The sequence below is a fragment of the Nicotiana tomentosiformis genome, chromosome 5 (assembly GCF_000390325.3).
Source record: "Nicotiana tomentosiformis chromosome 5, ASM39032v3, whole genome shotgun sequence".
NCBI classification, from domain to species: Eukaryota; Viridiplantae; Streptophyta; class Magnoliopsida; order Solanales; family Solanaceae; genus Nicotiana; species Nicotiana tomentosiformis.
Window position 1 is genome coordinate 24,709,269 of NC_090816.1, and position 72,089 is coordinate 24,781,357.

The window sequence follows — 72,089 nt, forward strand, 5'->3', positions numbered from 1 at the left end:
GTACGATCCCGAGTTCAGACCTTCTTGCGTTCGAAGCACCGTCCGTGAAGAGGGTCCTGATTCCTGAGGAGTACCCGAGTTTATCAATAGTTCTCTTTCGACCTCGGGTACTAGGGCCGGCGTGAAGTCAACTATGAAGTCTGCCAAAATTTGAGACTTAATTATTATGCGGGGTCGATATTCAATATCATACCCACTGATTTCTACGGCCCATTTGGCCAACCGTCTCGAAAGCTCTGGTTTATTCAAAATATTTCGAAGTGGATAAGTTGTTACAACACATATGGGGTGACTTTGAAAATACGATTTTAGTTTCCTAGAGGCACATATCAAAGCGAGCGCCAATTTTTCTAGGTGGGGATATCTTGTTTCGGCCTCACCTAAGGTCCGGCTGACATAATAAATAGGAAATTGCATACCTTATTATTCTTGGACTAGGACTCCATTTACGGCTACCTTTGATACTGCCAAATACAAGTAAAGTTGTTCGTCTACCCTCGGCTTGTGAAATAGTGGCGGGCTCGATAAGTACCGTTTAAGCTCTTCCATGGCCTATTGGCATTCCGGGGTCTATGTGAAGTTATTTTTCTTCTTTAGCAACGAGAAAAATCGATGACCCTTACCGGAGGACCTCGAGATGAATCGCTCCAGGGCGGCCATGCACCCGGTTAACCTCTGAACGGCCTTTACACTGTCTACTCTTGTGATGCCATCGATAACTTTGATTTTGTCGGGATTAATCTCGATTCTCAGTTGGATACTATGAATCCGAGAAATTTTCCCGACCCGACCCCGAATGCGCATTTTTCCCGGTTCAACTTCATGTTGTATCTCTTTAATATACTGAGAGTTTCCTGCAAGTGCTTCAAATGGTCCTCTGCTCGCAGGGACTTAACTAACATGTCATCAATGTCAACTTCCATAGATTTTCCTATTTGTTCTTCGAACATCTGATTTACTAGGGGTTGATAAGTGGCACCAGCATTTTTTAATCCAAATGGCATTACATTATAGTAGTAGGTACCATATTTAGTGATGAACAAGGTCCTTTCCCGATCACCGGGTTCATCTGTATTTGGTTGTACCAGGAATAGGCATCGAGAAAACTGAGGATCTCATGGCCGGCCCTGGCATAGATCATGCGATCGATATTAGGCAAAGGAAAAGAATCCCTGGGCATGCTTTATTTAGATCTTTGTAATCTACACACATTCTAAGTTTTTTCCTTTCTTAGGGACTACTACTACGTTTGCTAACCATTCAGAGTATTTTACTTCATGGATGGACCCTATTTTAAGATGCTTGGTTACCTCGTCTTTGACGAAAGCATATTTGACCTCAGACTAGGGTCTTCTTTTTTGCTTCACCGGATAGAACTTCGGGTCCAAGCTTAGTTTATGGGTGGTGATTTCCGGTGGGATCCCTGTCATGTCGAGATGGGACCAAGCGAATCAATTCATGTTAGCTATAAGAAACTGAATAAGCTTTTTTCTGAGCTCGGGATTTAGCCCCGTGCCCAGGTATACCTTTCGTTCGGGGAGATGTTTGATTAGTATGATTTGCTCTAGCTCTTCGACCGTTGACTTGGTAGCGTCGGAGTCATCGGGGACTATGAAGGATTGAGGGAGCCCATAATCATCATCTTCGTCAGTCCCATGTTTCTCTAGTTGGGTCGAGGCCGGCATATGTGATTGCTATTTGGTCTCATGTTTTCCCTTCGAATTTGACCCCTCTGTCGATGAGAGTGACGATATCGGAATCACTTCTTCAACGAAAAACATTTTCTTTGCAGCGGGTTGCTCCCCGTAGATTGTTTTGATTCCCTCTGGTGTTGGGAATATTAGAACTTGGTGAAGGGTCGAGGGCACTGCTCTCATATTGTGGATCCATGGTCTCCCGAATAGGGCATTATACCTCATGTAGCCCTCGATCACATGGAACTTCGTCTCTTGGATGGTCCCGGCCACGTTTACTGGCAAAGCTATCTCGCCCTTAGTAGTTTCACATGCTATGTTGAATCCATTTAGCACTAGGGCCGCGGGCACAACCCGGTCATATAGGCCGAGTTGTCCTACGACCCTCGATCGAATGATATTGGCCGAACTACCTAGATCAATTAACACACGTTTAACTTGAATCTTATTCATGAGTACAGATATTACTAGCGCACCATTATTGGGTTGCATGATTCCTTCTGCGTCTTCGTCATTGAAGGACAAGGTTCCTTTTGGTATGTAATCTTGAGCCCGAGATCGCTTCTCCCTTATGATCGACACCTTAGTGCATTTTAACACTGGCCCTTGAGGAACATCGATCCCTATGACAATCATGTGAATAATGTGTTGCGGTTCTTCTTGCTTGTTTTTTCTATTGAACTCTCTATTTTTTAAATGATTCTTGGCCCGATCACTTAGAAACTCCCGAAGGTGCCCTTCATTGAATAACCATGCTACTTCTTCTCTCAACTGCCTGCAATCTTCCGTTCTGTAGCCATGGGTGCCATGATACTTGCATACTTGATTGGGATTACTCTGGGCTGGATCGGTCTGCAGAGGTTGAGGCCATTTAGTTTCCTTGATGCATCCGATAGCCGATACGATGGCGGATGCATCAACATTAAAGTTATATTCCGACAATCGCGGTGCTTCCTTAGGTCTGGTATGCCTGTCGAAACCATTCTTGCTTATGAGCCCTCGAGAGCTCTGGCCTCGATCATTTCTCCTTTCACCTCGTACGGAGTTGTGCCCAGGTCAGTTGCCCCTACGATCTCTATTATACATCTGGTACCGATCCGTGTTCAACCTTGGTTCTCGATCGACGTCCCTTTTGGTAATAAATCCGGAAGGAGCCCCCAGCTGGTCGTCTTCGATTCTAATCTTCGACTGATATCGATTATGTATATCAGCCCGGATAACAATCGGGTACTCAATCAAGTTCTGCTTCAACTGTTGTAAAGATACTGAGCTTCGTTCATTTAGTCCTTGGGTGAAAGCTTGAACGGCCCAATCATCGGTGACAAGTGGTAGATCCATTCGTTCCATTTGAAAACGAGACACAAACTCTCTCAGCATCTCGTTATCTTTCTGATTTACCTTGAAAAGATCTGACTTCTTAGTTTCGACCTTTATGGCTCCGGTGTGTGCTTTTATGAAAGAATCTACAAGCATGGCAAAATAATCGATAGAGTTAGTAAATTATGGTACCATATCATTGCTCCCTTTGACAGGGTTTCCCCGAATTTCTTTAGTAACACGGATTCGATCTTGTCGTCCTCTAGATCATTCCCTTTAATGGCACACGTGTAAGAGGTGACGAGCTCGTTGGGGTCGGTCGTTCCATTATACTTAGGAATCTCGGGCATGCGGAACTTCTTGGGGATCGATTTGGGAATTGCGCTCGGGGGGAAGGGCTTTTGTACGAACTTTTTGGAATCCAAACCCTTGAATATTGGTGGTGCTTCTGGGATCTGATCAACACTGGAGTTATAAGTTTCCACCTTCTTGTCGTTTGCTTCGATCTTCTTTTCCCCTGACTCTATCCGCTTTATCAGTTCCTCGAGCATTTTTATAATTTCGGGGTTAGTTCCCGATTCTTGTTCATTTAACCTCACCACGGCTGGCCCCGTTTTGTGGATGACTTCTTGAGGTGGATCGGGCTCAGCCTTGCTCGGTGCTAGGTTTGGCTCTACAACTAAGCTATTGCCACATGTTGAGCTTGCGGCATTTCGAAGATCATACGTAGGCTGATCCCGTCTTCTCCGATATTTTATGTATTTCGAGTTGCAGATCGGGTTCCACCATGGACGTTGTTTTCGGGACCAGTATGCTGGTCCGCGTCGATGGCCATATGTGAATTAACGTCAATCGGATCCGCGACCCGTGTCCCAACGGGGTCAGCGGGTGGCCTTACATCACCGGGAGTCACGTTGTTATTCTTACCTTGATGGTGAGATCCGTTGTCGATATGCAGGGACATTAATTGAGAGTTCGTCATTTTTAGTATGAAATCAAAGATACTTCAAATAGCAAGTGTAAAATTGTGTGTTTTATAGATATTTGTATCAAATAATCACTATTATCCTTGGCCCCACGGTGGGCGCCAAACTGTTTACCCGAAAAATGGATAACAATTGAATTTGTACGTAGTTTTAAGGATACGTGATATAGCTTGGTACAAATTGAGAATATATATATATATATATATATATATATATATATATATAAAAAAATTAACTGTAAACGAAATAAATGTAAACCGAATGAATCAATTAGCCTTGGCCCTCGAGTTTGATCACCATCAAACCAAGTGGAGAATAAACTGACACAAGAACAAAATGACAAAATATTGAAAACCAGAAGGCAGTAAATTGCTTTATATTGCATGAATGTATATATTCCTCCTCTACAAATGATCAGACCCCCATTATATAGTAGGGAAGTCCTATCTCAATGTAATTCTAAATATAGTAAGGAATCCCATGATAGATTAATTAATTGCCCTCTCCTTGATATGCGCCGGGATTTCCGCCGAGATTCTCGCCCAATTGCGGATATTCCGGCTTTCTGTTTTTTGGCTCGATAAGCTTTCCTTGATCTTGGCCGATCTTGATCTTGATCGGTCTCTGTTTTGCTCGATCTCGATCTTGATCGATCTCTATTTTGCTCGATCTCGATCTTGGCCGATCTCAATCTTGATCGGTCTCTGGGTCACGAGCCCCGCAATCTAACTTCGCATCATCGCTCGATATCACACGAGGTTGAACCTTGGTCTATCATGTTCCAGTCTCGATTAGTCATACAAAGAGCAAGTTCGATTTTGACCGTATACATCTACCGTGAGTAGATCTAAAACAGAAGAGAAAAGATGAAAAAAGAACGAGCACGAAGTTGGTTTAGAAGTTGATACTTTTCCATTTAAAGGTTGAGTAAAAAAATTCAAAAGCTAAAGGGTTTTTGCTGCAGACTACAAGAATAATTTGTTGTCGAATTATATTTTGCTTCATCAAAAGCGTAAGAGCTTCGATTGATTCCTAATTATGCTTGCATAAAAATTACAAAAGCTAAAACCTAGATTAAATATATTGATTGAAGAATGCACTCGACAAGCTAAGGAATGGAGAATCTCTTGGTAGGAAGAGTTTTATCTCCTTTATTCAGCTTACCTAATATGAATTCGGATACTAGATGCCTAAAGTACAATCAGGGTTGCACTAGTTTGCTCTGAAACTATAGAGGTTTTTAGTATCCTTTTGTTTTTTTTCCAGCAGATTTGGAGTTTGAAATTTTGGTGACCAATAACATATCATGAATAACAAAGTTCAATGTATCTGAAAACCTAATACTTCTTGTCATATTATTAAAAATAGAACTGCCTAATTAATTCTTGGATTATTTAAGCATATAGACGCAACATAGGCACATAACTAGCGGGCAGAGATAATTATTTAAGTTTAACTTTACCTTTTAGAGCTACAGACACATATTTGACAAAAATAAAGGAAAATAACCATTTTGCCTCTTCAAACAACAAATGGAAACGAGGGAAGACATTATAAGGTCACAAGTTCAAATCCTATTTTTTCGAATTCCGTTGTATAAACTTCTAACTTCGCCCTGTATATATATGTCACCAAAACTATGGTAAAGTGATATATATGTCACTGTACAACAACAAAATCAGTATAATCCCACGAGTGAGGTCTAGGGAGGATAGTGTGTATGGAAACCTTAGCCCTACGTTGAGACTTGAGAGTAGAGAGGTTGATATATCTCACTGTAATGAATCCTAAAGTTAAATAGTTGGTTTGACGTACACGAGAGAGTGATTCCAACAACTAATACCTACTATTCATCAACCACATAAATGAAATTACTGAATGATAAAGTGAAAGTGTAAATTATTAAGGTTTTTGTTATTTAAGATGAAATAGTCTTAATATGAGGGTGAATGGGAAATGGAGGGAAAAATAAAATTTTTGAGTAAAATTTTAAGTTTCCCTCTCTTGACAATGAGACATTGTCCCATATTGGAAGAGGAAAAGATTCTTGGTGGGTATATATATAATTGCTCTTCTTGTAGCTCTTAAAGAGTTAAGAAGAAAGCAAGCCTCGCGCCGTCGTCGTCGCTCGCTCGGCTTCGGCTTCGGATTTGATTGAGAAAGACACAAAAACTGAAAACGCTCAACTTTGGCTATACATTGCACTCCTTCCTCCCAGCATTTCCATACGATTTTCTGAATTTCTACTCCTTTGCTACCGAACTTTGTGTTCGCTGAAACACTGGGGTTTGAAGTACTGCTACACCAGTGTGTGATTCGTTCTATCCTGGGAGGAAATAATCCATAACCTTGGGTACTAGGAGAGGATTAAATTCCTTAAGGAAACACTATGAATTCAGTGGGCTCGAATTAATTACTGTTTCATTACGATAACTTATATTTCCCAGAATTATTATTTATAAATACAGCAATATTGGCGCGACTAACATAAATAAAACTAAATAACTAAAGAGTTGAGCACAATCATTTTGTGCAGATAAAACATTGAACGCATTTTTCAGTAAAGGTCCTATAACATTTATACTGAATTCCCAAAAGCAACTACGAAAGCTAAGATTTGACATTTAGTTTTCTAGCATTTCTGAAGAAGTTTTCACATGAAATACCTGCAAGATAACTTCTTTACAGAAGAAATTCAAAAGAGCTAAGACAAATCTTTGAGAGCTGGAACAGGAGCCAAACTTTCAGTATACTGATAAGCACAAACATGATTAAAGCGTAAAGTATCACCTATTTCACCAGGCAACTCGCGGACTACTTCAGCAGTTTTAAGCACTAAGTTGTAGGCGATCACCTTCCCCGGAATAGTAAGCAGTAGGACTGAATCTTCTTCTTTCTCTCCTCGAATCACTGACAAAATGGAAAAAGCATACTGTGTGCCAGATGATGTCTGCTGAACCATCTCAGGAAATGCTGAAATTAACCGAGCAAGATGAACACGATACTTCACTGACCACTTCCAGGTATTTTTGTCTAATTCGAGTACATTGAATTTCTTGGCATATAGGCTCTGAACCTGAATAAGATGCAAATGGCCACCCCATTCCCCAAAATACCTAATCTTTTCTCTACATTGTCCCTGAGGCCTTGGTGGCATATCTTTCCTTACAACTTCCTCTGAATTAGCATCAAAGTAAATGGAGGAGTTTTCACCAATCCAATGAATTGCACCATTCCAAAACACTCCACTGTCAAAGCGCATATCATAGGGTGGAGAGAAACGACAACACAATCTCCATGACTCGCTCCCTGGCACATACACACTCACTTCGACATCCGACCAATAGGAACCCAAACGCTTAATACACAAAGCTTTGTAATAAGGTGGTTCTGAAGGATCAAATATCAGATTATAATAGACATTACCATAATACTTGTCATAGGGGCTCGGCAATGGACACCACTCTTTATTTGCAGGATTGTAAACAATACCAAGTTTGATATTCCTTGCTTTAGTTTTCATCACGCACATTAACAGGCCATTGCAAGATTGCATAACCTTGACTTGCATAACCTCAATTGCATCTCCTTTTTTTAAAGCCATTGGGTCAAGGAGCGGAAGAGGAGGGAGGCTAGTTACATTATCAGAAACAGGAAGGGATTCGACTTTCTGGAGATTGGTTAGGCAATCGTAAAAGTAGATCCCAGACGGGGTTAGAGCATTAGAAAATGCAAGAGTACGACAATGACTGAGCCTAAATTGCAAACTGGTAATGATTGAGCACCAAAGTTTGCATACTAGACTGAACCTGATGAGAGATAGTGCAGGCAAACGGAGTAGAATTTCAGATAAAAGATCAGCATTTCCAGCAATGACATCCACCGCTACAATAACAGCAAGTCTTTTATCTATGTGGCTCTCCGCCATTGTCAGTCTAGGAATAAAACAATGAATCAGTTTTCAAACTCGAACAGACCTGATAGATATAAGCATGACAAATAATTAGCAAATAAGATAAGCTATTCTAGACTGAATAAGACTTGAATTTAAAATTTACTTGCAGCCTAAAGTTGTAGCTCAAACGATCGTCACCTATAATATCAATAAGTAGGACAAACCTGAACAAGCCAAATGCTAAAAATGACATTACTACTAGGCTAATATGAAACTTTGCAACACTTGATTGTGAGAGTTTTGTGTGTGTGTGTGTGTGTGTGTGTATTGGGGGGGGGGGGGGGGGTCCACTTCAAGCAAAGACAATACCAACAAACCCAGTAAAATCCTACAAGTGAGGTTAGTGCGTACGTAAACCTTACCCCTATACCAGGAAGGTAGAGAGGTTGTTCATGATAGACTTTCGGCTCAAGAAAAGATGAAAAGAAGCAGTGGCAATAACCAGTAAGAACAACAAGATAAAAACCGAAGCGAAAGATAATAAGAAAACAACAAGTAATAATAGCAATCTAAGAATTCACTTCAAGCAAAGAATCAACAAGCAATGACTAAAGATTAGAGCTGGACTGAAATATTGCAATACAATTTTATCAAAATAATAGTAGCATATTTGTCAGATGCTAGCATTCACACATTCTGGATAGATGTGTCTGATATTGTTTGTTTACCTTGAATTCTTGAAATCATTTTCTTCTTCCACAAAAAGGAGAAATATGGCCTAACTCATTTATGAGTTACTTATAGGCAAAAGTCATTTTTATTTACAACTATCCCAACATCTCTTGCTTTAACCAACATTTCCACAACATTCTTAATCTTTAAAATTAATTAAAAAGTCATAAAGACCCTATTATCAGTAGTCTATCATGCCTTATACAATTATCACATGTCACCTGTTTTAGTACTTAAACAACAACAACAACTAGGCTTCTGTTCCAAACAATTTCGGCTGGCCTTGTACATCTTCATTGACTACATTACTCCATTTAAATAAGCAAATCAAGGAATATATTAATTCATGGAAAATCATATCAACTACACCCTTTATTTCAAATACTATAAAAGACCCTTTTTTATATCAAAAGACATCCTTGTTGGTGCCTTTGATGAAACAAAGAAGGGAAAATTGGATAAACCCAGAAAGATTTAGCACTACTCCTACCCTTTGAATACACACATAAAAGGTATTTAGCACACACCCTTTCTAGCAAATAATAAAAAGACTATTTTTTCTTTTAAAAAAAAGACATCTTTTTTCATTACACATTTATCCATTGATGAATACAATGCTTATATTTATTCGTCGGGGTAGGGGGTAGGGGTGGAGTTTATTGATCATATTTGGTACATTCTGAGACATTTGGCCTATAATAACTTGATATTATTTTCTTTTATTTTTCTTATTGTGTATATGTTCTCTCTCTTTCTCTCATTATATGTATTTAATAGTTTTTGTTTATTAGCTTCTTTATTTTTGTTTTTTTGTTAGTTCTTAGTTTGATTTAGTAGCTTCTTTGTTTGATTTAGTAGTGTTTTTTTTTATGTTTTAGTAGATAATAGCCTTTGGTATTCTTAATACTATGGTTCTTTCCAAAGGTAGTTGTTGTGTGAACCGGGTGACTCGTCCCAACGATGGATGGCGTGACAACCTTCTTAAGGGAATGAGTCCATTTTTGGTATTTAGGTAATAATAGTAGTAGTAATGAATAAAAATACCTAATTAAGTCATGCTTGAAGAGTCAAACATTCTTCAATTGGTACCAACACACTTAGCTACGTGCTTATGGTTAGAAATAAGGTTTCTGAAATAAATAGCTCTAGTTAGTGATTTTGTGACTCTTGTGTTGACTTTGGCAATCATCGAGTGGTTTAATTGGACCATAGTAATTTTTAAACTTGAATGTGGTCATTGTGGGTACTTGACTCTATCCTCTTTAACAATCCGGTTGCGTGAGGGGTGAGATAAATTGTTGCTAGTCCAAGTTTCCATGCAAAGGGTCTAGAACTTGCCCTGAATGTGTTTTAAGGCAAAATCCTAAGTTTGCTTGGTTTGAAAAGTAATTGTAGGCCCTCCTTGACCCTTTTGAGTTTTCTATTGCCAACCAATGTCATTATCCCTAGTCAACCCCTTTGAGCCTCTAGCCTTTCTCATTTGATAACCATGTTACAAGCCTTTACCCGTTTTGTCGTGACCCTCTCTTGGCACCTGAGCTGTCCTTAACACTCTTGTGTAACAAATGGCTAAAAATATAAGTTAGGGGGAGAGACGAGAAACTTGAAAAAGGTATCAAGGCACAAAAAGAGAAAAGCAATGATGAGAAGGAAAGGCAAAAAAAGACAAGAACAAAAATAAAAATACAAAAAAAAGTGAATAAGTGGAAGAGTTGAAGGGATTCTGTAACGACCCAGCAGGTCGTTTTGAGAGTATTAGCCCTGAACCCCTATTTATTACTTCCTCTATCTCACTTTGTGATTACGTGACTTGACGGGAGGATTTATTTTTATTTTCGGAGTGAAATGGGACACATAGTCCCTAAAATGCAAGCTTGAGTCGTAGTAATTGACGGTAGTTTGAACTGTGTGAAGACAACTTTGGAATGGAGTTTCGACGATTTCAATACTCCATAGGGTGATTTTGGTCTTAGGAGCGTATTCAGATGTTGAATCGGAGGTCCGTAGGTCATTTTAGCGTCGGATGTAAAAGTTTGAAGTTTTAAATTTCATTAGGCTTGAATCGATGCGCAATTCGTGTTTTTAGCGTTGTTTGATGTGATTTAAAGGTTCTACTAAGTTTGTATGATGTTTTAGAACTTGTTGGTATATTTGGTTGATGTCCCCGAGGTCTCGGGTGGATTCCAGATGGTTAACTGATCAAATTTGGACTTGGGAGATGGCTGAAGGCATTAACTCTGGTGTAATCGCACCCACGCAAGATTGACCACAGGTGCGAGCCCGCAGAAGCGGTTTGGAGCAGTGTGGGCAGAGGTCGCAGATGCAAGGGAAGTTCCGCATCTGCAAGATCGCAGATGTGAAGGATGCAGCGCAAAAGAGGAAGGGACCTGGCATGAGGGGCTCCGCAGAAGCGGCCTTCATCTCGCAGAAGCGAGTCCGCAAAGGCTAATTTAGGATTGCAGGAGCGGAAGTTCCACAGGTGAAGAAGGGGAGACCGCAAGAGCGAATGAATCATAGATGCGGGTATGTTTTCGCTTCTGCGATACCGCAAATGTGATTAAGTGTCCGCATGAGCGGAAATGCTGGACAGAAATTTAAATACAAGCGTTCGCGATTTTTGTTTCGTTTCAAACATTTTGAGCTCGGGTTTGGCGATTTTTGAGAGCATTTTGAGGGATTTCTTGAGGTAAGTCTCTTGTACTTATTTTCAATCAATAATCTTGTTTCCCCATTGCTTTTCCCACCTAGATTATGTGTGTTTAATGTGGAATGTGGGAGTTTGAGTCTAGGGATTTGGAAATTTTAATTTGGGGATTTGAGTGGCGACTTGGTGTCATATTTTGGTATGGGTGAACTCGATATCGAATGGGTGTTCGTATTTTATAACTTTTACTCGATTCCGAGACGTGGGCCTGGGTTGACTTTTTGGGATGATTTTTTGATTCTTTGCTAAATTCATAAATTTATGAATTAAATTAGTTTCTTGTAGTTTTATTCATGAGATGTAATTGCTTTTGGATAGATTTGGGCCATTCAGAGTTAGAAAATCAAGGGAAAAGCATTCTTACCGATTGATTGAGTGAGATTTGAGGTAAGTGACTTGTCTAACCTTGTGTGGGGGAAATCCTCTTAGGATTTGGTACTGTTGTAACAATTTATGATATGTGAGCACCGTGTACACGAGGTGACGAGTGCGTACACAGGCTAATTGTGGAAATTTCGGTTCTTGTTGAATTGTCTTCTTTTAAATTCCTTAACTAAGTTGCCTTAGCATATGTAGTGATCATGTTTAGCCTAGTATCGCATGTCTATGTGCCTTAACTCTTACTTGCAATTTGTGCAACATGCTTAGTTGAATTACCTGCTTCCCTTGATTTGAATTAAACTTTTAAACTGTAAGACTTCTTGATGTAAATTCGCTGTTCCTTCGGATATCTACTGCATATTTACTTTGGGACTACGAGACGGTTCCTCGGGAGATCTCTCTGTACTGCATATTTACTTTGGGACTACGAGGCAGTTCCTCGGAGATCCCACATGTACTGCATATTTACTTTGGGACTACGAGGCGGTTCCTCAAGAGATCCCATTGTACTGTATATTTACTTTGGGACTACGAGGTATTGACTCGAGAGATCCCCCTGTACTGCATATTTACTTTGGGACTACGAGGCGGTTCCTCGGGAGATTCCTCATGTCTAGCATATTTACATTTGGGACTACGAGGCGGTACCTTGGGAGTGCCCCTGTTGTTTACCTCTAATTGCTGAGCTATTATTTTCTGAAACTTCTTGTTGTGTAAATTCTTAGTCATTTCAAAATATTATTATATCTTCTGCCTTGCTTGCCTTTTAAACCAGTAGGGCTCTAACCTGATCTCGTCACTACTCTACCGAGGTTAGGCTTGGCACTTACTAGGTTGTGGCGTACTCATACTATACTCTGCATATTTGTTTGTGCAGATCCAGGTTCTTCCTACCAGGACAGATACTAGTACCTGGACTGTACGTGGAGATTTCAAGGTATATCTGCCAACATCTTCAGACCCCGGAGTCCCCCTCTATCCTTATTATGTTGTTTCCCTTATTCTCTTTAGACTTGATGTATAGAGACACTTAGTATTTTCTCTTAAAAGCTTGTGGATTATTTCAACTGGGTTTTGGAAGTTGTAATTATTAAATCACAGTTTCTATCTATATATCATGTGTTGAGATTGGAGTTCAGTTTATTATTATGTTACTCCGCAAATTGTAAGGCTTACCTAGTCGTAGAGACTAGGTACCATCACAACATCTTGCGGAGGGTGAATTGGGGTCGTGATAGATTTAAAGAGAGGTAATACTCCCAAACATGAAGAAATTAAAAAAAAAGAAATGTAAAGATCAAGAAAGAGTGATGTTAATTCTCTCTAGTCCCCCAAGGAAAAGAAAGTGCCTCAAAGAATTAGCATAGTGTGAGACGAGAAATAAAAAATGGAGTGCTTAAGGAAAGGTATAACCGCTCACACATACTGTATCCAACCCTAATCCAAAAGCCTTCATTACATATTGAAAGAAGTCCTACTTGATTTCAAGCCGAGTGAGCTTACATTAGCGGCGATCTACATGAGGGAAAATCCTATGGTACTTGAAGTCGTACTTGCGATATTCTCTTGAGAGAGATGAGTGAACCTCTCATAAATATTTGGATTGAGTGCTAAAGTTCTTAAGTGAGTTAGGCAACTGGAAAGTAGAGGAGGAAGAGTTTGGAGTCCATCATCACCTACATGATAGAGCAAGAGACCTTGATGAGTAAAGTCAATTCTTGAAGCTCAAATATCACACTAGAACTATATGTGCATGAATGTTTAACTTGTCGCCTTGTTGATAATACATGAGCAGTGTGGGTAATTATTGATCCCAACCGATGTGTGGATGGCTCACCTTTGACTCGCTGAAATGACCCTTAACTTTTGGAGATGGGAACTAATTTATTTGCTTAAGGACAAGCAAAGACTTAAGTTTGGGGGAGTTGATAAGTGGAGATTTTGATTGTTTATTAGCGTCTTTTAGCTTTTGTTTTAGTCCAAATTCATTGAATTATGTTCCCTAAACTAATGAAATTTGCAAAATTGTAGGTATGCTGGAAGTTTGGTCTCCCGAGATGAAATCCGACTCAAAAAGGAGTATTTCGAAGCACAAAGCAATAAAGGGCGCATAAGCACAAATATGCGGTCCGCAGAAGAAATTGCGGACCGCAAAATTCCATCTGCGGCTACAAACCAAGGAGAAAGGTTTAGCAGAACTTTGTGCAAAGTGCGGACCGCACATAAATTGTGCGGCCGCAAAACTGGGCTAAGAGTCGAAGATCAGAAAGTATACAACAAGACCAAGTCCAGAAGCCTCTGTGAATTGCAGACCGCAAAAGAATTATGCGATCGGAGAAGAATTGCCTTGCGGTCGCAGCCCAGAATGTGCGACCGCAGAAGATTGCTTTGCGGCCGTAGTTCAGAAATGTGCGGCTGCGGAACTTCACTTCCTACTAGATGAAGAAATCTGCGGACCGCACATGGAATTGTGCGGCCGCAGAACATCCCGAGGGACATTTTTGTTTGAGATTTTCAGTCTTGTATAAATAGACGAGTTTCACAAAATTAGGTCAAGTTTGACCATCTGAAGTTGTTGTAGCCGTTTTTCTTTACTACTTTAGGAATTTTTACATTACTTTGGTGTATTTACATTAGATTTAATCATTTTAAGCTACCATTATGAATTTAATTAGTTTTTCTTCCTTATCTTCTTCAAACCCCATTATGAGTAGCTAGACTTTTACTAGGGTTGGGTTGTTGTAACCCAACCCTAGTGTGCAAACCTTATGAGTATCTAATTTAGTGCTTATTTATGATTGAGTGTTGATTATTTAGCTTAGTTCATGCTTTAATTGTAGAATTAATGGTTGCAAATATTAATTCATGCCTATTTGACTTAGTCTCTACTTGAGAAAGAGGGATCTTGTCTATGATAACTTATCTAACAAGGAATTGGGTCAATTGAGAAATTGATTAACCCAATTAAAGGGTTCAACCTAGAGATAGTGATAACCCGACTTGAGCTCTTATAAACTGTCTTGGGTGATACCATTTGGTCTTGAGAAAGCCAAATTGGGCAAAACTACTCTCTGACCGAGAAATATTGAGTGAGTAATGTAGAATTGAGAACTATAATACACCCCAATCAACAAAAGAAGCATTAACGTCTTTATCCCAGTAGGCAAACACCTAGGTTATGGTCACAGCCCTAGGCGTTTACCCATTTGGAAAAACATTAAAAATAATTATCTCTAGTCTACTTTATTTATCTTGCAATCATTAGATTAACAGTAGAAATAGAAAACAAATCCTTATTGTGGAAGTGCAATCTAGATAATCCAATTGCTCATTTGAAATATATACCCCTAACTCCCATCCTAGCTCCCAGTGGATTCGACCCCGAAACCTAGTTGGATATTTATTATTGCATACGACCGTTTCATATCTCTATTGAGGTGTACTTTGGATGTGATCAAGCCTACCAGGAGTCTCTTTTACCTTCTTATTTTTTTTAGTATGCATTGAGGACATTGCATAATTTTAAGTGTGGGTGGGGAGATTGTTTGAGTTATTTTATGTGCTACTCTAGCTTAATTGTAGTATTCCTTCTTAGTGTAGTGATTTTTGTAAACCAAAAAAAAAGAAAAAAATTGAAAAACAAAATCAAAATTTTTGGACTTTTACCGATGATGAATTTTGTGGACAACTTTCTTGAGGGATTAAGGTCCAATAAAAAAATACAAAAATATTTTCTTTTTTTTTTCTAGTTAGTTTTAGTTAGGTAATAATCCCCCTTTATTTTTCTTTGTGTATCGGTTCTTTTTCAGGGGATGTAACTTGAACCGGGTAAACTTTTTTTATTTTTAGGATTAAATTTTTTTCCTTAGGAGTAGTAAAAGAGGGAGAAGAAAAACCTTTGTGACTTGTTTGATACTAACATATTTAGGCCTGATCTTGAGTAATACTTTTCTCTGAGTGCTTGAGTAATGAATAAAATAGTAGACTTTCTGACACCTAGGCTCAGAGTTATGACTCTGTATATAGCTTATTCTTATTTTGTCGTTCGCTATGATCCTGCCTGTCTTAGAGTAGAATTGATCCATGTTGATTGATACATGTGCCATGTGGGGTGAGAATTTCTTACATGTATTCCCTGTTTTGCATCTTAGTCTAGAACTTGCCCTGCATGTAATTGAAGCGAAATAAAAATGTTGCTCTGTTTAGAAGATGATAATAGGCTTTCTTTGATATGTCTTGTGAATTTTAGCCTTTTCACATATTCTACCACTACTTAGCCCTTTGAGCTTGTAGACTTTTGTTTGGAAGTGTCGCGACCCAAAATCCCACTAGTCATGATGGCACCTAACCCAACCCGTTAGGTAAGCCAATTTCCATCTATCCAATTTCAATGAAATTAATTAAAAGAAAATATCTAAAACCAATACATCTCCCCAAGAACTAGTAGTACAAATCATGAGCTTCTAAGAATAAAGTGTACAAAGCGGAAATAAAATAAATACATAGTCTGTTTGAATAATACATAAACAGAGCTTTTATAAATCTAAGCCTACCCTGATTAAGAGGCAGCTACAACAGGAACGCAGATACATCTTCAGATCCCGCAACCATCGAGCACAACAACAATGACAGCCAATATCTGCACGCAATATGCAGAAGTGTAGTATCAGTCAACCGACCCCATGTACTGAGTAAGTAACAAACCTAGCCGTAGGTTGAAAGTAGTGACGAGCTTCTACCAAGGTCGGGTCCAAAACACTAGTCTACAACAGTCCATAACAGCATAAAGCAAATAGTACCATAAGAAACACAGAGATAAAAATGCTCAGCCAAAATATGATTTCAAAAATAATAGTTCTTCCTTTCAAATACATCAGTGAAAACCCAAATCGTTTGCCGAAGTTGCCAAAAATATGAATAATTTGAGAACAGTAATTCTTCCAAAAATCATTTCAATAGTAAATAAAATATCTCATTTTCTTTCCCAGATAACCAGTGTAAAACAAATGCATCACTATGCCCATCTGTCAACATGTGTGAAAAATTATGAATAATGTGATACCGTACAGCATGAAAAAAACACATCTCTATGCATATATGTCATGTGTGCATGTCAATACAATGTATCTTAGAGATTGCACTCATCTACTCATAGTCTCAGAGTACTCAATCTCATTGTCTCGCATTCTCTCTCATTATGCTCAGCACACTCAATCACTCAGCGCTATACAATACCTGCTGCGGCGTGCAGCCCGATCCCTGTTTATAGTCGACTGCGCTCACTGGGGTGTACAGACTCATGGGGGCTCCTACAGCCCAAGCGCTATAAGCACGGACAACTCACGTGCTATAATATCATATCTGGATCCGCAAGGCCAACTCATGTGCTATAATAATATCTGAATCCGCACGGCCAACTCACGTGCTATAATAATATCTAGATCCGCACGGCCAACTCACGTGCAATAGTATAATATATATAAAGCCAATATGGCCTGCTATATCGTGTATCCCGATCCCAAAAATATCCTCACAATCAGGCCCTCGGCTTCCCTCAATCATCAATCTCTCCAGTCTCTCTTTCATGGGCTCACAATGTCATGAGAATAGCCCAAAAATGATGATATGATGTATCAATAAATAACAATAGAGACTAAGATATGATATGCAATGAAATGAATATGACTGAGTATAAATTTTTATTTTAAAATAAATATTTCACAATAATATAACTTTTGTGGGTCCCAATAATATTGGCACATAGCCTCAACATGATTTTTAATATGCTTTTCAGCTCAATTTCTTTAACTCATAAAATCGCATGGAAAATGCCAAGATCATTTAACTACAAACTTCCACAGAAATAATTAGTTCATAATTTCTATAGTGCACGCCCACACGCTCATCACCTAGCATGTGCGTCACCTCCCAACAATTCACGAAATACATATATTCAGGGTTCATACCCTCAACTCCAAGATTAGAAGAGTTACTTACCTCGAACAAGCCAAATCCAATGCCGAGCAAGCTAAACAATGCTCCAAAAATCCCATTATGTGCGTATCAACTTCCAAACGGCTCGAATCTAGTCAAAATAATTTGATTCAACCCAAAAAAATTATAGGAATTAATTCCATATCAAAATACTAATATTTTCCAAAAATCCGAAATTGCGCCCCAAAAATTATCCATGGGGCCCACGTCTCGAAATTCGGTAAAAATCTCAAAATCCGAACCCCCATTCAATCACGAGTCCAACCATACTAAAATTACTCAAATCCGACCACAACTCGGCCTTCAAATCCTCAATTTAAACTAAGAGGGTTTTCAAACTTTTCCAACTTAATTCATCAATTAAATGATAAAAACAATTATGGATTCGGGTAATTTAACCAATATTGAGTTAAGAATACTTATCCCATTATTTCCTATGAATATCGCCCAAATATCGCCTAAATTCGAGCTAGTCCCATTTTCTGAACTTAAACTTTCTGTCCAAGCCTCTCTTCTTCACGAACGCGACAGGTCCCTCGCGTTCGCGAAACACAAGTCGACTGCCCACAAATTTAACTCTTCGCGAACGCGAAGCTTTGCAAATCCTCCCCTTCACGAACGCGAAGAACAAAACCTCACACTCAGAAAACACTCTTCGCGAATGCGAGGGCCCACTCGCGAACGCGAAAGAGAAAATAAAAAAAAATGCAGCAACAGATATCAACATTCTCACCAAGGCCAAAAATGATCCGTTAACCCCCGAAACTCACCCGAGCCCCTCGGGACCTCAACCAAATATACCGACAAGTCCTAAAATATCATACGGACTTAGTCGAACCCCAAATAACCTCAAACAACGCTAAAATCATGAATTACACCCCCAATTCAAGCCTAATGAACTTTGAAATTTCTAGTTTCTACAAATGACTCTGGAACCTATCAATTCACGTCCGATTGACCTCATATTTTGCACACAAGTCATAAATGATATAACGGAGGTATTCAAATTTTCAGAATCGGATTCCGACCCCGATATCAAAAAATCAACCCCCGGTCAAACTTTCCAAAAATTCAACTTTCGGCATTTCAAGCCTAATTCCACTACGGACCTCCAAATAAATTTTCGGACACGCTCCTAAGTCCATAATTACCATACGGAGCTACTGGAATCATTAGAATTAAATTCTGAGGTCGTTTACATATAAGTCGACATCCAATCACTATTTTAACTTAAGCTTTAAACCTTGGAACTAAGTATTCCAATTTATTCCAAAACCTCACCGGACCCGAACCAATTGCCCCGGAAAGTCACACAACAACTATAAAGCTTAATTTGAGCAGTAAAAGGGGAAACATGATTGTAATACTCAAAACGACCGGCCGGGTCGTTATAGGAAGCCGTATTTTTACCTTGATTCTTTTGTTGAATCCCTAGTTTTTGTACCCTGCTTCCTTGAGCACTGTTGCTTAGACTATGATAAATTTGAAGAAAGGGATGAATAAGTGAAAAATGGTGTTCAACGATAGCTAAAAAGTGATGAAAGACCCTCTCAAAAAGAATGTGACATGAAAAAAAAAGAATGAAGAAAAATTGCTTTGAAAAAAAATGAAACATTCTTAATATGAGGAAAATACTTGTAAAATAATTGATGAAGAGAGGGCTGAAAAATCAAATTAAGAGATGAAAATAATGGGTGTTGGAGTCTAAAAGTGAAAAGTGCTTAGGGAAGTGTAACTCACTTTTACATAGTTCTCCTACCCGTCCCTTAGCCAACATTACAACCCGTTAAAGTCCTATTTAATTCTATTCGAGTATACTTAGTTAGTAGAGATGTACATAATGGGCAAGCCTATGGTTCTTTGTGCATACATGTGAATTCGTTTGTGAGTGCGAGAGTGTTCTTTGATGCTAAGTCCTTAAATTATATCCATTCTTTGATTTGAATGTATGGACTATTTATTCTTGTTAGGGCACTTGTATCATGATAGATAAGTGATATTATTAGCTTTATTTGACAGAGTAGGTGAGCGAACTTAAATTTAGTGAATTAGAGTCCCTCTCTGAGGTTAGGAGGTTAGAAGTTTGTTGTTTGTTTGTGACTTGTATATCTTGCACGATGATCAATAAGTGTATATCTGATGGTTTGAGTTGCTATAGAGCCTAATTATTAGTATCAACCGAAGTTGTGGTGTTTCTAGGTTTGATTTATTGAGAGTGATTTTAATGCTTACTAGAGCAAGAGTTTAAGTGTGGGGTGTTGATGTTTGGCCAAAAATGCATATATTTAACCGTTGTTGCCTCAAATTTTAGTACTTTTAATCATATTTTGAGTATTAATTATATTACTTTGTGCTTAATATTATATTTTAACTGTGTAGGAATGAAGCGGTGTGGATATAAAGGGATTTGGAGCAAAATTAAATAAAACGCGGAAGAAAAAAAGAAGGAAAATAAACGAATGAAAACAAAGGGGGGCACCCTTTGGTTTTTGCCTTTTGGTGTTTGTTCCCCCAAGTGGAAGACAACAAAAAAGAAGAGATGCAAAACTAAGAAAGGAATTGGAGTTGTAATCGTGTAAACGCTACTGCATTCTGCGCGAGGACTAGTGCGAGGCGCTGCCTTGAACGCTGGGTACGGGATTTTCCTTCTTTATTTGGACAAAGTTATTTCGGTGTTACACGATCCCAACTCGCATAAAAGGGGTCCTAAACCTAATTTGGAGGGGATCTAATATATTTTTGAGGGAGAACACGCCACTTTGGAGGGGGAGAACACAAACCACGCTTGGAGGAGGTTTCTAACTAGTTTTTCTTCTCTTCTCTTTCTTTAATTTCATAGTTTATTAGTTCTAGAGTTTTGGGTACTACATGAACGTTGTAGTTTGAAACTTGAATTGTTCTTGTTATTTTATCGTATTGGTTTATTTATTTAATCTTTCACTTAATTATTTGATTGCATGATTACCAATTGAATACCTACGAATCTATGATTGAACTCGGGAGAGAGAATTTTAGATTGCATATAAGATTGAGTGGAGAGAGATCTTGAACCTGATTAACGGGGAACAAAATTGCGGTTAGGATAGGGATATACCTAATCGCCTTACTTGATTATTATATGGAAATTATTAATGCATTCTTGTTAATCCTAATTCATATGATTATAGGCGTTAGGTTAGCTTGAATAGGCGAGTAGTACTTAAGGAGAAAGTTACGAGCAATATTAACCCTATTTACCAGTAAATCAGATAAATTAATGAGACAATTTAAGTGGAAAAGATTATTAGTTAACCCATAACTCTGAAATATTTTGTCCCATTGAATTCATCTCTAAGATTGCAGACTTATTTCCTTTAATCTCTTAGTTTGCTACTCTAGATTAGTTGTAGTTAAATAATCATACTTTAAAAAATTACTTGAATAGATTCATTGTTTGGGTTTAATTTAGTTGATAATTAATCACAAGTCCCTATGGGTACGATATCTGGACTTACAATCCTATATTATTTGTCGACCATGTATACTTGTGTGTGCATTTGGGAGCAACAATGACTATAATTATCTCTATATGAAATGATGGTGATGGTTTTAGACCAAGCTTAAAATATTAGCAATTAATAAAAACTACGCATACTATACAAGGGACAATATGACGTGTAGTTAGGGCTGCTTATCGGGTGGTTATTTACTCTTAACGGTTCGGTTTATCGGTTATCGGCTTTTAAATGTATTAATCCGCTAGCCACTCGATAAGATATAGGGAGGATTAGTATCGGTTTAGCTATTATCGGGCGGTTTATCGGCCTAGTTGAATTTGTATTACAGAGGCCTATTTTGGTCCTTCGTGTTACATTGTTACTAGTAAATACCAGCAAAAAGTCAATTTACTTTGCATGTATTCCCACCATTTTTCACCATTACCTTCAATGATCGTAAAACACAAGCCATTGCTGGTTACTATTTTCTTTTGGCCAACAATCTGGTCCATCTGGTGGCATTAAAATCCCATTTACCTATATATTTATAATATGCAAAGAAGGAGATTGTTGGCATGTTATAGGTTTGAGCAACAGAAAAAAATGGAAATTCTTCAACAGTGGATAAGTGGAGCTATGAAAGGGATATTTATATATATATATATATATATATATATATATATTAAATATCCCTTTATATATATATATGGAAGAAGTGGAAGGGTTTTTGATATTTAATATATATATATATATATATATATATATATATATATATATATATATATATATATATATATATATATATATATATACTATAATTCTTAACGGGTTAACGGTTTATCCGATAAGAAAATTAAATAATCCGTCCCAAATCGATAATGCGTTAATAATAAAATTTCAATCCATTAAACCGATAACCCAATTTGAATTATGGTATATATATAATTCTTAACGGGTTAACGGTTTATCCGATAAGAAAATTAAATAATCCGCCCCAAACCGATAAACCGTTAATAATAAAATTTCAATCCATTAAACCGATAACCCAATACTAATAAGCATTAAACCACATTCGATTTTCGATTTCGGTTCGATTTTGAACACGCCTACTTGTTGTGTTACAAATTATAAAATATGGGTCTAGTTTTCTCATTATTTTGCACATGTGAGTTGTGACATGGCACCATAATTCAAATTTGGAGATCCGTGTCTTTTAGCGGGACAATGCACTATATGCAAAAGCGACTGGACTAAAATTCGGATTGATTATCGGCCCGATTTACAAAATTATCCCCCGTCATCTTCCCCCGCTTTGCACCTCCCCGGCGAACTCCTCCTCCGCCGTTTTGCCCCTCACCTTCTCCTCCGGCGAGATCGAGCTGTAAGTTTTCTCTCTCTCTCCTTTCTTATTCTCTTTCTAGAATTCGACATAAAACCCTAATTCCTTTTTACGAAATGATTATTTATGGTAAATTACGAATTGTTTCTTCCGAAGAAGCTAGGGTTTTCGAGCATTCAGTGAAAAAGCAAAAATGAAGGCTACATTGGGGAATGTGCCCAGAAAAAAGCTAGCTGATATTAGCAACATACCACAAGAGATGAGATTGGGTAGCCAAAATGACAAGTCACAACATATCTCAATTGGTCCAAAAGAGTACATAGACATGCTCAAGAAGGTAAATTCTCTGTTTTTTTGGTAGTGGTATATTGTGTTAAAAAATGGCGTTCTTAATTTCAGCTTGATTTGGCCCTTTTTGGGAATTTATTTGCAGGAGAATATTGAATTGATGAAGATGTTAGCTGACAGGAAGTATCCTTTATTTGTAAAGGAATTGCATTTGCTTATAATTGTTTGTAGATAGAAGCATATCCAGAACTTAGAGCCAATGGGTGCAAAGGGTGAAGTTGTGTGTGTGTTTGTGTGTATATACCGCGCTGAGAGGTTTGACCTTCTCCAGAGGTGGATCTACTCAATGATTACTGCGTTTGCAGTAAAATATTTATAAATATTTTGTGAATTTTCTTAATACATATATAGGCCAAGCCTGGGCAGAAGTTACTGAGTTCACGTGAACCCATAGGTTACAAGCTAAATCCCCCCCTGTCCGTCTCTGTTTGTAGGTGGCCTTAACTACACCTATTTGAGTTTCACATAGGCAAGATAAAGTCCAAAATAAAAGGAGGATTGTGGTAAAATGATGGTTTGTGTAAAAATAATCATAATATGTTGAATCTTCTAAACATTGAGTTAATCAAAACATGCTCTCCTAGACATATGCTAGATTGATAATTGGATGTAGTGCTAATGGGTAAGGGGTCTTCGAACTAAATGAGCTGACATATAGCAGAATGTATATGAGAATTCACATAGTCGTTTCCAATTTTCTTGGGATTAAAGGCATAGTTGATTGAGTTGAATGATAGTAGGTAGCTTTCTTACTTAGCATTGGTTTTATCCCTTTTGTTCTTGTGAGCCTGTTCCTTGATTCGTGTTCTCAATAGTAAATTAATTGAATTAACTGGAGCTGAGATACAGAAGATGAGAATTAATCAGCAGAAAATGCAGCAACAGAACCATCAACTTGCGCAATCAAACAGTCAAATGCTTGCGGTTTGTTTTCCTTTCTCATAATCAAGCTAGTTAAGGTTTTAAGACCATTTACTTTCCCGTTTAGTTACAAAAACTGTTGCTTTTTGCATTTTTCTCAGGAATTAAATTCAGCTAAAGATAGGGTAAGCAGTTGAATGCCACACCAGCTCTACCTATAAGATCGGATTGGTGATTTTCTCCTTGAGCTAATGTAAGTGCTACTTATTGAACAGCTCAAAACATTACAACATGAGCTAGGATGTACACATGGCATGCTTAAAGCTAAAAAGCTTGAAGCAGAGGTTAGTCAGGTTTAGCTAACTCAAATCTGTTGTTGTTTAAGTTGTTTTTCCTTTCATTTTTGATTGAGTTTTCTTTTTAATCAGGAGATAGCAAAACAAAAAATGTGCCAGCAGTTGAATGATGAGGTGCATAGACAATTTTTTTGTACTGTTATGGAACTAGTGGTAATTTACTCTTTGCTGTCACTTTTTGAAGGTGGATCCCATCAAGTGTGAAGAGGCAGGGGATTCCTCTTTGGGAAATGGAGATAATGATAAACCTGCAAATATCAAAAGGAGGCTTCAGTCAAAGAGTGAGTGTAATATCTGGATATCAGGTGATATTGCTGTTAAGAAGTGCCTAAAATTCTTGCTTTTGTTTTTCATTCTTTCCTTGTGACATTTAGGTTTGGGCTCTTCTAAACAAGTTCAACCCCAGGACAATGCTGAAAATAAAAGGTTAGTCTACTTTGAATTTGTAGAATGTGATATCAATTTTATGATGTTAAAGATTCTAAATATTGCTAAGAAAATTGTTCATAATGACTTTATGCTGTCTTTGCAGACCCCGTGTAAGAAGGCAATCTGCTCGGTTTAAACCTGAAGCAATGAAACATGATGAAAATGATTTTGAGGTAGACGACAAATGCCACCAATGTTTAATCTAGTCCAGCAATGGTTCAACTTTCATTTGGATATCATCTAGTGACTTAGAAAGCAATCCTGCATTGTGGTTTGAATCTAAAGAGTTTGGAAGTTCGTCTCCGAGTAGGACTAAGTTGTTTTCTCTTTCACTTTTGACTGGAGTATTCTTTTTAATCAGGAGGTAGTAAAACAAAAAATGTGCCAGCAGTTGAATAATGAGGTGCATAGACAAAATTTTGAGTATTAGATAACTGTTATGGATCTAGTGGTAATTTACTCTTTGCTGTTTGAAGGTGGAACCAATCAAGTGTGAAGAGGCAGGGGATTCTTCTTTGGAAATTGGAGATAACGATAAACCTGCAAATATCAAAAGGAGGCCTCAGTCAAAGTGTGAGTATAAAATCCGATTATTCTATAATCTTTGCTGTTAACAGCCTAAACTTCTTGCTTTTGTTTATCATTCTTTCCTTGTGACATGTAGGTTTGGGCACTTCTAAACAAGTTCAGCCCCTGGATAAGGCTGACAATAAAAGGTTAGTCTACTTTGAACTTTTAGAATTTGCCAATTTCTATGATGTTAAAGATTCTAAATATTGTTAAGAGAATTGCTCATAATGACTTTATGCTGTCTTTGCAGACCCTGTTTAAGAAGGCAATCTGCTCGATTTAAACCTGAAGAACCAAAGCAGGATGAAGATTATTTTGAGGTTGAAGACAAATGCCCACCAATGGTTAATCTAGTCCAGCAAAATGGTTCTGCCTCCTTTTCTATGTCGCCTAATGACGTTGAAAGTAATCCTGCATTGAGGTTTGAATCAACAGAGTTTGGAAGATTGTCTCTGAGTAGGCCATTAAGAAATGCAGCTAAGAAGATCCAGTCTTACAAGGAAATTCCTTTGAACATAAAAATGCGCAGACCGGTATGAACAACCATCTTTTGTACTGAGCTATTCAGTGTAGGAGCTAGTACTGAATGATAAAATGCTGAACGGCATCTTTTGTTGGGTTGTCTAGTGTAATTTTTGCTGAACTTTTTCTCCCAACTCGAGGTCGTCTCCCATTTTCACTCTCCCGGCAAACATGTACATGCATGTTTCCTGAGTAAATGTTCTTATTGCCTGCTGTAAATCATGATAAATGCATCTTTTACTGTGATTGATTATTGATGAAATTAGTTTGAGCCACTTGCTTCTTCATCTGATCATACTATGACAAAAAATGTCTGTTAAAATCTGTTGATATCATTCAACTTATCCAGCCCATTTCTTGGCTATAAGTTCGTCTTTTGACTTTGCTCTACCTCAGAGATGAAGAATTTGCTGTAAAAGAAACTTGGGACTTTCGCTTGCAATTTGACCCGTGGTTCTCTTGAATTACGTCAACGGTCTATATATGAAGTTGTAGATTCTATAAAGTCGGCTAACCTCATTGTATGTTTGTACGTTGTATCCTGTCGTATGAATGAGCGCACAAGTAACAAAGGGTACAAAATTAACTCTCCCATGCAGCAGCAGCACCTCAATATTCTCTTTTGTATAAGTTCAATCAATACCACAGTAAATATTTAGACTTCATCTTGTTCTAAAGCTTAGCTGGTACTCAAGGAGGCTATATCTGTCTGTTAGTCAAAGACGGATCCGGGATTCAAACTATATGGATTCAATTAGGAATTCTAGTATTGAACCTATTATATTTCTAAAGTTATGGGTTAATATATTTACCTTTTTTTGTAATTTTAGTGGTTTCTCGCACACAAATTTATACTCGGTGTTAAAAGTTTTGAATTTATATTACGTGTAAAAACACCTTAACTAGGTTCCTAGAACCTAGTCTGGCCATCTAACTAGGGATGGGATGAGACTCCTCTCCATTTTCATGTCTCTTCATTTCTTCAAGTTCTTGTTTGGATGAGAGCCACATGTCATAGTTAAAAATTGAAGGTTGAGATTTAATTACCAAAGCAAAATTTTAATCATAGTTAGGATAACAAATATTTACTTTATTTGTTCTCCAAATTTTCTGTAATCCCATGATTCTAGCTAAAAATATTACCTAATTTTTTTTAAATCTCTCTTTTCCAACTTTATTACGAGCTCATCTTTTTTTTTTTTAAACAGTTTTTTTTCTTTGTTCAAATTCATAATCTTTATATTTTGAGTTAATCTTTTCTTGATTCTTTGTTGTATTCTCTTTTTCTTTAATTTGTTCACGATTTTTTTTTTCTTTTAACAACTGACAAATCAATGAATGACTCGCTAGAGTTTTAACATTCTACATATTTTTTTAACTTAAATTATAAAAATATCTTTTTATTCTTTTAATTTTAATATTATAAGTTAATTGAATTTTGTCTTATTGTTCTCACTAAGATTAGATGCCTATTTCTCTCATCTTTGATGGGAATGTAAGAAGAACTGGAAACTCTCATCTTTGATGGGAATGTAAGAAGAACTGGAAAAAAAATAAAGAACTCGTACCTATACTAAAAGTAAAAATTGTCAAAATAAACAAACAAAAAAAAGAGAGAAGAAAAACACGTAATAAAGTAAGAAAAAGAGAGATTTTTATCCAAATATATATGGATTAGATAATATTTTAGCTAGAATTGTGGGATTGCCAAAATGTTTGAGAACAAATAAAGAAAATATTTGTTATTATAACCATGATTAGGATCTTGATTTGGTTAATTAAATTTTAACCTTTAATTTTTAACATTGATATATGGCTTTAATCCAAATAGGAACTTGGCGAAATGGAGAAATTGAAAAATAGAGAGGAGTCCCATGCGTACAGTATGCAAAAGAAGTGTTCAGTTGTACTCCTTATATTGAAAATAACTCCATAATTCCAAAAAGAGTTCAATAATTACTGCTTCAATATCATTTACAATTGAATCTGGGAGACCATTATATTCTAAATATAACCTTCATCAATACATTAGCTATAGACTGAACATTATGAGAATAATTCAGAGAAATAAAATGGACATTTTTGCTCAGTCTTTCAATCACCACTTATATGACTTTATATATAGGACATTGGACTTGGACCGACCATCTATGAAATCTATGCTAATTTGTGACCAAACCATATAAAAAATGGCAAGTACAGTACTAAGAATTTTCAGATTTTGTTGAACATACCGACGGATATCCATCGGAATATGAATTTATTCATATTTTTAATTTTTAAATTACTAAATTAAAATTCTAAATATACCGCTGGTATCCGTTGATAATATTAAATTATTATTTTTAATTTACCGACGGATATCCGTCAGTATTGATATTATTGATATTATATTATTTTATAATATACCGACGGATATCCGTCGGTAAGTAAAATTATTTGACCAAATACTGTCAGAAAGATACCAATGACTTTTCGATGGGGTCCATGGGTAATTACCGAGGGATTCTATCGGTCGCTTTTATCGAGGAAAGATTTACCTACGTACCATTTACTGACGGACTTCCTTCGGGAAAGCCTTGTTACCGAGGGATGTCCCTCGGTAATTTGCGTCAGTTGCAGGAGACCAGGAATAGAATGCCATAAAGCAAAAATGTCCTTACTTTAGTTGCTAATATATTTTACCCATTACCAGTTTCCCTTGTCTCATCAACTAGTTATGGTGTGAGCTGAAGGATTGGATTGTGGCTGTTCAATAGGTGTTTTTAATTCAGGATATGTACTGTTTCAACTGTGTTATGACAAGTGGTAATTAAGTAGAATGGGAGTAGAAATGACCAATTAATGATAATAATTAAATATCAGAGAGTGCACCTTAATTATTTTCAACTCCTCTCTTAGTCTTATGAACAATTAATGGTATAATCAAAAGGCAACAACTTAGTTAACCACATTAGATAGGTTAACTTCACTAAAATAAATGAGTCAAAAAATAATAAAGTTTAGATTACAATACTTGCAATCTAAAACCTAAATAGTACGAGGACTGTTACACGCACACACTCAAGTTACTACAAATATTTTACAATATTAAGTGATCAAAGCATACAACTCAATAGCCTAATACAGTGAGCTAGGACTCAACACAAATTAAAGGTAACTAAGACACTGTAATTAAGAAGCGACTCCTCCAGTGCTCTTCTTCACATTCACATTGATATTGAACAGATTGAACGCTTCAAGACCAATATTGCTTGAATCGTTCTTTTTTCCAAAATACTGCTCTCTAAATCTGTGTGCATGATTATTCTGCACGACAACAACTACTTATATATTTTATTATATACCTTAGTAATCATCAGATAAGGCAATAAAATTATTAGAAGCCCTATTTTAGGTAAAATTCCTAAATTAAACCCTGTGAATCTCTCTAATAGCGCCAACTGCCAATGAGATCTCTTCGTGATCTTCCCAAATATTTTCCAAATCTCAAGCAATTGAGGAAGAGATATTACGAATATCTTTCCTTAGAAAAATAATCTTCTATATTACATTAAAAGTAAGATAGTGAAGCTATGAGGTTAAGCCTAGCTAGTGCCATATTGAGAAAATGTTGTGAGCACCATTTAATTTTGTCACCTTACACTATGTAAATATTTTTAGGGGTTTAATCTACAGTTTTTAGCTTTGTTACACCTTTTTTTTATAGGGTAAAATTTAAAAATAATTATTACTATTAATATTGTTTTTATCTTTATTTTAAAATAAAAAATAAAACAAAAATTTAAATATTTTTTTTAAATTTCAGGTGGGAATTTAAAAAAGAGGAAAAGGAGAAGTAGGAAATTAAAAAATAAAAGTAAAGGAAGGTGGGATTTTTTGTTTTTAGAAAAAGCAAAAGAAAGTGGGAAATTAAAAAATAAAAGTAAAGGAAGATGGGATTTTTTTTTAAAAAGTAAAAGAAAGTAGGAAATGAAAAAAATAAAAGTAAAAGAATGTGGGAATTAAAAAAAATAAAAGTAAAAGAAAGTGAAAAATAAAAAAGAAAAGTAAAGGTAGGTGGGAATTAAAAAAAAGAGTAAAAGCATGTAGAAATTTTTGAAAAAAAAAGTAAAAGAAAGTGGGAATTAAAAAAAAAAGAAAAGTTAAAGAAGGTGGGGAATTTTTTTTTTAAAAAAGAAGGAAAATGGAAAGTGAGAATTTTTTAAAAAACAAATTTAAAAAATTTCGATTTTTTTTCTATAAATAGAAGAGAAATGGGGGGGGGGGAGGGAGGGGGGGGTGGGGAGAAAAGAGAGGAGGGAATTGAAAAAAGAAAAATTCTTGTTCTGTGCTAAGAGAATTTCTACTCGTCTCATTTTTTTTTTTCCGAAAAATCCATCAATTCATCACCCCGTTTAAGACCCCAAAACATCTCAAAAACAACAGCAAAACCACCCCAAAAATCAAATCCAAAAGTTTCGAACTCAATTAAAAAGATAGCTCCAAATACTAGCCCGAAAAGGTTGAAGTCGAGTTCGACTCGGCGGGGTTTCCGTTCGTCGCCTCTGGTTGTGGTTCGTTTGCACATGAATCTGAAGGTTTTTTGCTTCATATGTATTGAGAAATATTTTCATCTATAAATGTCTGGTCTTTTAGCTTTCTCGCTCATTTTCTAATTCACTACTTTGATAGTAATTATTGCTTTGATTTGGTTACTTTTGTAACTGTTTAGTTCTTGTTTTTCGTGTCCATATAACTAGTTCCCTTCATGTTTTATTATCTTTGATATATTTGCTTCTTTGAAATGGATCCATTGAATCAGTGTAATATTAGTTTGTTCACTAATTTTATTCGTGAGATTATGACGTCATTAGCTTTTGTTTAAGAAAGTATACAAAATATGAGATATTGTTGAATAAATTGTTTGGACTATGATTTGATCTCTAAGGAAGTTGGTTTTTGAGACTATTAGAGAAGAAAAGATTTTGGGCTATAATATTTAGTCTTGACAGATCCAAAGTAATAAAACATAGCTAGCCCATCTTTCCTTTTTAATAAAGCTAGCCCATCTCTTATATATTAATAGATATTGAAATAATTCAAGATATAGAATGTTGGTAATTTATTAAGTTGTAAATAGTTTTAAGGTTGAACAAGTTGTAAAAAAGTTGTTTAAGTCATACACGTTCTCCACAATTTCATATCCATAATTTATGACCCTCACAACAACCTCAAAGTTACTTAGGGAAATACTCAAAAATCACTAGTGTGCTTTTAGGAGCGCTTAATTAATTAAATCATCGTGATTATGTATACGTACGCGTGACATAATTATGATTTCTAAAATTAAAGGCAAGGAATGCATTCGCACGACTTTGACAAAACAATCTTAATATTACAAAGTGTTATTAAATATGTAGACGTGCGTGTGACATGATTTTGACATATTAAACAAAACGAATACACGTACACGTGATTCGTTTCAAGATAATTTCATAATTACAAATAGCAAGCAATTAAAAGCGGTAAAAGGTAAAATGCAAAATAGGTTTAAAACATATAATAATCAATTAATTCAAGCCAAATATAGTCAATAAAGTGACCGTGCTAGAACCACTGGAATCGGAAAATACCTTACACCTTCTTCCCGGTCAACAAAATTTCTTACTCGGACTTTATTTTCGCAGACCAACATGAAAAGAGTCAAATGTTCCTTTGAATAGGGATTCAAATAAAAGGTGACTTGGAATACCCAAAAATCAATTCCAAGTGGCGACTCTTAATAATAAAATAATCTCTACTTTAAAAATGTCACTTTAATTGAAAAAACTCTTTAACCCATAATCCATAACACAATACACATACAAATCTTTTGGGGTAAAAAGGGGTGTGACAACGATAAGCTCAAATTAGACAGAAAAAAGTGATCACTACCGCTGAACAACAAGAAGAAAGATAATCCCTGTTCAAGGTGACCCGTGATCATGAGCGCAGAGGTTTTGCTCCATTAATCCAACGTCTGAGGGATCAAATATGGGGAGCTGAGTCAAGCAAGGAGCGCCAGATATAGTGATCAATCGGTTGGAGGGAGAGTTACTAGAAATTCGACGCCAGAGAGATATGGCCTTGGAGCGCGAGCATGATGCGTTGATCTAGCTGAGACCCGTGGTCAGCGAAATCAAGAGTTGCATTTGGCTTAGGAACACATTAAGGGAAAGATCCTCGAGGTAGCCACATACATCTCCCGAGCATGCAGGCGTTGCTAGGGAATAACGCTTGAGCGGTTTGCAAAAGTATCATTGAACGTCGGCCATCACATATTTGCAGACTTAGAGAGGATATACCGTGATGTTGGGGGTCGCAGGAATAAGTGCCTTGACTACAATGATGCCGTTCGATTCTCCCGCAAAGATCAAACTATTCTTTTACTTGGTAGTCCATTTTGATTGTTCATTTGTTGTCATTGAGTCTGTTAGAGTCTTTTGGTGTGTTGAGTCTTGTTGTTTTGCTTTTTATCTTAAAAAGTATGTTTGAATCGAGTCTGGTCTTGTTTAGATGTTCGTCTTTATGTAATTTTTGTTTTTGGGTCTTGTATTTAAAAAAGAAGAAGAAGAAGAAGTTGAAAAGAAATGAAAAAGATTTTGTTTTAGAAAAATTCGAAAATGAACCAAAAAGATTTTTGTTTTTGTAAATATAAGTAATAAAAAAAATTGGTCATGTCCCTGAACTACGTAATGATCTGATTCATGCGGAGACATGATACGTAGGCAACCCCCAAAAGGTTCGATCGAAATATTTTTCAATGACTCTAAAAAGAGGGATCAAAATGAGGTGAGTGAAAAGAAAAGAGAAAAAGAAAGAGAGAGAGAGAGAGAGAGAGGAAAAAGTAAGAGCGTCAATAAGCAGAAACCTTATATGCTGGAATGAAACATGAAGCCTTCCCAAAGTATGTTAGAGACAGTGATAATTTTAGGAGCATAATATATTTACATGTGATTCGTATCTGTAAAATTCTTAACCCTAACACGTTTGTTACCTCTTATAAAGTAAGCTTATGGTGGTTGGTTTGTGGTGTAACTGGCAACACATCATTACTTCACCAGATCTAAGGGAAAGGTAGCAATAGCTAACAATGATGAAATTGAGCTGGTCAGTGACGACCCCCAGGGTGAGCCAGTTGAGCAAGAGTCAGAGGAAGTAAGAAGATTGAAACAACAATTGTCTGATGTGTATCAGGCTTGGTCTCCGGTCAGCCTTCGCCTCAGGGTCCCTTAGAAGGAACTTCCACCGTACCCCTGTCTACTCAACCACCGTTCCATGAAACGAGCGATTTCATTCTACCACCAGGGTATGTTCCAAACTATAGTTTCCATGATGCCCCTGGTACTTCTAATGTGCGACCTCCAGTCGCACCGGTCAGGAACACCCCTTTCATCGTGTCTGGCACACCGGTATTTACAATCTCGCCACCACCTCCTGTGACGAGGCCAAACAGCGAGCCACCATCTCATGCTTATGATGGCCAATACTACTCTCCAAATATGGCTTTCAGGGTCTCGGCTCCGTACAATCAGACTCCTCAGTACGAGTCACTAGTGGAAAATAAAAAGCCTGCCAAGACGGGTGAGCCGGATGAGATGGACAAGAAAATGAAAAGTCTTGAATAGAACATAAAGAACATACAAAGACTAGGTGGTCACATAAGTGTTTCATTCAGTGATCTATGCATGTTTCCTCACATCCATTTGCCACTAGGGTTCAAGACCCCAAAATTTGAGAAATATGATGGACACGACGACCCTATCGCCCACTTGAAAAGGTACTGCAACTAGTTGAGGGGTGTAGGTGGAAAAGAAGAATTGCTGATGGCTTATTTTGGGGAAAGCCTTGTGGGGGTAGCCTCTGAATGGTTCATTGACCAAGATATCTCCCACTGGCATGTCTGGGATGACATGGCCTAGGCCTTCGTCAAACAATTCCAGTACAACATTGATATTGCACCAGATCGCAATTTCCTGTCCAATATGAAGAAAAAGCTGACTGAAAGCTTTAGGGAGTATGCCATCAAGTGGAGGGAGCAAGCGGCTAGAGTTAAGCCACCTATGGTGTAATGACCCGACCAGTCATTTTGAGAGTGTTGTCCCCGAACCCCTATTTGTTTCTCCCCCTATTTTATTTTTATGGTTACGTAACTTGCCGGGAGGATTTGCTTTTGGTTTTGGAGTGAAATGGGACACATAGTCCTTAAAAAGGGAAGTTTATGTCGTAGGATTTGACCGTAGTTTGAATTATATGAAGACAACTCCAGAATAGAGTTTCGATGATTCCAATAGCTCCGTATGGTGATTTTGGTCTTAGGAGCGTGTTCGGATGTTGAATTGGAGGTCCGTAGGTCATTTTAGCGTCAACTGGCGAAATCTGAAAAATTGGATAATTTTTGGAAAGTTTGACCGGGAGTAGAATTTTTGATATCGGGGTCGGATTCCGATTCTAGAAGTTGGAGTAAGTCCGTAATGTCAATTATGATTTGTGTGCAAAATTTGAGGTCAATCAAACTTGATTTGATAGGTTTCGGTGTCGGATGTGGAAGTTAGAAGCTCAAAAGTACATTAGGCTTGAATCGATGCACAATTCGTGGTTTTAGCATTGTTTGATGTGATTTTAAGGCTCGACTAAGTTTTTATGATGTTTTAGAACTTGTCGGTATAATTGGTTGAGGTCTCGGGGGCCTCGGGGGTGATTTGGACCATGTTCGGCACATTTCGGAACTTTGAAGAACTGCTGGAGATGCTGATTTTGTTGGTGTCTGGTTTCCTTCATCGCATTCATGAGGGAGGTCTCACATTCGCAAAGGGTATCTGAGAGGCAGACGAGGTTTGTTCTTCGCGTTCGCGAAGATGGCCACGCGTTCGTGAAGGTGTAGGAAGATGTTCACCGCGTTCGCGTATGAGGGGTCGCGTTCGCGTAGGTTTGGGCTCAGTATACATCGCGTTCGTGTGGAGGATATCGCGTTCACAAAGAGGAATGTGGCAGCTGAGAATTTTTGTGCTTCGCGAACGCGAGGCACATTCCGTGTTCGCGAAGAAGAAATACCTGGGCAGTAGTATTAATTTCAAAATCGAGGTTTTTCTCCCATTTTCATTTTTAGTATCCTTAATTTCTTCATTAATTAAGGAATTGGGTTGAGAAATTGGGGGGAAAAGGAGGAAAAAAAATCCTTAGGCCGAATTTTGAGGTTTTGATCAAGATTTTTGTATAGGATTTGAGTAATTTTGGTATGGGTAAACTTGATATCGAATGGGTGTTTGTATTTTATGACTTTTACCCGATTCCGAGACGTGGGCTCGAGTAGACTTTTTGGGGTAATTTTTCAATCCTTTGCTAAAGTCGTAGATTTATGATCTAAATTAGTTTCTTGTAGTTGTATTCATGATATGTAATTGCTTTTGGCTAACTTAGGGCCATTCAGAGTCGAAAAATCGAGGGAAAGGCATCCTTATCGATTGATTGAGCGAGATTTGAGGTAAGTGACTTGTCTAACCTTGTGTGGGGAAAATCCCCGTAGGGCTTGGTACTATTGTAACAATTTGTGATATATGAGCGCCGTGTACGCGAGGTGACAAGTGTGTACACGGGCTAATTGTAAAAATTCCGGTTCTTGCTGAGTAGATTTCTTTTAAATTCCTTAACTGAGTTGTCTTAGCGTGTGTAGCTGTCATGTTTAGCCTAGTATCGCATGTCTACATGTCTTAACCTTTTTACTTCAAATTCATGCAACATGCTTAGTTGAATTACCTGTTTCCTTGATTATTGTATTCGGTCATTAACTGTAGGATCCCTTGCCGTAAATTCGTGGTTCCATAATTTATGAGTTGTATATTTACTTTGGGACTACGAGACAGTACCTCGGGAGATCCCCCTGTCTTGCATATATACTTTGGGACTATGAGGCGGTACCTCGGGAGATCCCCCTGTCTTGTATATTTACTTTGGGACTACGAGGTGGTACCTCGGGAGATCCCCCTGTCTTGCATGTTTACTTTGGGACTACGAGATCTCCTGTCTTGCATATTTACTTTGGGAATACGAGGTGGTACCTCAGGAGATCCCCCTGTCTTGCATATTTACTTTGGGACTACGAGGCGGTACCTCGAGAGATTCCCCTGTCTTGCATATTTACTTTGAGACTACGAGGCGATACCTCAGGAGATCCCCCTGTCTTGCATATTTACTTTGGGACTACGAGGCGGTACCTCGGGAGATCCCCCTGTTTTACATATTTACTTTGGGACTACGAGGCGGTAACTCGGGAGATCCTCCTGTCTTACATATTTACTTTGGGACTACGAGGCGGTACCTCGGGAGATCCCACTGTCTTGCATATTTACTTTGGGACTACGAGGCAGTACCTCGGGAGATCCCTCTGTCGTGCATATTTACTTTTGGGACTACGAGGCGGTACCTCGGGAGATCCCCCTGTTGAGCATTTATATTTGGGTTATGAGGCGATACCTCGGGAATTCCCCCTGTCATGCATATTTACTTTTGGGACTATGAGGCGGTACCTCGGGAGATCCCAGTGTTGAGCATTTACATTTGGGTTACGAGGTGATACCTCGGGAGCGGTCCTGTTGTTTACCTCTATTTGATGTGCTGTTATTTTCTGAAATTTCTCATTGTTTAAATTCCCAGTCATTTCAAAATATTATTATATCTTCTGCCTTGCTTATCGTTTTAAACGAGTAGGGCTCTGACCTGACCTCGTCACTACTCTACCGAGGTTAGGCTTGGCACTTACTGGGTACCGTTGTGGTGTACTCATACTACACTTCTGCACATCTTTTTGTGCAGATCCAGATTCTTTCTACCAGACCAGATACCAGTGAGTTGGACTTTACGTGGAGACTTCAAGGTATATCTGCTAGCATCCGCATACCTCGGAGTCCCCCCTATTCTTATTATGTTGTTTCCCTTATTCTATTTAGACTTTGATGTATAGACATTTAATAATTTTTCTTAGAAGCTTGTGACTTATTTCTACCGGATTTTGGGAGTTGTAATTATTTAAATCGCAGATTCTATTTATATATCATGTGTTGAGATTGGAGTTCAGTTTATTATTCCCTTATTCCGCAAATTGTTAGGCTGACCTAGTCTTAGAGACTAGGTGCCATCACGTCCTCCTATAGAGGGAAATTGGGGTCGTGATACATGGATAACCACAAGTTGATCACTGTTTTCCTGGAGGCTCAAGAGCCTGATTACTTTCAAAACATGATGTCTGCGATGGGTAGAACTTTTGCAGAAGCAATTAAAATAGGGAAAATGGTCGAAAATGGCCTCAAGACGAACAGAATTGTAAGTCAAGCTACTCTCAAATCCACCACCCAGGAAATCCAAAATGGGCCGGGAAGTTTGGCAAATAGAAAGAAGAGAGAAGAAGGGTCCATGATGACCCCGAGATCCAGGGAAGTTCAAAGAGGGGCATCACACCCTTATGTGCAAGTTTAGCAGGGGCAATCCAGCTCCTCAACATTATTATCCCCCGCCAATTCCTTAATACTCCGTGGACCCACCACATTATACAGTGTTTAATGCTCAGTCCTATGCTCGGCCTCCCAATCAACAGGTACGGGCACCATCTCCAAGGATCCCCCGGCCTCAGCAGCAAAAGTTTTGGGCACCCTACAATGCTCGTCCCAGGCAGAATTATGGTCGAGAGTAGAGGCCAGTGAAAAAATTCACTCCATTGTCTGAATCATTCTTTAGTCTATTCCAGAAGTTGAAGCAGATGGGCGTGATTGGACCCATCGCTCCCCACCATATGCATCCCGATTCATATAGATTTCAAGCAAATGGTAGATGTGACTATCATTCAGGTGTCCCGAGGCATAGCCCTTATGACTATTGTACTCTGAAAAGAACCATCGAAAGACTCATCACTGAATGTTTGATTATGGTAACGAATGGCGAAGACCCTCCTAATGTGACAAACAACCCGTTGCCAGCACATAATGATGTTTATTTTATGGGAATGATTGGCCGAGATCAAGAATACAAGTCGGTTGGTCGAGCAGAAATGATAGTGGGAATGATTTAAGAAGGAACAGGACTGGAAGTAAGTCCAAGCCGAGATGTGCCGTTGATTGTGAAAGGCGCCCAGAGATCAGAGAAGGCAACGTTATTTGTTCCAAAAATATCGAGGTTGGAAGTTTGCTCCAATGTTCCAAGCCCAAAGTTGTATTTCCTTAGAGGCCACCCTATCACAAGGCAGAATCAGGGCGGTTTGAAGGGTATAACAGAGCCGATCATAATCAAGCATGCCATACAACCCCGTGTGACAAACACTAAAACCATTCCTTGGAACTACAACAAAACTGTAGTGACCTACAAAGGCAAGGAAATCATAGAAGAAGTGGGGGAAACTTGAGGTTTGAATCGATCGGGGAGGTGTTACTCTCCAGAAGAGTTGAGGAAGGCCAAGCAAATCAGAGAAGGCCAAATGCCAATAAAGAAACCAGTCACTGAAGAAGAGGCGAAAAAGTTTTTGAAAAAGATGAAAGTTCAGGATTACTCATTCACTGACCAATTGAGAAAGACTCGTGCCCAAATCTCTCTGCTATCTCTTCTCGTACACTCAGAAGAGCATGCCCGTGTACTAACCAAGATCCTGAATGAGGCACATATCTCAGAGAAGACCATCGTGAATCAGTTAGAGAAGATGGCCAACAAATATTTTAAGATAAATAGAATCTCCTTTACTGATGATGAACTCCTTGAGGAGGGAGCCGAGCACAATAAGGCTTTGTACCTGACTGTTAAATGTAAAGGGAATTATGTAAAGTTAGTCATGGTTGATGGAGGCTTGAGTGTAGATGTACGCCCTCTTTCTACCTTGCAAAGCATGAAGTTCAATACAGACAGAATCCAACCCAGCAATGTTCGTATCCGGGCTTTTGATGGCTCAACAAGAGATACCATTAGGGAGATCAACCTCACCATGACGATTGGGCCGGTTGATTTTGAAATTGTCTTCCAAGTAGTGGACATGGAAACTTCTTATAACTTTCTTCTTGGAAGGCCATGGATCCATACGGCCCGAGCTGTTCCATCCACCTTGCATCAGATGCTCAAATTCGAACATGACATACAAGAAATTATTGTTCATGGAAAAGATGAGTCATCCATTTATAAAGACCCATTAATCCCTTGTATTGAGGCCAAAGAAGGGTGTGAGTCCATTGTCTATCAGGCTTTCAAAGTGGTTGCTGTGGACCATGTTGAGGAAGGAAAGCCCATTATACATCCTCGTCTTTCCGCCACATCTGTAATGGTGGCTGCACTTATGCTGAGACAAGGTTATGAGCCAGGAAAAGGCTTGGGGAATCATTGCAAGGAATTTCAGAACCTATTTCTCCGTTCAGTAACAAGGGTACTTTTGATTTAGGCTTTAGGCCAATACAAGCAGACGAAGACAAAGACAAGCACCGCAAAAAGCATGGGTGGGTCTGGCAGCAACCTATCCCTCACATTTTCTACACGTTTGTCAAGCCACGACTCCAAGAGGGTCATAATTCATCGGCCCAGGAAAACATTGATGAAATTTGCCATGGCCCCAGTCAGATGTTTTCTGAAGTGAATATGATACAGGTTGGTGAAGGCACTAGTAGTGCCGATATGCAACTAACTGGCCCAAACACCATGCTCAACAACTTGGAAGAAACTTCTCTCCCCACAAGGAAGGAGTCTTGGTAGTTTGCTTTTGCAACTTCTTCTTTGTATTTTGGGTTACTTTCAGGGTTGTAATCTAAACATCTCAGTATGATTTTTTTTGTTTTGATGTTAACCCTTATGTCCTTTCAAATTCAATGAAATGCAGTTCAATTTCGTATTTAGTTTTGTATAATTACCTTTTCCTAATTCCTATCATTTTGTTTCCATTTTAGTTTTGTTAATGCTAGCTTTAATAACATGACATGCATGCAGAATTCATGCTCAGATCTTAAAAAACTTTCTAATTTCGAAATAATGCATTAAGAGGTCGAATATGATGAGGATGAGGCTGTTGAGGAAATAAAAAGAGATTTGGAATAATTTGAAAACAAGCCTAAGTCCAACCTCAATGAAACTGAGCCAATTAATATCGGAAGTCATGAAGAAGTTAGAGAAACAAAGATAAGCATTCACACTGAACAAAAAAATCAGAGATGCCTTGATTCAACTTTTATTTGAATACGAAGATGTGTTTACTTGGTGTTATGATGATATGCCAGGTTTAAGTGCTGATCTAGGGATTCATAAGCTTCTAACGTATCCTAATTTTCCACCAGTCCAACAAAATCAACGAAAATTTAAAACAGACATGAGTGAAAAAATCAAAGAGGAAATAATGAAGCAACTGAGCGCCAATGTGATCAGAGCTGTACGATACACCACCTGGGTGGCAAATGTTGTGCCTGTGCCAAAGAAGGATGGAAAAACCAAAGTCTGTGTTGACTACAGGGACCTGAAAAAAGCAAGTCCAAAGGATAATTTTCCTTTACCAAACATCCATATTCTTGTAGATAATTGCGCATTGCATGAGATATAATCGTTCGTGGATTGCTATGCTGCGTACCACTAGATTCTAATGGATGATGATGACACAGAAAAGACCGCTTTCACCACTCCATCGGGTACTTATTGTTACATGGTCATGCCATTTACTTTGAGGAATGCAGAGGCAACTTACATGAGGGCCATGAATACTATTTTACACAACATGATGCACCAAGATATTGAAGTATATGTTAATGATGTCATCATAAAATCAAAGACATAGGCTGATCTTGTACGTGATTTGAAAAAGTTCTTCAAACGACTGCGAAGGTATGACCTTAAACTTAATCCAGCCAAGTGTGTATTTGGGGTTCTGTATGGGAAGCTCCTCAATTTTATAGTCAGCCAGAGAGGCATCGAATTGGATCCATCTAAGATAAAGTCCATTCAAGATCTGCCACCCCCGAAGAACAAAACTGAAGTCATGAGTTTGCTCGAGATATTGAACTACATCAGTAAGTTCATTGCTCAGCTCACAACCATGTGTGAGCCCATCTTTAAGTTGCTGAAAAGGATGCTGCTATCAAGTGGACGGATGATTGCCAAAGCGCTTTTAACAGGATAAAAAATTATCTATCAAAACCCCCTGTACTGGTCCCACATGAACCTGGTAGGCCTTTGTTTTTATATTTATTGGTGATGGATAATTCCTTTGGATGCATTATGGGGAAACATGATGCGATAGGCAAAAAGGAACATGCAATCTATTATTTGAGCAAGAATTTCACCAATTATGAAGTTAAGTATACCCTTTTAGAAAGGACATGTTGTGCCTTGACTTGGGTCGCTCAGAAGCTGAGGCATTATCTTTTGGTTTACACTACTTACCTCATATCTAGAATGGATCCTTTAAAGTACATCTTCCAAAAGCCAATGCCCAATGGCAGGCTCTCAAAATGGAAAATTTTGCTCACAGAATTTGACATCGTCTATGTCACTCGCACCGCAATGAAAGCACAGGCTTTGGTAGATCATTGGCAGAGAATCTAGTTGATGATGATTACAAGCCACTGAGCACATACTTCCCAGACGAAGAGGTCAACTCAATAGAGGAAGTAGTTCCAGAAGATAGCCATGTATGGGAAATGTATTTTGATGGGGCGGTCAATATCAAAGGATTTGGGATCGGGGCAATCATCATCTCACCTATTGGACAATATTACCCTGCAACAACACGACTTCCATTCTTCTATACCAATAATATGGCAGAATACGAGGCTTGTATCATGGGTCTAAAAATGGCCCTCGATCTGGATGTGCATGAACTATTGGTTATGGGAGATTCTGACTTGCTTATCCGGCAAGCCCAAGGCGAATGGGAGACTCGAGACATCAAGCTTATTCCATACAGACAATGTGTGCAAGACTTGAGCAAAAGATTCAAATCCATCGAGTTCAGGTACATTCCCAGGTTTAAAAATGAGCTAGCCGACACCTTGGCTACCTTAGACTTGATGCTACCTTATCCAAGCAACACTCATATTGATCCATTGGAAATCCAAGTTCGGAATAAACACGGTTACTGCAATACAATTTAGGCAGAACCAGATGAAGAACCATGGTATCATGACATAAAACGATTCCTGAAAATAAGGGAGTACCCAGAGCATGCCAAGGGAGATCAAAAAAGAACTATAAGGCGGCTCGTTGGTGGTTTCTTCCCGAATGGGGAAATTTTGTACAAAAGGACCCTAGATTTAAACTTGTTGAGATGCATAGATTCCATAGAAGCTGAACAGATCATGAGTGAAGTGTATTCAGAGGTATGTGGGCCTCACATGAATGGATATGTTTTGGCAAAGAAGATTCTATGGTAGGGTATTATTGGCTTACTATGGAGCGAGATTGTTTCAGTTTTGTTTGCAAGTGTCACCAATGCTAGATTCATGGCGACATGATTCACTCACCTCCGTCGGAGTTGCATCCTCTGTCCTCTCCTTGGCCTTTGGTTTCTTGGGGAATGGATGTTATTGGGCCCATCGAGCGAAAGACTTCAAATGGGCATAGATTCATTTTGGTCTCCACTGATTACTTCACCAAGTGGGTGGAGGCAGTTACTTTCAAAGCATTCACCAAAAAAGCAGTGGTAGACTTCGTTCATTCCAACATCATCTATCGTTTTGGTATCCCAATGACCATTATCACTGACAATGCGGCCAATCTAAATAGTCATCTGATGAAGGAGGTACGTGAGCAATTTAAAAATGTGCATCACTATTCTACCCCTTACCGACCAAAAGCCAATGGAGCCGTTGAAGTGACAAACAAGAACATCAAGATGATTCTCATGAACATCATCCAAGGGTCCAGATAATGGCATGAAAAGTTGCTTTTTGCTCTTTTGGGATACCGCACAATTGCTCGCACATTTATTGCTGCAACTCTGTATTTGCTGGTATGCAGAACAAAAGCTGTAATACTAAACGAAGTCGAACTTCCCTCTCTCCGGATCATTGTGGAATCAGAGATTGAAGATACAGAATGTGTAAAGACCCGTTTGGAACAACTGATGGTGATTGATGAAAAACGGCTAGCAGTAGTATGTTTCAACCAATTATACCAGCAAATAATGGCACGTGATTACAACAAGAAAGTGCGTCCATGGCACTTTGAGGTAGGCTAACTCATTTTGAAATACATTCTTCCACACCAAATAGAAGTTAAAGGAAAGTTTGCCCCGAACTGGCAAGGACCCTACATCATCAAGAAAGTGTTACCAAAAGGGGCCTTGCACTTAGTATATGAAGAAGGACGGGTACCAGACATGACTATTAACACAGATGCAGTCAAAAGATATTAGGTTTGATATATACCCACTGCGGAACTTTCACGCATGTTTTTCTCAAATCGAGATGACGAAGGCTATCATTGCTCACTATCCCAAATAGGTGTCACCCTTTTGTTAACCCTTTTGAGCCGTATTTATCTTCTTTGTTTTCCCTCTTTTTGGAACCTCTGTACTTGTAAAAACAAAAACAAAAAACAAAAACAAAAAAAGAGAAAAAATAAAAAAAATCAAACAAATCTTCTGAGTTAGTGAACTACGTCCAACCTGATTCCGAAAGAATACGTAGGAAGCCTTACCCTGGGTTCGGTCATATCACAACAAGAAATCCATATCCCTAATACTCCAAAATTGGGGCAGAAGTTTGTTTTATTTTTACGGTAATTCTATAAAAAGTTCCAAAAGTTGTAATTTAGTTCTAGATTCTTTTTACCTTTTCCCGTTAAGGCTTTCTGATCAATTGTTGAGAGTGTTGAAATCACCATGTCAATGGTGTTGGACAACCTGCCGCATGCAGTACCTTAGTCAAAAAAACAAAAGAAGAAGAAATGAGAGAGTCTTATCGATGAAAACCCGTATTGGTACCATAAGGCGACAGTGAGCAGAGAGATAAGAGTCTTATTGGTGAAAACCCATACGAGCACCACGAGGCGATAGAAAGTAGAGAAATGAGAGAAGTCAGTTAGCGAGAACCCATAAAGGGCGTTACTACCCGACTGAGGGTCTTTGATATTTCGGCATGAGTACAACTAAGACAGTTTCAAGATGAATGTTTACGACATATTTTGAGAATTAGACAGTTCAGACGGATCAGGCATCCAATCCAAAATGCATATCGTGGTTCATTGAAGTTTGCATAAACCTCAAGATAAGTCTCCCTATTCCTCTCCCCGAAAAGGACATCTTTTGTTTAAACACAATTATTTTTCACTTTAAATCATTCTTATATTTTTACCCATAATTTTCTTTAAGTCCCTTTCGGTCTAATCTTGCATAAAAAACGAAGCAAAGAAATGGCTGCAAAACTGGCTACAGTTTCCCCATAATATCGAGCATAATTTAGAGCATATACGACATCGACAAAGGCACACATCCATCTGTGATCTCTTTTGATAAGCCGAACAAAGTGTCTCAAAAAAACCGAAAAGGTTGCCTAAGCAAGACTTGCTTCATGGAAAAAGTAGATAAGCACTACACACACAAACTGGTACTAGGTGCAAGACAACTGAGTTCGATTTTAAAGGAACATTGCCTTGCTTTAGGGGCAAGGATTAGCTGTACCTTGGACATCCGGGTATGAAACAGTCAGGGGCAGCATTAGAAAATCGAGGTCTCCAGAATGCAATACAGAGTATCCGAGCACCGAAGTACCACACTGATATAATTAGTTCTTCAACAGCGGAGTGGCCGTGAATTCAAACTACGCAGGGCATCAAGGCCACAAACCGAACCACCACTTTGAAAACTCACAAATATTTCTTTATTTGAAACAGGAACAAAGCAGTACAAAATGGCGATTTCAAAGGACGAATGTCACCAAACGTAAGCTCCTCAAAATCATGCATCACTACTGTTCACACCTCCCATTTTTGTAGCTTAACTCAGGTAAAAACTTTTCTCCTGGGGGGATCCAGCTCATAGTTTCGGGTAGAAGTACTCTTCGCTCGGGATGTTGTATGTAGCTTAACTCAGGTAGAACCGTTTCTCCTAGGGGGATCCAACTCATAGTTTCGAGTAGAATTACTCTTCGCTCAGGTTGTTTTATGTAGCTTAACTCAGGTAGAACCATTTTGCCTGGGGGGGGATCCAGCTTATAGTTCCGGGTAGAAGTACTCTTCGCTCAGGTTGTTTTAAGTAGATTAACTAAGGTAGAACCTTTTCTCCTAGGGGGATCCAGCTCATATTTTCGGGTAGAATTACTCTTCGCCCATGCTTGCTTTTTGTAGCTTAACTCGGGTAGAACCTTTTCACCTAGGGGGATCCAGCTCATATTTTTGGGTAGATATACTCTTTGCCCAAGCTTGCTTTTTGCAGTTTAATTCGGGCAAAACTTTTTTTCCCCTAGAGGGATTCAAAATTTTATATGTAATATAGGGTACCAACCCCTGGTTACATTTCCTTTCAGTAATACAGGGTACCAATCCCTGGTTACATTCCTTATCAGTAATAACATGGTGCCTACCCCTAGTTACATTTCCTTTTAGTAATTCATGGCGCCAATCCTTGGTTATATTCCTCTCCGCGATATAGGGCACCAACCTCTAATTACGTTTTCTTTCAATAATATAGGGTACCATCCCCTAATTCTATTTCCTGGGGAGAAAAATTTTGTTCATCTTTTATGATTTTGCAGGACCCTGTCATAAAGTACAAATTGTGACGATTAAAGCTTGCAGTTTTAGTTCTCGTAAAAAAAAAGTGGTCTTTCGATCACAAGATAGTTAGAGTTAGCTTTGATAATGCATTAGCAACCCTTGAAACCACCCGACCGGTAGTTGCGATCTAGCGCGTCGTTCAGCGGTTTGAGACTTTGAGTAGCTTTACTTCAGGTATTATAACTTGTACGTGTGGTCGGAATTGAACTTCGGAAAGTTCGAAGTTGATTTGGGAGAAAAACTCTAATTTCGAAAGCTTTAAGTTGGAAGAACTGGCTAAGGTTGGACTTTTGAGTAAACGACCACGTAATCAAGATTTGAAGGTTCCGATAGGTTCGTATGATATTTTGTATTTGAGCGTATGTTCGGGTTGAGTATCGGATCACCCGGGAGCAATTCGACACTTATTATGGAAAGTTGGCATTTTCGAAAGTTTTAGAATTTCATAAGTTTGGTTTGAAGTTGATTTTTATGTTATCCATGTATGTTTGGAGTTCCGAGCCTCAACATAGGTTTGTATCATAATTTTTGACTTGTACGCAAAGTTTGGTGTCATTCCGGAATGTTTTGGTATGGTTCGGACACGTTCGTCGAAGTTTGAATGTTGGAAAGTCGAAAGAAAGGTTTTGGCCATTGATTTGTAATTTTGACATTGTTTGGCATGATTTGAGGCCTCGACTAAGTTCGTAATGTGTTTTGGGACGCGTTGGTATGTTTGGTCAATGTCCCGGTGGCCTCGGGTGCGAATCGGATTGGAAACGGATCGTGTTTGGACTTGAGAGAGGTGTTGAGACAGCTGGGATATGCTGCAATCGCACCTGCGTGTTGAGGGCAGCAAGTACGAGCCCGCAGGTGCGGCGTTGTAGCCACAGAAGCGACAATTGGAGTGAGCTGGGGTGGCTGCAGATGTGAGGGTATTTTCGCATCTCTGAGCCCGCATATGCGAAGGGTTCTCCATAGAAGCGAAAAACGAAAAGGGCAGCTGGGTCGCAGAAGCGGAAGATATCCGCACGTGCGGTCATGCAGGAGCGGAAATTGGTCTGCAAAAGCGGATTTTCCTGGCTTGGGGGGGGGGGGGGAACCTCACCTGCGATGGATTTTTCTGCAGGTGCGGCTGGTGTTCCGCAGGTGCGGAAAGCTGGCTGGGCGGATTGTTTAAAAATCGGGGTTTTGCTCATTTCACTCATTTTCTCTCTTGGTTTGGGCGATTTTTGGAGAGCTTCAAGTGGAGGTTTTCATCATCTATGGCAAGGTAAGTTATCCCACATATTGTAAGTTAAATACATGGATTCTATAAGGATTTAAACATGGAAATTAGTAGAAATTGTGGGGTTTATTTTTGGTAGAAAACCTAGAATTTGGTATTTTTGGAATTTGACCACGAAATTGGACATGGAATTAGGAATAAATTATATATTTGAGTTCGTGGTGTTATGGGTAAGTTTCGGAATCCGGGCACGTGGGCCCGAGGGCTTTGTTGGCTTTTGAGCGAAGTTGGGAACCATTATAAATTGTTAAATTATACGTATTGTGGTATATTTTGATTGGTTTGCACGTTGTTTGACTAGTTTTTAAGATACGGGCATCAGGTTGAGGTGTTTGACTGGTGTTGGAGCCGGTTATAGAACTACAGAGCGAGATAAGTGTCTTGTCTAACCTTGTGAGGGGGAATTTACCCCGTAGGTGTTATATTGTTATGTGCAACTAGTTGTGGGTGCTACGTACACATGAGGTGACGAGAGTCCGTACGTAGATAAAGCATGTTTATGTCCGGGTAGACTTAGGATCTTATCATGTAATATTTTGGAATTATTTGAACTCATTCTGATGGCTTAATTAATTGAAGTTATAACTGAATTTGATTTAGAAATAAATATATGTATAATAGGCTGAGCCTTAACGCTTTGAGTTGTGGGCGAGGTATTTGAGAAACGATAAAGATTATATTCGTTATGTACTCATGTACTGTATTGTAAATACATGTCTCGAAATTCGGTAACTTCATTCCTTTCTTGTGGAGTGGGTCGAATGCATCGGCAGTATAATAGATGCATCTATGGTTCGTACCGCTTGATGATGGTAGGCTATAATCTTGTGTTTTAGTCGCTTATTACATTCTAATTTACTGCACTTTAATTGAGTTTGAGCGTTAATTGCTAGTGTTTTGCACTAATTATGTGTTTTATGCCTTGTAGGAGTGATTCCAAGCTATGTAGATGTTATGGAACTAATTAGAGCTAATTGGAGCTTTGGAGTCAGAGTAAAAGCCCAGATAAAAATAAGCCAGAATCGTGTTCGGGGGTCGAGGATCACTTCTGGGTGTCAAATTCAAGGAAGAATAATCTGTTGAAAAATGCACTGGTGCGGCGCACTGGGCGACGCACAGTGCGACGCATCAGTGTAAAAATCTATCATAAAATAGCAAATTTCAGAGACTGGGTTTTTGGGGTATGTCAGGAAAAAGCACTAATGCTATGCACCCTGCTACGCACAGTGCGGCACATGAAAAGCAATAAGCTTGCAAGTTTTCCTATTTCGGCTAGAAAAGGGTAATTTCATTTGGGCCTGACCCTACTTGGTATAAATACATGGAAAACGGTATTTTTTAGACTTTTGACACATCTAAGACCTAAGGAGGCTATAGAAAAGGTGGAGAAGCCAAAGCAGAAGGAATTCATCATTCAATCCTTACTCAAGACAAGAGTTTGGATCGTTTAATGCTTTTCTTTATATTTGTGATGAATTACTCCATATCTATGGAGTAGTTCTCTTTAGGGATTGATGAATTTGGTGTTTTGATGATTGTTTGTGGATATTAACTCTAGTTTTTATGTATTGAATTGTTTTGGGTGATTTAATTATTGCATCTATATTCACATGCTCAAGTAATTGAGAGGGGCATAACTTGTGATGTTTTTGCACCATCTTGTTGGTTGAATTCATTGATTCTTCTTAGTAATTGAAAGAGGCTAGTTGAATTATTATTTAGACCTAGTTAGGAGGATAATCGAAAGATGTTCTCCTAAAGACCAGTCCATTACGAATTTGTGCATATCTTCACCGAGCATAAACTAGTTCATATTGTGGGGTTGAGACTTATTCGAGAGAGGAGTTTTTACTAAATGTTTAACTAATAATTAAGTGAATTCGAGAGACTCACTTGAACATTAGAAGTGAATTAACGAGAATTAAATCCCAGACAATTATCTTGCACCTATCCAATTAACCCCTATTTTCTCCTATTGATATCTTCTTTGCTTAATTTTGTTCAATTGTCATTAGTCAATTAGATCTAGAGTCTTAGTTAATTTTAGTTCTTAATCATATAATATCAATTGTTGATCATCTTGGATAGTAATAAAATTATAAACTACGATAATAAATGTTTAACTCCAATCCTTGTGGATACGATATTTTAAATTACTATATTCGACTAGCGAGCATAGTTTAGTGTGTGTTTTGCGCTCGTCAAATTTTGGCGTCGTTGCCTGGGATTGGCAATCAATAGTGTTTGAAATAGTTTGTAGTGCTTATTCAAGAAATTTTTTTTTTAATTTTTTTTTCCTTTTTACGGTTGGTGTTCTTTGACTGTGCGTAGGTTACAGGTTAGATTGGTGCATGACCCGATCTTCTGGGAAGGAATTGCTACCATACGAGTCAAAAATTGAAAAATAACTGTGACAGTTAAGCAAGGAAAGAAATCTCACCGAGACGTTAGAAAAGGTTGGGCAATCCTCAACCAAAGATATGGTTGGAAACAATGAAGATAATGTTAATTTGGCTGCGAGAGAGGCAACCCAACTTAGAGAAAAAGCAGCACGAGATGCTGAAGAAGCAACACTTAGAGATGCACAAATTTCTTATGCGGAGGAGAGGTCTCGAAGAATTAATCAATATCAACCCTTGGGTGCAGACCAGTTCGGAAACATAGGTCCCGGTGCTGGGAGACCACTTGGTGATTACGCTAGGCCAGTCTACAACCAAGGCTTATCAAGTGTGAGACCTCCTCTAGTAGCAGCCAACAATATTGAATTGAAGTTACGGTTGCTCCAAACTCTCCAAAATAGCTGCATTTTCAGAGGAAAGATGAACGAAGATCCAAACAATCATCTAATGGACTTCGAGGATATAATAAACACCTTTCAATATAATGGTGTATCGCAAGATGCAGTTTATCTAAGGGCATTCCCCTTCATATTTAAAGATGATGCAAAGCACTGGCTTCGAAGCTTGCCTAATGGATCGATTAGAACATGGGATGAGATGACCAGAAAATTTCTCGACAAATATTTCTCATCAGCTAAGACGGGCAAGTTTAGAGGGGAAATCCACAACTTCTGTTAAACTGAGACTGAAACGGTGTTTGAAGCTTGGGAGAGGTTCAAAGAAATATTGCGTAAGTGTAAGCATAGTGGAATAGAACTCTGGATGCAACTCCAAGATTTTTGGGATGGATTGACACCAACTTCACGCAGGACATTGAGCAATGCAGCTGGAGGCCCATTGATGAAAATGACTCCAGAGGAGATAGTTATAATTCTAGATGAGTTGTCTGAGGATGAAAATCAGTGGCCCTCTGAAGTTGCTGAAAGAATAAGAACAACGGGTGTTCACCAAGTTGATGCTAACACATCTGTGCAGGTACAGTTTGATGTCATGGCAAAGGAAATAAGGAAGCTAACTTTAGCTTCAATACACAGTGAGCCCACTGCAGCATGTGACATATGTGGAAGAGGACACCCTACTCATGAATGTCAAGCCTCGATCGAGGAAGTTAATGCTGTTGGTAATTACAACTTCAATGCAATGGGTCAGAAGCACCCCAATCTTTCATGGAATTCACCTGGGGGTACAACAAATGCATAGCAACAAAATAACTCCTGATTTCAAGGAGCTCTTGGTTTCATGAATCAGCATAGGCTACCGTTTTAGCCTCAACAACCAATTCAGTCTGGGTTAGAAGATCTGATGAAGTCATTCATTGTCAAGACAGATGAGAGATTAGATGCTCATGGTGCAGCTATGAAAGAACTTGGGACATATTTGCGAAGTTTAGAGTGACAAGTGGGATAAATTGCAACTATATTATCCGAGAGAATCCCAGGTACTCTGCTAGCTGATACTGAAAAGAATCCCAAAGAAACGGTAAATGTTGTGACCTTGAGAAACGGACAAGTATTGAAAGATCCCACTCCAATTCGCAAAAAAGCTGCGCCTGAAAAAGAAAGTGGGAAGGAGCTGAAAATTGAAGATGATGATAAAAAGACTAAGAAGAAGAAACGCAAGAAGGGAGCTGAGAAAAAGAAAAAGAAGGAAACTTCAAGAAGGGAGGAATCCAATGAAGTAAGCAAGCACATGCATGCTTTACCTTTTCCCCAAAATCTCTATAGAGAAAAGCTGGATAAGCACTTTGATAGATTTCTAGAGATGCTGAGACAGGTTAATGTAAATTTTCCATTCATGAAAGTTCTCTCACAAATGCCAGCTTATGCAAAATTCTTGAAGGAGATCCTTACAAAGAAAAGGAAGGTCGAGGAGACATCAGTGGTGAAACTCATAGAGCATTGCAGTGCTATCTTTTAAAATAAACTCTCACAAAAATATAGAGATCCAGGGAGTTTTACTATACCTTGCTCTTTAGGCACTCTTAACTTTGATAAATCTTTATGTGACTCTGGTGCCTCAATTAATCTAATGCCATTGTCTATTTACAGGAAACTGGAGAAGGAGATTGGAGAGATAAGGTCGGTGCCAATATCTTTGTGGAAGGAGTCTTGCGGTGGTTGAATCACTAGGAAGTCAAGTATGAAAAGAAGAAGTCGAGTAGTTTCTTAAAGGAGAGAGTTTAGCTAAAGTGGGAGGGTGGCAGAGTAGCATTTGGGTTTTGTGGTGGGATAGCCACACGCCTTGAGGGAAGTTTAGAGCAATTTGGGAATCGTAACGGACAATGACTAGGACCACATATTTTATTTGGATGCAACATGACTTCGAGTTTGGAATGTATTGACTGACTTTTCAGTTTATTTCAATGGAGAATAAACAGACTTGTTCACCTGGTGAGTGAGCACGAGCTCAGGAGGGTTTACTGATTTCGTAGTAATTGTACCCAGTGCAACGTCATTGGAAGATGTCGCCAGGGAATTTTCACAGGCGGGCTATCTCCTATGAGCAGGTCAGCGGTGGCGTGATGTTAATGAGGTTTCTATGAAGAATTCCACTTACTACTCGACAGAAGGTCAAGTTTTCAATTGTGGCTAATTATTTGGGATGTTCATGAAAGGTTTAACAAAAGATTTCGAGGAATTTGGCGGGTTAGAGGATGCAAGATCATGGTAATTAAGAAGGAGGAATCCTTGTGGGCTCTAGGATTATGTGATTGTAGCTTAAAAGCTAAGTGGGGGAGCCCACCGTCTACGGTTGGATCGCGTGGTTGTCTGCGTGTGCGGTTTCAAAATATCGATGCATTGGTGGATCGTTTATGACTAAGAAAAGAGAACATTAGGGGGTAAATCGAGCAAAGGACTTGATGAATACGTGCTATATTTGGCCTTATTGATTCATGTTCAGGTTTTAGGAAGACTCATAGTTTATGCTCTTTGTGGGGGTTATGTACAAGGAAATGAATTCAGTCGGATGCTTCTTTGATAGGGTGTTCACTTACTAACAACGCACTAGAGTTTGGCTTATATTCGGGACCAAGTCAGAGTGGGTGACTCTCAACAGCGGTCCTAGTGAGTTCAAGAATTTAAGTGCAGTGCCTAAGGACTTGGAATGTTCTATGTTATCATTTAGCATGCGGTGCAGTATTGGAGGAAAGGAAGAAATAGCTTCGGATTCGCGGAATGTCTTGGAGAATGGGTGTACCAGCTGGAGATGCCATTGTGCGCATGAGGAAGGCATGAGATGGTTCGTGGGTATTGAGACAAGAGGTTCTTGTGAAGTGGGTCACTTGGGAGGAGTGCTGTTGAGTTCGTTACGTTTATGAATTGAGCTATTATTATTTCTAAGGAAAGTCGAGAATTAATTGGAAGAAGTTGGGTCGGTTGGAAATGGTTGAATTAGTACGGTTGTGGCAATGATAAGCTTCTTCGATGTGTTAAGTTATACATGTGGTTTATGGTTGTACATGCGAGCTCGGCAGCCACCACAACTTGATGGATTTTGGAGGTGTTTGATTCGGATGGTCTTGTGGTGTAAATGAATTCCAGAAGAGTCATTGAGGCTTAGATCGTGACTAGAGGCTTGTATTTTCTGTGGTTGAGAGCTTAGTTATGTGTTGCAATGGTTCTTCTGAAAGGAGTAAGTGAAGGGTTTCTAACCAATGAATTGTTTTATTCTGCTAGTAGTTCAAAGGTAATGGTGAATGCGTGTATTATCGCATAGCGCCATGGTAGGTGCAGTGAGAAGCATGGGGACTAGAAGTTGAAGGTCAAGGTTGCGGTTTAGTGTTGATAGAATGTCACGAACTCAGATGAGCATGTTAGTCACTTGATTGTTAAAGATTGAAACCAAGTATGGAGGTTATGGTAATATCGCAAATGTGCCTGAGAGGCTTTCTATTCCTCGGGCTGTGGACCGTGTGAGTTTGTTCCGGGTTTGGCGGTTGTGCTTATGTGTCATGAATAGGTCATTGTGGACCCTTGAAAGGTTATTAGCCCAGTATAGTATGGTCAGAATCGACTTGGGGTCTGTTGATGGGTCTAAATATGGATGTGTGCTCTACACCAGGTCGGATGTGCTCATTCATCATAGAACTTCTTATGGAGGGGTCTTCGGGCATTGGATGATTATTTCATCGTCAGCTATTTCATGTAATACTCTATGGTGCTAGTGGGTTGTGAGACAACTTGATTTTTTGCACACGTGTTGAGGTCCCACGTAGCTGTGGTGTTATGTGAGCAGGATGGCTCTCGAGATACAGATCATATATTGCACCTTAGTTGTTCTTGAGTTTCATAGCGTATGGCGCTATCATTCTCCCCAAAATTCATATTATGCACTTGGCGTGGTTGGGGTTGATATTCAGACATTTCGTGAGTATAAGCGTTACGGCTTGATGTGTGTTTTCTTTTGATCATTATGTGCGGGCCAGGTGGCACACCTCCACGGGTATGTCATTTGGATCGTGTGGCATGCCGCCACAGGTATATTGTTTGGATCGGGTGGCACGCCGCCACGGGTATGTCGTGTGGATGGGGTTGCATGCCGCAATATTGTGATGTTTGGATCGGGTTGCACGCCGAAACAATGTCACATTGGATCGAGTTGCATGTCGCAACAGTGAGATGTCAAGCACAGTTCCTTATATTTATTTTTGAGTGTCCTGTTTCTTACCTCTGGGAAAGGCTCATAGTATTTGATGGCCGTTTTATTCGTTACGCGGGCTGGATAGTTCTTTTCTAGAGTTCGTTCTTCCTTATGTGTCATATTCAAGTTGTAGCTTGTTGGTTCATTGATGGCGTCATATGAAATCTTAGATAGTGTTTACGGTGGATTATTGCCGGAGAAGCTTGTACTGGGTTGGACGAGATTATTGGACCTGGGATCAGTGCGATTGGATTTATTAGAGGCATATTAAAGAGAAAATATCATTATTTAGTTTAGGTTAAGGTGATGGTTCTTGATAGGAGGAGAGACTCATTGATTTGTTGATTCAATAGGTGATTATGAATTTTTACAAATCTCTTCCGTCGTGGCAGTATTGCGAGAGTTGGAACAGGACTTACATGCGTCATGAGGTGTGTTGTGGGCATCAAATTTATGGAATTTTGGCTTTTGTGCCAGAGGATGTTATTATGGTTATGTGAATTATGAGGTTCATGGTGTGAATTCAGTAAAGGTATACAATCATGTTTTGGTACAATGTGTAGTGATTGATACGGTGTTCGTATGTTGGGAACAGGCCTGATAGAGAATTTTGAAAGTTTGAATTTGGCTCTAAGGCTTATTTAACTAAATAAAAGGGAGGATCTTCAGACTGGCTCGAGCTAATGTACTCAACTGGGTTGCAGTAGCATGGGTAGGTGCACAAGGTGTTAAACCGTGATTTTGGACAACTCCGGAGCAGTTCTCAGCACGTTTGAGTACGAACGTATGTTTAAGTAGGAGAGAATGTAACGATCTGACCTGTCGTTTTGAGCTCTAGCATGTCATTCAGCAGTTTTAGGTCTTGAGTAGCTTCACTTCAGGTATTATGACTTACACGTGTGGTCGGAATTGAATTTCGGGAAGTTCGGAGTTGATTTGGAAAACAATCTCTAATTTTGGAAGCTTAAATTTAGAAAAAATTGACTAAGGCTTGACTTTTGAGTAAACAACCTCGGAATCGGGATCTGAAGGTTCCAATAGGTCCATATGATGATTTTGGACTTGGGCGTATGTCCGGATCGAGCATTGGATGACCCGGGAGCATTTCGGCACCTATTATGGGAAGTTGGCATTTTGGAAGAATTTAATGAATTTGGATTGAAGTGTATTTTAATGTTATCGATGTTCGTTTGGGATTCCGAGCCTGGGAATAGCTCAGTATGGTGATTCTAGTTTTAGGAGCGTGTTCGGATGTGGATTTGGAGGTCCGTAGGTCATTTCGGGGTCGTTTGGCGAAAGTTGGAAGTTGAAGGTTTTTGGAAGTTTGACCGGGAGTGAAATTTTTGATATCGGAGTAGGATTCCAATTCCGGAAGAGGGAGTAGGTCCGTAATATCAATTATGACTTGTGTGCAAAATTTGAGGTCAATCGGAATTGATTTGATATGTTTCAGCATCGAATGTAGAATTTTGAAGTTCTAAAGTTCATTAAGCTCAAATTGGGGTGCGATTCATGATTTCGATGTTGTTTGATGTGAATTAAGGCCTCGATCAGGTCCGTGTTATGTTATGGAACTGGTTTGTGTGATTGGACGAGGTCCCGGAGGGCCTCGGGTGTGTTTCGGGATGGTTTCGGACCAAGTTTGGCTGAGTTGTGGTGGCTGATGTCTGGTGTCTGGTTTTGTTCTCCGCGAATGCGAAGGGATTCCCTCGTTCGTGAAGAAGGATCTGTTGGCGGCTGACTTTTGAGCTACGCGTTCGCGATTGGGGAATCGCGTTCGCGAAGGAGAAACTGGGCGTATGGGAATTTTAGCCTTCGCATTCGCGAGGGGTGCAACGCGTTCGCGAAGGTTCTCCTGGTATAGGATTGCGTTTGCGAGAAGTGACTCGCATTTGCGAAAGGGAGTTTTTGAGCTGGAGCTGGTAATGCTTCGCGAACGCGAGGGACTTGCCACGTTCGCGAAGAAGGTCGTACTGGGCAGTGTTCTTTTAAAAATCGAGAGTTTGGCCATTTTTATCTCATTTCCGCCATGGGAGCCGACCTAGGAGCGATTTTGGAGCACCGTTTTCATCGTCAATCATGAGGTAAGTGATTTCTACTAGTTGTGAGTTAAATACAAGGGTTATATATGGATTTAGACATGAAAATTTGTAGAAAATTTGGAATTTTGAAGAAAAACCTAGAATAGTTTTGACCACGAATTTGGGCATGGAATTGAGAATAAGTTATATATATGAGTTCGTGATGTTATGGGTAATAGTTATCTTCGAACATTTTCGGAATCCGGGCACGTGGGCCTAAGGGTGACTTTATCGACTTTTCGAGTGGAGTTTGGAATTTGTCTAAATTGATTTGTTATGAGTATTAGAGTATATGTTTATTGGTTTGCACATTGTTTGGCTAGTTTTGGAGCAAGGAGCACTGGTTTGAGGTGTTAGAGCGGCGATGGAACCGGTTATGGAACTTCGGAGCGAGGTAAGTCTCCTGTCTAACCCTGTGAAGGGGAAACTACCCCTAGGTGATATTTATTGTTATGTGCGACTAGTTGTGGGCGCTACGTACGTACGAGGTGACGAGAGTCCGTACGTAGCTAAAGCATGTCTATGTTCGGGTAGACTTAGGACCTTATCCTGTAATAATTGAATTATTTGAACTTGTTCTGCTGGCTTATTTAATTAAAGTTATAACTGAAGTTGATTTAGAATTATAAGTATCAGGTCAAGCTTTAATACCCCGAGTTGTTGCTAAGGCATTCGATAAATGTAAAGAGATGTACTTATTATTGTGCTCATGTACTTTATTGTAAGTGCGTATCTTTTGATTCGGAAACTTCCTTCCTTTCTTTGGAGCGGGCTGAACACCTCGACAGTATCTCTGGGAATGGGATAAATTCCTTCCTTTCTTATGGAGCGGGCCGAACACCTCGACAGTATATAGAGGTGCATCTCTGGTTCGTGTCGTTCGACCCTCGGCAGTGTACACACTACTCCAACCTCGACAGAATCGTGCGTTATACTGCTTGTAGTCCGAATATTCACGAGATAAACTTTTCACTGACGGCCGATATTTTATGGTATTTCTTATCTGATTGGTATTGACACTTGGCATTTATTCTGAGATATTAAGGTAGGATAGATGATCGATAAATTTATGATTAAAAGGAAATAATTGGAACATATGAAACTTCAGATTTCTCCCCTATTGGTGTGTACTTTACAATTGTATGAATTATCATATTATTTATTTAACTGGACCTCTAGTAACTGTCGATGTCGACCCCTCGTCACTACTCCTCCGGGGTTAGGCTAGATACTTACTGGGTACGCATTGATTTATGTACTCATATTACACTTGCTACACATTTTGTGCAGGTGCATATATACCCGGTGGTCTTTTGTGCACAGAGGGGTGAATGTTGCGGGGACTTACCGTGAGCTGTATTTCATGTTACAATTCGCATCCTGCAGAGTCTCCATCAGAGTTATTTATGTTTCTCATGTCTAATTTATATTCCAGACAGATATTGTATTTTATTATATTTTCTAGTTGATGCTCATGCACTTGTGACACCGAATTTTGGGATTTTCTAAGGGTGGTTCATTACTGTGGTTCATGTTAATACCACTGTTTTCCCCGTAAATTCTATTTTTTACTATTTAATTGGTGAAAATTTTGATTTTAAAAATACTAAAATGAGTAATTAAATTAATCATTCACTATTGGCTTGCCTGCCGGCGGTGTTAGGCACCATCACGACCTTGATAGTGGTTACTTATGATGTAATTGTGCTTAAATAAGTTGGGAGTTAATGTATATTGATGTGAAGGTGGAGTTATGGTTTGACATAAGTGTGAGGTTTCGAATAATGAAATGTATGCATTAAAGTGCTTAGGGAGGTGTAGTCACTCTTATATCTAAATGTATCCTACCCGTCCTACAGCTTACATTACAACCAATGAAAGCCCTATTTGATCCTTGATTGAATGGGCTCGATTAGTTGAGTAGTACACTACGGGCAGGCCTATGGTGCATCTTTTGTGACATATGAATGTTGTTTCTGAAAGTGAGTGAATTCTTTCTATCTTGAGTTCCTAATTGTTCTTAACTTTTATTGTGTGTGGAACTACTCTCTATTATGTGAGGGCAGTTGATTCATGAAGGAAAGACAATGTTGTTGACCTCTATATTAGAGTAAGTGAGTGAGTTGTAAATAATGCATGGTGCTTTTGAATCAATTCTTGAGGTGAAGATGTTACACTATTGTGCTTAGTCAATTTATATATTCTTGGTGTAATGAGTTAGGAGAGTTGCTTAGTAAGGTTGTGTCCATATAAAGTGTGGTGTGATTGCTCGAGGACGAGCAATGGTTTAAGTGTGGGGTGTTGATGGTAGACTATAATCTTGTGTTTTAGTCGCTTATTACATTCCAATTTACTGCATATTAATTGCGTTTGAGTATTAATTGCTAGTGTTTTGCACTAATTATGTGTTTTACGCCTTGTAGGAGTGATTCCGAGCTATGTAGATGTTATGGAACTAATTCAAGCTAATTGGAGCTTTGAAGTCTGAGTAAAATCCCAAAGGAATAAGCCTGAATCGTGTTCGAGGGTGAAGGATCACTTCTGGGCGTCAAAATTCAAGGAAGAATTTCCGCTCCAGGGCGACCGCTTCTGTGGTCCCACACACGCTCCTGCGCTCCCGCACGTGCGGATATCTTCCACTTTTGTGACCCAACTGCCCCTCTCGTTTTTCGTTTTTGCGGAGCACCCTTCGCATATGCGGGCTCACAGATGCGGAAATAGCCTCCATCTGCGGCCACCCCAGCTCAGTCTAATTGTCACTTCTGTGGCCACTACGCCGCACCTACGGGCTCGCACCTGCGGCCCTCAACACGCTGGTGTGATTGCACCAGATCCCAACTGCCTTAGCACCGCTCCCAAGTCCAAACACGATCCATTTCCAATATGATTCGCACTCGAGGCCCCCGGGACCTTGAACAAACATACCAATGCGTCTTAAAACACATTACGAACTTACCCAAAGTCTTGAAATGCCACAAATAACATCAAAATCATGAATCGACGATCAAAATCTCCCTTTTAACTTTCAAGCTTCCAAACTTCAATGAACGCGCCCTAATCCAATCAAAACACTTCAGAATGACGCCAAACTTAACGCACAAGTCACAAATTATGATAAAAACCTATTTCAAGGCTCGAAACTCCAAACTGACATCAATAACATAAATCCACTTCAAACCAAACTTATGAAGTTTTGAACATCCAAAAATGCTAACTTTCCATAATAGACGCCGAAATGCTCCCGGACCACACGATACTCAATCCAAATATACGCCCAAGTCCGAAATCATCATACGAATCTATTGAAACCTTCAAATCTCAATTCCGAGGTCGTTGACTAAAGTCAAACCTTAGTTAATTCTCCCAACTTAAAGTTTTCGAAATTAGAATGTTCTTTTCAAATCAACTCCGAACTTCCCGAAGTTCAATTCCGACCACACGTACAAGTCATAATACCTGAAGTGAAGTTACTCAAGGCTTCAAACCATCGAATGATGCGCTAGAGCTAAAAATGACCGATCGGGTCGTTACACCTCTGGTTGTGGTTCGTTTGCACATGAATCTGAAGTATTTGTTTCTCCATATGTATTGAGAAACATTTGCATCTATAAAGTTCTCATCTTTTAGCTTTCTCGCCCATTTTCTTATTCACTACTTTGATAGTATATATTGCTTTGATTTGGTTACTTTTGTAACTGTTTAGTTGTTTTTCGTGTCCATATAACTAGTTCCCTTCATATTTTATTATGTTTGACATATTTGCTTCTTTCAAATGGATCTATTAAATCAGTGTAATATTGGTTTGTTCCCTAATTTTATTCATGAGATTGTGACGTCATTAGCTTTTGTTTAAGAAAGTATACAAAATATGAGATATTGTTGAATAAATTGTTTGGGCTACGATTTGATCTCTAAGGAAGTTGGTCTTTGGGGCTATTAGAGAAGAAAAGATTTTGGGCCAAAATATTTAGTCTTGACAGACCCAAAGTAATAAAAATATAGCTGGCTCATCTTTCTTTTTTTAATAAAGCTAGCCCATCTATTATAAATTAATAGATATTGGAATAATTCAAGATATAGAATGTTGGTAATTTATTAAGTTGTAAATAGTTTTAAGGTTGAACAAGTTGTAAAGAAATTATTTAAGTCATACACGTTCTCCATAATTTCATATCCATAATTTATGACCCTCACAACAACCTCAAAGTTAGTTTAGGGAAATACTCACAAATATTTTCACGACCCGTTTTCCTTTATAGGCCGTGATGGCGCCCAACGTCGTCGCTAGGCAAGCCAGCGGTGAACTAAACCATGTTATTTCTCTTTAATAAGTTTTTCAAGTAATTAAATTCTATTTAATAATAAATTAAGGAGTGAGAAATTTAATAACTGAAATGAAGACAACTTAATGGAAATTATAATGATGTAAGTACTCCCAAAAAACCATAAAGTCTACTAGTGTGTGTGTGTGCCAAGACCTGGTGTCACAAGTATGTGAGAAACTAGTAGAATATACAAAACTCTAACTATGGTCCGAAATAAAGTAGACAAAATATAAATACACAAGAGAGACTCTAGGGGATGTAGAACGGCTCGGGAAGCAGCTCACCACTAGGCCTCGGGATATTTGGGACGCGTGCCGGTAGGACTGCCAGATGTAGCTGCCTCAGATCCTGCACGGTTAGTGCAAAAGTGTAGCGTGAGTACATAAATATGTACCCAGTAAGTATCAAGTCTAACCTCGAAGAAGTAATGACGAGGGGTCGACATTGACACTTACTATGGGCTAATAGTAAAGAAATACGGAATTTTAAATGAGCACGGGTTATGTATAAAATAAGAATAACTCAATAATAAACAAAAAAGTAAATAAACCTTTCACACATGGTAAGTTCCAAATAAATTTCCATCTTATAATATTTTTTGCCTCTCAAGCTAGGGAAGGATATCAAATATATGATTACACATCGAGTGTTATCACGCACGATTATGCCGAGGTCGTACGGCCCAATCCAGAATAATGTGTACACTGTCGAGGGTCGAGCGACACGAACCATAGATGCATTTATCTACTGCCGAGGTGTTCGGCCCACTCCACAAGAAGAGAGGATACTTATAAGAATTTGACTTAAACGTTATTAAAGGTTAATAGACAATGTAATACAAATTCCATTAACGGTCTTTCATAATTCCTCTAACAAGTTCCAATATAATTTAGGCGCTTTAATTAACAAGTAGGGTGCAAACATCTCAAATAATTCATAATTTAGATCCTAAGACTACCCGGACATAAGCATAATTAGTAGCTACGCACGGACTCTCGTCACCTCGTACGTACGTAGCCCCCACAATTAGAAGAAAACATTAATTTAAATCACCTATGGAGTAGATTCCCTCTTACAAGGTTAGACAAGAGACTTACCTCGTCTCAAGGCTCATTTTCCGGTCATAATTTTTCTCTAAAGCCTCAACTCGGTGCCGAACAATCCAAAACTAGTCAAATATTATATAAATTAATCAATACATGTTCAAAAGTTCATATTCTAACTATCAGAGTGATTACCCAACCCCAATTGTAGGATTCCTAAAATTCATCCCCGACCCCAGGTGCCCGGATTCCGGAAATATTTAAAGAAAGTTGTTACCCATAACCTCACGAACTCAAATATATAATTTTCACTCAATTCTCTAACCATTTTCGTGGTTAAATCCCATTTTTATTAAAACTTAGGTTTTTCATCTAAACCCATGATTTTCACAATTTTACATGTTAAAATCTACCTATAATCTATGTATTTAACTCACATTGTATATGGATTACTTACCTCAAAGTGCTAGGTGAAAACCCCTCTCCAAGAGCTCCAAAACTGCCCAAGAGATGAAAGAAAATGAGCCAAAATAGCCTAAGTCCCGCATTAAAAAAACCATTTTGCCTCCAGCGATTTCCGCTCCTGCGGCTCCTTGCCCGCATTTGCGGCTCCTCATCTGTGAAAAGTGCCTCGCAGATGCGGTGCTCCCCTCAGATGGCTTCCTCGCTTCTACGACCAGCGGCTCGCTTCTGCGAGACCGCTTTTGCGGTGAGCTCGTCGCACCTGCGCCTCACCCTGCTTCTACGATCATCTGCTTCGCACCTGCGCTTTCGCAGGTGCGGTCCTCCTCCCCTCCTTTTCGATCCCTGGGCAGCCTTTGCTGGGCCGCTTCTGCGGTTACTGGCTCGCTTCCGCGAGCTCGCACCTGCAACTGGCCTTCCGCAAGTGCGTGTCGCGCCCTGTTTTCTCGCGAAATCGGGCCTCGATGTTGTAACAACTCTTTTGGATAGGAGATGGAGTGCTAAAAGAAGAAGAGTCACCACCTAACGGTTTTTGAAGTGCGTTAGGGCACCTATTATGTAGATAACTCTATTTGGCTAGTCAACGCCACCAAAGATCGGGTAAGGGCTCAAATTACCTCAAAGAAAAGGTGTTAGGCACTCTTCGAGGTCCACAACTGTGGGTCCCGGCCGAACATAAGATTATGTGGATTATAATTAGGCAAGATAAACAAAGAGAGTAAGGGTCAAAGAAATTTATTATAACACAGTGAGAAATAAGGATATAACTATGACGGTCTATATTAGACCGCTAAATGTATAAAGAAGAGGGGGGGGGGGGGTCTTAAGTTATTTTAGCCTAAAGGATTACCCCGTGCAATATAAATAATACTTCGCAACTCCCTTGAGGTAGGGAGTTACTCATATTATTCAGTTGGCATAGACTATCATCTCCTGCTACCCGATTACTATGTTAAAGTTGTTTACCTAAGCACTCTAATTCAATTCTAAGTCGTTCCCTATGCGTGCACTGCCCGTCCCGTACCTATGGTCCAGGAGGCATTGGACCTCTATTTAGGGTGGTTCTAGACTTTACTTAGGCTGCTCAAAATGATAAAATATGAGACATACAAAACAAGTTGGACTTCATGTAAGGACAGTTAGGGGCTCAAGTTAGCCTCCACACTTAAACAACAAATGCACACAAAACATATTCTCACATTAGGCGTTAGACAGTTTCAGAACTGAGACAAATTAAAGCCATTTAAGCCATATAGGCATGGTTTCTATATGACCTTGGATTCAAACATGCAGGCAGTTTCAGATGCAAGACGCCACTTTAAGCTTATAGACATGATCTCTAGGTGATTTACGCAGTAGGGGCAGTGAGAACCATCGAAAATATTCAGAATTACTCGTGTTTGATCCTATGGGCATGCTCTCTAATAGTATCATGGCTAAGCAATGAAACATCATTTGAAAGTTCAGTATTAACACTTTAAAGCGAGTGGTGATTCCCTATAGGCAGGATTTCTAATGATTAACGATTGAAAATGATTTTTTATACTTAGCCCCTATAGGCATGTTTTCTAGGTGCGCAGTATGATAACAATAGCAAATTAACCAATTAAAGTCTTATAGGCATGATTTCTGGATTAAGATCAGTAGAACATAAGCTAGTATAATTCTATAGGCATGGTATCTAATGAATATGCTGCAGTTATTGAAGGAATGGTTATTAACATTTGTTTCCTATATGCATGTTGTCTAGTAACACATGGAAGTAGACATAGGAATAAATAAAGCACTTATGCCTTGATAGTAGACAAGTTGTGTGAGTGTGTGATTCTCCTAATGGCATGATTTCTACCAGTGTACATGGAAATTGAATAGCATATATGACAGGTTGGATAAAATAACAAGTAGATCATATGAACCCTATAGGAATGTTTGCTACCCTTTCATGCGAACATTAGAGTATGCCCATTTCCCCGATTTAACTAACACCCCAATTGTTTATTAAAAATTTATTACAGACCCAATGATGAATGTAATTACAAAATATTATACAAGCAATAATAGTAGGCCTATAGCAGGCCCAGAAGGATAAACCCAGTATTTCTTGGGCCTTATTCACAAATAGCATACCCAGATCCCAACAGGGGACCATATTCATCAGCACATCCCAGAAACTATAGAGGAACTCAAACCAAACTAAACAGTCATAAATTGTTCATACGACCCAAACATTGAATCACACAGAAATTACTTAAACAAACCAGTTTGCATATTCAGTAGATAGAATGAGGAAAGAACTGAGTTTCAGAGACAACTAAGGTCTCAGTAGTAAAGAGAGTGGCCAAAGAACCCCAAATCCTAGTGTGTCAGAGTTCACAGGGGTCTCAAATGGACCCTGAGTGGTGCTCACACTAGGGAAGTCAATAGAGAGAGTCTTAGTAGCCTTGGCTTTCAGCCGGCCAAGAGTGATAAATTCATAATAGTGTAGGTAACCAATGAGAGTGAGAGAACAGTGATTAAGGGACAGAATTTGGAGAGATGCACTTGTATTTTAGAAATTATACATAGCATAGTTGCCTAAAACACAGAACATGCTAGTTAAGAGGGTCAACAAAACTTAGAGGCAGGTTGCTATTACAGGTTTAACACTTAGCAAGAAGTAACATATTGGCAGAAAACACATTGAGAGAGTTACAGGAGAATGAAGTTTCCTGAGATTACAAGATTAATATACAAATGTGCATAATACCAAATAAGTCTAAGTAGGGCACTAACTTAGAAAGTTTAAAGCTTAATGGTCCAAATTATGCTAAGTATCCATCACAAATCAAAAGACAGACATGTTAACTTGCATGGTAAAGCAAAACAGTATCAAACATGGTAGGAAAACATAAATTAATATAGCTACTCTAAAGTCTCAAATAATCACTAAAGGGATACGGAATCAAGTAAGCCAAAGACATGCTGAGTGACACAATAGCAGGGGAGCAAGTAACAGATTATAACACATTACAGATGTGAGGCAGTCATTGCAGGAATTCAAAGTAGAGTGGGAAAGCAAACTCACGTCAAACAGTAATGTAGACATTTAGGTACCAATACATTAGGCTAAATGAACTTAAGAGGGTCTAAATTATTCAAGGAAAGCATATTCAAATAACATCTCTCAAAACTGAAAACTTTAGGTAAAAATCAAGTGCTAAAGAGGTTCAAATCATAAGGCAAGTTTAATGCTAGCAGAGTTACACACAGAGATGGTCATGAAATTCAGAGGCGTGAATATGCAGGACATAAACACAGAAGAATGAAATCGTAAAGCCAAGAAACTTACAAGTTATCAGTTGAATAAACAGATAAGAAGAAATAACAAATTTCACAGTGCTCTGAATGTCAATAAAGAGCAAGAAACCAAATTCTTAGTGTGTCAGAGTTCCTAAGGGCTTCAAATAAACCCCGGGCAGTGCTCGCACCAAGAAAAGTTGAAAATTGAATTCTAGTGGCCTTGGCTTTCAGCCGGCCAAGAACCAGAGTATAAAATAAGAGAATAAGAGAACAATAGAGTAGTAACTTCGATTTTTAGTGAATCCGGGTGAAAAAAGTCCGTTTCAAAAGGGGAAGGGGGGGGGGGGGTATATAGTAGTAGAAATCAAATAAACAAATCAAGAAAATACTGTAAAATCAACATAAATAAGGAAATAATAGCATGCAGAATCAGTAAAAGTCAAATTAGAGAAAAATTAGGTAAACCCTAGTTGACAGAAATTGAAAATTGGCCGGAGATCTTGGTTAATTGGACCCATATAGCCTTGATATAAATGAATCTAGACGGAATACCGTCTAGATCTTAAAGATTGAAGACGATTTCCACATGATTCCAGGTCTGGTACTTGCCAAAAATAGGCAAGTACTAAGTAATACCAAAATCGTGTAAGTAACACGGAGATGGAGCATATATAGAAGGCAAATTGTAAGAGGATTCCATATTAAGGTCGGAATCAGAGATAATTGGGGTGTGACGACTAGGGTTTGTGAAGGAGAAGGATGTGACAGAGAATAAAAGCGGATTTCTTTAGGAAATGGGGATTAGGGTTTGGGTGAGGGGATATAAGGAGAATGGGGAGGAGTGTTGTGAGTCGTTGATCGCTTTTGATCAATGGCTGGGATTTAAAAAGAGCTGGGTCGGTTTTTTTGGGACTGTATTGGGGATAAAAGGGTCGTTTGGATTGGTCTTGGGGATTGGGCCAAGGATTTGGGGCTTGTCTGGTCCGAAATTAATCCTAATTTTGGGCCAGATTTTAAAAATAGGAAATTAAGGGAAAAATAATTTAAATAAAATAATTAAATAAATTATAAAAAAATGCTATTTATGCAAAGTAATATTTAAAACAATAGTAGAAGATTATAATAATGTAAGATATTATTTTGACCTTAAATAAAATGACAAATGCAATAAAATTGTAAAATACAGGCTATTATTGCAAGGTTGTGCAAATGGCCTAAAAATACTAATGTAATTATACAAAATAGAGTAAAATATCTGAAGCAAGTATTATAGATGCAAAATAATAATTTTAGGTAATTAAGTCATCACAAAATAATTGAAAGGAGTAATTAATAAATATTCAAGTAATTTAAATGCAGGATAATTAATTTTAAAGCTTTGAAAATTATGAAAAATTATAGAAAAATGCTTGTATAGATTTGTAACTAAATAATGATGCCAAATGATGTTTTGAAAGTATATATACTATTCGATAAAATATGAGGACGAAATTGGGTATCAACAGTGCGATTACACTAGAAGTTGGATGCTTCAGCCATTTCCTCTAAGTCCAAACTTGGTCCGCGCCTCGTCCGATTAACACTCGCCCCTCGGGGCCCAACCCAAATATACGAACAAGTTTGAAATCATAATACAGACTCGTTCGAGCCCTCAAAATGCATAAAACAATATCAAAACTAAGAACCACACCCCAAACCAAATTGAATCAACTTATGAACTTCAAGTTCTTCCAACTTACTCCGAACGCACCGAAATATACTTAAACTACTCGGAATGACACCAAATTTTGCGTGCAACTCTTAAATCACCATACAGAACTATTTCCCAGCTCGAAATCCCAAACGGACCTCGCTAGCACCAAAATCTACTCCAAACCCAAATTTAAAGGACTTTAAAACCTTCAAGGTGCCAACTATCAATATTAAGCGCCGAAACGCTCTCGGGTCATCTAAAATCCAATCCAAATATACTCCCAAGTCCAAAATCATCATACGAACCTATTGGAACTGTCAAATCCCAGTTCCGATGTTATTTACTCAAAATGTTGACCGAAGTCAATATTAACCTTTTAAAGCCAAATTAAGGAACCAAATATTCCGATTTCAACCCGAACCCTTCTAAACCCCGAACTAACCATCCCCGCAAGTCATAAAATAGTAAAAGTATATACGAAGAGTCTTATTTAGGGGAACAAAAATCTAGAAGGCAAAACGACCGGTCGGGTCATTACAAATCACTAGTGTGCTTTTAGGCGCGCTTAATTAATCAAATCGCCGTGATTATGTATACGTATGTGTGACATAATTATGATTTCTAAAATTAAAGGCAAGGAATGCATTCACGCGACTTTGACAAAATAATCTTAATATTATTAAGTGTTATTAATTATATACACGTGCGCATGACATGACTTTGACATATCAAACTAAAGGTAAAACATAAAATAGGTTTAAAACATATAATAATCAATTAATTCAAGCCAAATATAGTCAATAAAGCGACCGTGCTAGAATCACGGGACTCGCGGAATAACTTACACCTTCTCCCCGGCCAATAAAATTCCTTACTCGGACTTTTTTTTCGCAGACCAACATGAAAAGAGTCAAATGTTCCTTTGAATAGGGATTCAAATAAAAGGTGACTTGGAACCCCCAAAAATCAATTCCAAGTGGCAACTCTGAATAATAAAATAATCTCTACTTCAAAAATATTACTTTAATTGAAAAAACTCTTTAACCCACAATCCATAACACAATACACATACATATCTTTTGGGGTAAAAAAGGGTGTGACAAATGCCACTTGGCACATTTAAGATATAATCTAAATAAATTTATATATATCTAGTAAGGATTAAGACAAAATAGATTTGATCAAATTTAATTTATGGTAAAAAATCAATTAAGATTGGCTCATATTTTTAGTATATTTTGAAAGCTTTCCAAAAATAAGAATTCCTATTTTAATAGTTATTCACTAACCAAAAAATCCATTTTATAATTTTTATATTTTTACAAATATTACGTAGAGAAATAAAATAATAGTGAAAGTATTATTACAACAATTAGATATAATGTATTCTAACAAATAAGAAAATAATTTTCAATAATTAATATATTAATTGACTGTAGTTAGTTTAAATTTGAATAAGATATTTTTCTAAAAATGCCGTCCAATTTTAAAAAATAGAAAGATAAGATTTATTTGAATTTGAGATGAGATTTGTTTTTTCAAAAAATGATAAGACAAATCATATTTTGGAATATAAGAAATAAAGCAAAAGTTACTATTGAAATAATTTTAATTTTTATCTGTATTATATTAATATGAATGTGATAGAAATGAATATTAAATTTAAATAAGCTAATAAAAAGCCAAATGACAATAAAATAATATTAAGGATTGAATAACGTAATAAAAAATATAACAAATAGAGAAAAGATTTAAAAAAAGGAAACAAAAAGATTCATCATAAACTTATTCAAGTTTGAGATGAGATTTCTTTTTTATTTACTATGATAAGAAAGGTCATGTTGTGTATAAGGCCACATAACTCAAGTGTAATAGATAAATAAAAAATATTAAATATTAAATAATAAAATAAATTAGAGATAATGTGAAGTTATTTATTCAAAGAGCTAGTTTAAAATAAAATAAAGTAACTACACAATATTTAAAAATATTATTGACAAATTGTAACAATTAAAAAATAAAATATTTATTTTAAAGAGTAAAACAAGTATATATCTATCTATATTATATTAAAAGATAATAGTTGATAATAATATTAAATAAAGTGATAAGTTAATAAAATCCACATGAAAATATGATAACATTATATATTAGATAACATAATAGCAAAATTGAGGAGGATAATTAAAAATTTAATATTTGAAATTAAAGGGAAAAACTATATGAACTTGAGATTAGAAAGTTTTTAAAATTATAATGAGTAAATTCAAACTATGGAGAGTACCACAAAATTAAAGTCTTACTAGATTTTAAAAAAGTTGATAACAAATTTAAATCTTAAAAATACAAAATAAATGTCTAATGTAGTTAATTTTACTAACGAAAATTTTAAGTCAAATTTGTATATTGAAACTAAAAGAGAATTTGTTTTTTAATTGAATGTAATGAAAAATAACTATAAGAACACTCAATAGATTTGCAACATAATAATCAAACAACTTATGTATTAACATTTTAGACTAATTCAAAGTTACAATTTAAAATAAAATGTGAAATTATTTTGATTATAATCAAAAAATAGGAAGTGATATGTTTTTGGAGCATTTGATGCCGTCAGTTAATTCTCAACATGAAGGCCTTGATGTTAGAATGTCGTTTGTAGTAACAACAAAAGAAACAAATTAAAATACTAAGTACCAAAATTACATCATACGCTAAAAAGATGATCGCTTTTATCATTTTCTTAGTACTGACAGCAAAACCTTTGAGCAAAACCTTTCTTCTCATAGTTAAGTCATGCTCAACTGCCAAGACATAGGCTGGGTTTCTTTCTCCCTTGTAATGAGCCTAATTAACTTCTCTGAAGACAAATTTTATTATGGGTGGAAGCTCCAGCTTAACATGATTGTATACATGCTCGTTACGCCCAGGCGAGCAACTTTATTAGACTTATTATTGGTTTTGGGTGATTCCTATCTTCCAAGACGCCTACAACCTCTAAACATTTCTCTCTACCTTTTTTGGAGCAGCATCTGTATTGTGCATGCTCTTGTTCACTAGGCCCGTTGCTAGTGATTTTGGGTTGTTCAAACTTCTCTGTGCCATTGTTGTCAAGCTGGCGTTGAAGAAGGATGAGGAGCATATACTTGTATGGGAAAAAGTGAACTCAGGATTTTAACACCCGATGACACTGTTTTTTAATATAAACATATCAATAGGTTTATGTAACCAATAAATAAGCTCACTAATATAAGTTAATTGAATTTAAACAAAAAGATTCATATATATTATTATTTCAACTTATTTATAACGATGGTATTCGAGCCATCTTGCACAAATCTCTATCATTCACAAACAATTATGCATTGTTTTAGGAAAATTTCAAGGTTACATAATATTTTTAAAATTACCTTCACATGGTAATTTTAATTTTTGCCACTAAGTATAATATCAAAAAAAAAAGTTTATATATTTTGAATAGTTCAAATTTATTTTTTAAGTAAAAACTGGTTCGTACATGTTTTTCCTAAGTTTAATCATGAAATGGTCTTATTTTTCATTAATAAGTAGATTGGTATAAAATCATGACATTTGACTAATTTAAATATAATTTGAAGTAAAAACCCCACTTGGTCCACTTGAGGAATTCAATGTTTGAGCGTTAAACCAATTGCTTTGGGTCGTACAATGATGGGATATTACATGATATTCCATAGGGTTAGCTATCACACCTTCTATAAAGAATAGCTAATTGTAAACATATAAAATTTATTAGGTCTAATCCATACAAATTTTGAATTAAATTCAATTGGGTTAAATAATTAATTTGGTCTTTACAAATTAAATTAGTCCATTTTATTATTTTCAAGCCCAAGGTCAATTTCATCTTAAGGCCCAGACTCATGCCATGTGTCAAGTGACATGGCATATCTAGTCAAATTGCAAGCCAACAAGATGACGCCACGTGTTAAATGATGTGGCAATCCAAGTCAAAAAGCAAGAACCAACCACAGGTCGCCAAGTGGCTAAAATGACATGTCTTAGCCAATCACAAGCAGGTTTATCACATAGCTTGTGAGATAAGTTTGATGACTCACATGAGCCAATCAGAATCAAGCCAGAGAGTTCTTATATAACTGGATTGTCCACCCTCTACAACTATAAATAGAGGGGTTACATAACTCTCTGAGGACATTCAGAGTTGGAGAAGAACATTCCGTAATTGGTGAAGACATCCACAAATAGAGAGATCAATCATCAAGTACATATTTTTTCAATAAAGGAGTGATCAACGGAGTTCCTCTCGGAGATCAACCCGAAACAACAAAGTGTTGCTCAGCGTTCTTGGCGATTAAATACATCACAAGGAGGTCTACAACTTCCTACATTCGAGAAAGACGCTTCTCAAGCCCTCAAATCACGGAGCATTTCATAGAGGAGTATCAAGGGATACAAAGAATTGTACTCATAAATATTTATCAATAAAATCTCTTCTTCATTTTATTTTTGTTGCAGTTTATTTTTCGTACTACGAAAATTTATTACGAACTTATTTCGGCGCGCCCGGTGGAACCAATTCTGCTCTTCATCTCTCCTTCTTGCAAGTTGAAAACTACAAACTTTAGATCTACTACTAAAATGTCCTTCCGCAAGTGTGATGTTTTATGCAATGATGCTACTGCTGCCGCATCCACTGAGCTCAGTCATGTTGGACCAATCACTCGAAGTAAGTTCAAGGTTAGTGGCTTGGATGAATCCGAATACTTCGCTTCCTTGGAGATGGCAAAGAAGAGCAGATCTCACATGACATCTGCAACCGAAATCTTTGGGGGCAACTCCTCATTCTCGCTATTTGATGAACTTTTTCAATTATCCTTCAACCTTGGTGGATTTGAGGATTTGGTGGATTCTCCAGTTTCAACTAAAGTCAACACCTTGATGACTGATGCAACTAACGTGGATGAAACATTTGCCATGATGGAACAAACTATAGAAGTCTTAAAGAAGTCTGTTGAAGACAAAGACCTTCAAATCGCTCAACTCATGAATAAATTGGAGGCCTATGCACCTGGAGAGTCGAGCCACGTCCCTCCTCGTTCACCTGGCTCCACCTCGCAAAAAATGGGTATTGAGGAATCACTTGCCAAGTTCAACATTCAAAAGTAAAAGCAATCCACTTCAGTTGCTGCATTATCTGTCCAACAATTGCAAGACATGATAACAAACACCAACAGAGCTCAATATGGCAGACCATCGCAAAGTTCGTTGTACTACTCTAAGACGTATACTAAGCAGATTGATTTTCTAACCATGCCAACCAATTATAAAGAACCAAAGATGTAACAATTTGATGGAAAAGGAAACCCAAGGCAACATATTGCCCACTTTGTCAAGACTTGTAGCAATGTCAGAACGCATGGTGACCTTTTGGTAAAATGGTTTGTTCGTTCGCTAAAATGGAATGCATTTGATTGGTATATTGATTTAGATCCCAAGTCTATTGATAGTTGGGAGCAACTTGAGAAAGAATTCCACAATCATTTTTTACAGTACCC

General features: G+C 38.1%; 3 protein-coding genes across 3 annotated transcripts; 2 read left to right on the top strand and 1 right to left on the bottom strand.

The window, feature by feature from the left end:
- Positions 1-6,474: 6,474 nt before the first annotated feature.
- Positions 6,475-8,138, bottom strand: LOC104114641 (F-box protein At5g07610-like). Its single transcript, XM_009625129.4, has 2 exons — positions 6,788-8,138; positions 6,475-6,663 (listed from the first exon to the last, which is right to left on the bottom strand). The coding sequence occupies exons 1-2, from the start codon at positions 7,923-7,925 to the stop codon at positions 6,608-6,610; spliced, it is 1,194 nt and encodes a 397-aa protein (XP_009623424.1). The 5' UTR covers positions 7,926-8,138; the 3' UTR covers positions 6,475-6,607.
- A 14,260-nt stretch (positions 8,139-22,398) lies between these two features.
- On the top strand, positions 22,399-25,879 carry LOC104114640 (SHUGOSHIN 2-like). Its single transcript, XM_009625128.4, has 14 exons — positions 22,399-22,560; positions 22,682-22,855; positions 22,952-22,989; positions 23,682-23,790; positions 23,889-23,912; positions 24,003-24,071; positions 24,156-24,197; positions 24,268-24,364; positions 24,458-24,509; positions 24,616-24,685; positions 24,874-24,915; positions 24,989-25,085; positions 25,177-25,228; positions 25,333-25,879. The coding sequence occupies exons 2-14, from the start codon at positions 22,712-22,714 to the stop codon at positions 25,619-25,621; spliced, it is 1,125 nt and encodes a 374-aa protein (XP_009623423.1). The 5' UTR covers positions 22,399-22,560; positions 22,682-22,711; the 3' UTR covers positions 25,622-25,879.
- Positions 25,880-49,091: 23,212 nt separating this feature from the next.
- On the top strand, positions 49,092-50,927 carry LOC138892039 (uncharacterized). The gene is made up of 3 exons (XM_070175730.1): positions 49,092-49,653; positions 49,714-50,193; positions 50,449-50,927. Exons 1-3 carry the CDS (start codon positions 49,092-49,094, stop codon positions 50,925-50,927), a joined length of 1,521 nt encoding a protein of 506 aa, XP_070031831.1.
- The last annotated feature ends 21,162 nt before the right edge of the window (positions 50,928-72,089 follow it).

Excerpts from the sequence above, each read along its gene's own strand:
- LOC138892039 (XM_070175730.1), top strand. The coding sequence starts at position 49,092 with ATGGTTGGAAACAATGAAGATAATGTTAATTTGGCTGCGAGAGAGGCA. Across the intron at positions 49,654-49,713 it reads TTTCTCATCAGCTAAGACGG|CTTGGGAGAGGTTCAAAGAA; the intron begins GCAAGTTTAGAG and ends CGGTGTTTGAAG. Across the intron at positions 50,194-50,448 it reads TTCATGGAATTCACCTGGGG|GTACTCTGCTAGCTGATACT; the intron begins GTACAACAAATG and ends AGAGAATCCCAG.
- LOC104114640 (XM_009625128.4), top strand. The coding sequence starts at position 22,712 with ATGAAGGCTACATTGGGGAATGTGCCCAGAAAAAAGCTAGCTGATATT. Across the intron at positions 24,198-24,267 it reads GCCAGCAGTTGAATGATGAG|GTGGATCCCATCAAGTGTGA; the intron begins GTGCATAGACAA and ends CACTTTTTGAAG. Across the intron at positions 24,686-24,873 it reads ATGATGAAAATGATTTTGAG|GAGGTAGTAAAACAAAAAAT; the intron begins GTAGACGACAAA and ends CTTTTTAATCAG.
- LOC104114641 (XM_009625129.4), bottom strand. The coding sequence starts at position 7,925 with ATGGCGGAGAGCCACATAGATAAAAGACTTGCTGTTATTGTAGCGGTG. Across the intron at positions 6,664-6,787 it reads CGAGTTGCCTGGTGAAATAG|GTATTTCATGTGAAAACTTC; the intron begins GTGATACTTTAC and ends GTTATCTTGCAG.